Raw genomic sequence first — 72,089 nt, 5'->3', positions numbered from 1 at the left:
ACAGCAAAAATACATCTATACATCCGGGGAAAATATAGTAGATATGTAAAATCTGACTTAAGTTTTGATTTTCTCTTTTGCATTTACTAATCACTTCCAGCCAGGAACTGATAATTTTGAAAAAAAATTCTCTCTTCCCCTGCCCACCCAAAAACCCCCCAACCAACAAACAACAAAAACTCAGCCAAAAAACAACCATAGTGAATCAATGGCCTCAGAGGAAGGGAAAAAAAGAGTTAGGATCTAGCACACAAACATGTTACTTGGTAATAAAAAATTAAAAAAAAGTTTACAGGAAGAAAAGTGACATAAAATGTATATAAAAAATACTTATCAGATAATGAGGGAGATAACGTATACAATAGAAGAACAATACAGAATGCCTTAGGAAAAAGTGTGAAAAATGCAGAATAGCTCTCCTGAGAAAAAAACTGAAAGACAGCACTGAAATCAGCTATATGTGTGTGCTGATTAAGACACTGGAAAAGATGTCTTGTATGATACTGTCATATAATCAAAACTGGACAAGCAAGAGGTAAGAACTAATACTTACATGCCCTAAGCTTCGATAATGATTTCAAAATTGGAGAACATCTAAGGCCACAATTGTTTTGGGAAGATGATAAGAGCAGAATCCATCAGAAAGTGCATCTTTCTTTTTCACTGAAGAGTGTGGCTGATTTCATTGTTACTTCCCTCATTATTCTGTACAGAAGGAAAGAGAATAAGAAACCTGTGAAACACAGACTTCTTTGACACTTTAGGGATCTGGGGAGTAACTGCATCTCTGAAGCATCAACTGATTATGGCTCCAGCTAACTTTAACATTTCAGGTCCTGATACTGTGCATATAATGAAATCTACCGGAGGTAGTAGGCTTCCACACATCGTCAATTGAAGGACTGAGATTATTAGAATTTTAATCCTGTGTTGCACACATTATAATCCTAGTGTTAGAACCCTAATACTGACTAATCTTTGCCAAAGTGATTTTTGGAACAGGTTTTATTAATATCTCCCGTAGAAGCCAAGTATCATATTTAAATTATTTCATACAGAAAGAAGTGTACTACTTCTTGCTGTCTACATAGATAGCACATCCTAATTCCCTGTGACTCCTCTGTTGTTTTCATTCAGAGGTTCAGAGGAAAGCTAGAAGCATTATGCTTACTTAATCTAACCTTCTAAAGGTAAGATTTAACATAGAAATTGATCTGCAAGATCTAATAAGCATGACGATCACGTTTGCAAAATAGAAAACTCTGTTGGGTTGTGAACATTGTCAATAATTACTTCAGAAAGTTCTTATTCAGGTGCTTTAAGTAACATATAAATGTGCAAACATAATATTGGAGGAAAAAACCACTAAGAAGGTGCCATTGTCGCTTTCTCTGCTCCTGGTGAACGTATTCTGGCTGCACAAGTGAAAAATACTGAAAATATATGTAGGTTCAGAAAAGAATTGTAAGAATTTCTAGACACAAGAAAAACTGCTTCATATAGACAGACAGTAAATCTGCTTAATTTGTCCAAATCAGGATAAAAAAGTAATTTGACAACAAATATTTGTGAAGTAGCTGAAGCCAATGAATGAAAGACAATCTATGGTGTTACATATTTATTTTAATCAGCAACTTTGATTTACATTTGTTAATAGGCTGAAGAAAATACTGTAACTAAAATGGTCATAACTTCACCCATTGAATAACCTGAGGAGCCAGCACCAAATTGTCTAATTTGGTCATGGTTGATAAAATAGTTCAATAACTTTCTGAAAATATTTCTAATTTTAAAACAGTGAAGGAAGGCGACAGTAGTTTTTTGTGAGTGCAATCTATGATTTTCGCTTGTATATTCATACCTGAGCTCCTAAGTTGTGATCTGATTTTCATAGTACTGCAACATAACTAGAATCTCCAGTGACTTGGGAAAGTCGGCAATTTACCTAGATGCCTTAAATAACTTTTTTAAAGCTTCAATGCAAGTATCCAATTCAGAATCATAGTGAGCAATTATTATGTATGCTGTGTGTTACTCTTTCAACCTACTGAACCTCTGACTCTTGAAAATTAATACAAAACCCAGTAACTTATTTGTTTATTGAGCGGCTGCTCCGCAGAAGCCAAACGCTCAAATAATGAGTATTAATTAAACCACAGCACTTTTAGAGATGCACAGGAAGATGCAGAAGTGTGACTGTGCATATTCAAAGAGTAAGTTTTGGTGTGTACCAACTTTTTGTTAGCCTGAGGAAGGAGGTGAGCCACTTGCAAGGATGGATCTGAGGTTTGCCTTAGAGTGAGTGATTAGGGACAGAGATGAAAATGATACATTTTTAGCTTGTGGTAGACATGGAAAGGATATTTAAGAATGTTCTTATTCTTTTCAAAAATACTTTTATTTTATGCATGTCTTTTGTTACTGAATCCAAGCTAAATTTGACAGTTACTGTCAGTATTCATGCAGCTTTTCTATAGTAGTGTATCTAGTTACATTAGCAAAAAGCATGTTTTGGGGAAGTTTTGATATAATGATTTTCTAGACATTTATATTTTTAAATACAAACATAAAAATTCCGTACTTACTTAGCTCTGTTTTGCAGGTTTATGAATCCTCTAATTACAATCTGTAGTCTAAAACAGAGATTACCCTCTGTCAGGGTAATTCTTATTCTGTCAGGCACCTTTTGTGCTGGCTGCTTGCTGAGTGGTGGAAGCAGTGAGGGGTCCCAATGGGGTATTAGGGCAGAGGCTGGCAGCCAGGACCTGTCCCACCACCTCAGCCAGGAGCAGCGCAGCCAAGGGGCACGGGGGCAGTCCCAGCCCTGGGCTTTGGTCACCTCCGTGGGGACAGGGCGAGGCTAAGGCCAGGCTGGGACATGGGCTGTGGGTGGATGGGCAGAGCAGGGCTCTGAGGAGCTGAGGACCAGCCTGCTGAGGTGTCACTGGGACAGAGGCTTCTACATGAAGAGCAATCTGTAAAGAGCACTGCTGTTCCTACACGTTGGACATACTGCTTCCTGTAAAAAGGAGCTTCTTTCTGCCTGTTAGCCTTTTCATGTACTTAGACTCAACCTAATGTTTTAGTGCAATAAATCAGTCGATAAATATATAAAAGTTTATTATTTTTAAATTGGTGTGTCTGGTCTTTTAAAACCATAGTGCCAAGACTTCAAAGGATGATAAATTATGCATCATGCAGTACACAGTGATGGATATGCATAAGTACTGTAATGACTGCTCATAGTATACTACTTGTTTTGCTGGTTCCAAATTTTGACCTATAACATCAGTCATGCACAAACATTTATTATTTCAGATAAGGCATCTTTGTTCTCCAACTAAATCTTTCCTTATAGATTTAAGAAAGGCTGCCCTCTTAAAACGGTCTTAGAGGATGTTTCTTTACTCCTTAAAGCACCTTTAAAATTTTCCAAAAGCATCAGAGAAGATGAAAAACATCTATTTAAAATATCTATTTAAAATCCTCCTCTGTTTTTTCTAATGAATGCCAGTATGCATTCCAAATCATTGCGATTTTGAACACATCTCTCGGTCGCTTAAAGGGACAGAGAAAATCCTTGTTAAACATATTGTTCAGCACTTTACAGCAACAAGTAAAATAAACCATTTTGGTAATATCTCAATATGCTTTAAATCCTGGAGAAGCCACTATGAAACTGATTCTATAGCAGAAGTGGAACTCTCATATATATGCAGGAACCAGATGGATTTAGGTTGGAGTCAGATATTCAACAATAACACAAACCTGGCTTGTTAACAGCAAGGAAACTGTTACAGTGGCAGAAAACCTCTAGAAATAGTTCAAAAAGCAGCTTAAGTATGGAGTTATGGACATGGATTTGCCTCATATATTTGTGGAATGGTTGCACCTGGGAAAACATCAGGAAATGGCATATAATTCTCAGAAAACAAGAGATAGATTGGTAGTAATTGAGGTGTGGATCTTTTAGACAAAAGGCACAATCTGGTGGCAGCTTCTAAAACTTAAAAATTTAGAACCATGCCATTTAGAGAAAAGGGTATCCTTATTCAATCCGATTGAATGATGAGAAGCATAATTGCATCACTGCATGGTCTAGACTTTTCTGATGTTATTTGCCTGCCCCAGACTGCCAAAAAAAGTAATTCTAACTAGAGAAAAAGGAAGACATGAGGATTTTTTTCCCTCTTTTTTTTTTTACTGAAGATTTTAGAAGACATATTTAAAAATTAAAAAGAAAAAATAAAATCCAGTTATTTTCACTTTGTTTCTTTATTACCATGAAGACATTTTCCCCCTTCTTTTTCTGGGTCTAGTAAGGTGTCACTGTGACTGTTTTTGCTACAGATCTGAGGGCTAAATATGTGTTGCATTTAAAATCAGATTATAAATCTTTTTCAAGAGCTGGAAAATAAATGACAAGATAGGGTTTACAACAGCTGCTGTGGTTGAATAAACCATGAACTTTGTATTATCAGGCGAGTATCTCTGCTGAGGCTTTAGGCACTTCTCAAAGCTGTACGATATTAAAAAATAATTTGGTTTTTATTAACCATGGCATCCTACTGAATAAATTAGAAGTAACTTTTGATGGATGATGCGTAAGAGTTTTTGCTGTGCTTTAAAATGCACCACATATTCCTCTCAGATTGACAGGGTTAGTTGTTACCTGGTCGTCACATATTTCAGGTTAGTATGCATCATTTGTCCTATTAAAAATGAGAACTTAATTCCTTATTAAAGAATACCATTTCTGCTGGGGTTTTTTTTCCCCTGAAAGTACAGACACCTGTTTATCTGTTTATTTTTCACAATTTTAGTGCACACAGAATGGTGAGGCTTGCACAAAAAGATTTGGTGAGCTGCTGAGAACACAGAAAAGATACTGATGATGCATTTTCCATGCTTATTGCAGAATCTGGGAATGGTAGTAAAGAATGTATGGAGAATGTTGACATTTTCTTTGCTGGGGAAGACAAACTTCCACTACAAGGTGAGATGTTTATAGAAGGCAACTAAGTAAGTGTGATGTAAGAACTGGTAAGCTCATGACTATCTTTCCAAAGTTGTACTCCACTGTTAATTATCCAAAGCAAGAAAATTGGAGGTACACATGCCAGAAAGTAAAGAATAAAATATAAAAATCCACAGAAAAAAGGGAAATGAACCCTTGATACAAGATAGGTACATAATTCTTACAGGTCCTTGGACCAGCTCTCACCTCCCATCACCAAAATCTTAATTCTCCTAATAGTATCTTACTAAGGCCTGAAGTCATTGTAAGTATTAATCATTTGCTTTCATACTTCACTCAGACTAGAAAAAAAAAGATGGGTATGAGCAGCACCATGGACACAAGGTAAATCCCCTAAATAACCAACACATTTATTCTGGAAAAGAGATCTATGGATAAAACATGTGATTAGCTATGAACATTCTTTCAGTTCTCTCAGAAAGAAATGGCAGAAGTATCACTTAGAGAAGGACAACTGTCAATTGCTCTTAGGATCTGCTAATGAATGAATTTTGCATTTTTTCATACTCTGGTAGATTAAGTACATTTGTCAACAGCCTTTATGATTTGCTGTGTAACTTGTGAGGCACAGGTGATGGCCTGTGCATATTTTTATAAATACTTTGCAACTCCTTTATACTGTATGTGTTTTTTCTGTATTTACTTGATAGGTCAAGTAACTTATCTGTTACTCAGTTTTATACAGAGAATATTTACTGAAGTGTGGCATGTTGCTGTCATATATGCCATTACATCTATGAAACTGCAGCAGCCATAGTTTCAACAAAACAAGACTAGCTGTAAAGGCAATTGTTCTATAGTTCCATCATGCAATTTGTGCAGTTTCTTGATTACTAGGGCCCTAAAACTGTCTGTACAAAACATGAATTTCTTCAAGTCAAGTATATATTGTTAAATGTTTGCTATAGTGTACTACATAGCACAAGGAAGGACAAGATTATATGACAACTTCTGGTTAGCAAAGACTGGCTAAATGATATTTTTTAAAGTCACAATCTCCAATTCTCAAATTTGTTTGCAGTCTCATTAAAAGTACATACATTTATGAATCTTATCAAACCAGAAAAATAATGGGAACCACTTCGTGCCTGAAACAGGAAAATTGATTCAGGTTATAAAGCATTTAACTTCCTTAGTATGAATTCATTTAAGTTTTTCAGGATTTTTCTTTCAGAGTAGCAGAGGAGGAACAGATTGTAATTCATGGGAGGTGCCAGTGACACCACTTATTATATTCATCCTTCTAATTACGTGACAGGAATTGTCAAAAGTAGATACTGAAGGATTAGTGTGCATTCAAGCTCCTTAACAAGCCTTATAGAAAAGTAAACAAAAACCTAAGCAAGAAGAGGCGCGTTTCTAGTCACAGTTAATCCCCTAGGTCCTAAAGCCCTACTGAAGTTGCTTATCAGTTTAAGTGTAAATGATGAAATCCAGGCACCGAAAACAGTGATTCTCTTGCTAGATACATTGGCTGGAGGAAATCCTTCCTGTAAACTTTCCAACTTTATAAAACCCTCCCAGAAAATGATTTGCAATATTGAGAAAGTAATACAAGGATAACTATTGTTTACAGGGCAAATAAAATTATGTAATAGCGTGCTACTTAGAACTTGCTGGAATAAGGATTCCTCCATTACAGAATATAATAGACATTTCACTTTTACATCACTTTTTAAATGTATCCATAGAATTAGAAGGATATTCCTACTACCAAATCATACATAATTTTGTTGGTTTCTATTCCATGTTCTCCGATATTTTCAGAATGGGGAGATCCAACATAAACAGGTTTATTAAGCATGCCCTTTGGTTGAGCTGTCCTATGAAAAAAAGTCTCCCTCTTTTGATTTATCCCAATTAGTGGATTGAAATTAGGAGAGCTGAATCAGAAAATATTTTTTTTAATGGTCATCAATACTTTAACTGAAGATGGAAATGCAGAGCAGCACATTAGCTCCTTAGCAAATGAGGCACCAAATATCACTTCTATCAAGTAAAAATTAGAAACTTTCATCCTTTCATGCTCAATTCCTGCTTTAGAGTTCAACCCCGCACATTTTAAATTCAATTTAACATTTCATGACTACTAAAGAATAGAGTATTGCAAAAGGATACATACAGAACATCTCTTTCAGTTTATTCCTTCTAGAGTAAGATTTTAAATTCCACCCCTAGACTCTGAAATTAGTGATACCACAAATTTATCTCTATAAACTGGAAACAGGATCACAGGTTTAACTGAAGGGTAGAAGGACACGGCTTTCATAACACACATCAGTGCATTTGCATTTGTATCAGCATACTGTTGAACAACATAAGGGCAGTAAACCATTGCTACAATGACACTGCTCTTCAATGCAGAGATTCTTTTTGTTGTAATATATCCTTGATAATTTTTAATACAAACCACTACTCATATTTTTATGTGCTAATGCACACCACACTAGTGAAGACATAAATCATACTTGGCTTCACCTAGTCAGTAAATGTATTGTGTGCAGTAAATGTATTGTGTGCAGTAAATGTATTGTGTATATATTCATAGAAATCAGCATCTGTTTGCAAACAAACTCCTAAGAGAACAAGGAGACTAAATAATTGCATAGCTTACTTGCAGGAATAATACCACTGGTGCAGCTGTAGTTCTTTTTATTCGTTATCTTTTATTATAACTGATTTTAAATAAAGAATTACTATGCAAACATTAATAAAATGCTGACATGGAAATTTATCACAGATTATGCAACAACTGCTTTTAATTTTCAATATAATACAAATAATACTTTATACTGTGTAACATGGTGCTGAAAATTTAAATTTATTCTAGTTATTAATATGGTCTAGGAAGTGTTTCTGGGGCCAACTGACATGGTGTGCCCATACCCATACAGCTCATATACATACATCATGCTTACGTTTTCTTTCCCTCCCCAGACAGGGGAGAGCATTCAAATTGCCTATTAGGATCAGTTCTAACAGATAGCCCCAAACCTGCCCATGTGTTAATCTGGAAAATCATAGTCTGCATGGGCCAAAAATATGCCACGGCCTGTGCTAATACTCAAAAGTGGGGACAATTGTGTGTCATTGCTAAGGCCATGTCTGAGTCCTTTTTATTTTACTGGTGTAAACTCAGCCTTCCTGAGAAGCTTTAAAAAAATCAGTAAAAAAATTCCTCCTCCCAGAAGAGGAAAAGATGACAAATCCTTAATACAAGAAGGTTGTGCGGCATCCCACAGTAAGCAAGGAACAAACACTATAGCCAAACAAGTTAACAGGGTGATAAAAAGTAATACTATTCAATTCATGAAGCATTTTATTTACAGACCTTCCACAAAAAGTCTCAATATCCTGTCTTTTCCAGGTTACTGCACAAGTTATCATCAATACATGTCCTCTTGATGTAATGTAATGGTATGCTACAGCACTGGGGGCAGTGGGTTTCTAAGACACTGCCTTCAATTTGAGGAAAGTTACGCTGGAGTTGTGTAGCATCCCCGTAATTTTAATCACATTAAAATATTTTGCTTTACATAAAAGTAATTATGTTAGAAAAATCTGCTTTGCTGACATTGGGACTGATTCTCTTCACTGACCAGCTTAAGTCCTAGGGACAGGCAGTCCTTGTTAACAAGTGGTATGAATGTGTGCTCCCTTACGCTGTCATCCTGCAGCACTCATAATGCTTCAGTTTGTAGTAAGCATTCTGAACAGCTCCTCTGTTTCTAGACTGCTAAATAAGGATCCTGATATTCAAATATAATGATATTTGCATGTAACAAACCTCTGCAGGAGCTAAACCTTTTAACTTGCCTTTCCCTTAAAATGTCTAAATTTAATACTTGTACTTGTGTTGAATAAGGAAAAAGGAACTATAGAGTAGAAAACAGAGAGGAACTGAGGCTTAATTTTGCTTTTGATAAGAGTTCCAAACTAGACTGACTTCAATGAGAATTCTGCAACGACAATTATTATAGATTTGGATCTCCTAGACTTTTACACACAGTGAACTTATTACACTCTTCCTGGGTTCTTCAAAGTTCCTAAAAATTGGAATCACAGAATGCAGATATTCTCAGAAGGCCTTGTTACACTCCTGTTGTATTCCTCCAACCCCAGTAACTCAAGTACTTTTTTTGTAATTCTGCTATAAAACCAAGAAGATTTTATATTCAGCAGTTTATCAGTATTTAGTTTGCAGTACCATAACTGAGAAAGAAATTTAAAACAATTGGGCCTTGGACAATATAGTTTGCAATATCTGACTTTCAATTATATTCACAGAAGTATGAAAAATAAAATGCCTGTGTTACTTATGTTAATTGCACTTTGAATCATCAGAAAAAAAAAGAAAAAAAAACCAAAAAAACCAACTCATGTTACATAGATATGTATATTAATGAGTGATATATACATGATTTTGTGTCTGTCAAACACAACCACTAAGTTGAGTAACTGGCAAGAACACAAGTCAAATGTGCTTTCAGCTACCTAGTGTTATTTAGTTATTGAATTGCTTCTATCCTGCACTTAAGCAATTGAAAATTATTTCCTTTTAACATTCCTAAAACAGCACTTGGCACCCTGATGGATCTCACACTGTATATTATATTAAGCTTTTGATCCTTTCTTCGATGATGACTAATGTGAATGTAAACATTCACCCTTTCACATTATGAGACTTCAAGATGGAGAAGAGAGGAAGGAGGGGCTAATTCACAGCAAAGCTAGTCCCAATACCTGAGTGATAAAGTATTTTGACAGAATAGTTCAAAAGTCAAATTGAAGCAATTTTTCATTGCATGTTTTATGCTTTGTATCCTGTCAACAAAAAAACCTAGACATCTTTAAGCCCATATATGATAAATTGCCTCCAAGATATATAATTCATCACTGAAGCCAAATAAACTTTGAACTGTTGGTACATTCCTAGATTACGTAACACAAGCATTCAGGAAGTGTACAGACCAGCTAACTTAAAACTAAGCAGAAAGAAAAATGTAGACAGTGATTATGTCTGGAATTCTGACATTATAATGCCAGCACAGTATCCATCCCTTTTTATCACAGCTTTCAGGAGGTTTTGTTTGCTGTTTAGAAACCAAAACCAAGCTGAACCCCACAGCAAAAAACTCACTTCGAGATTAACATAAAAGCAGAGAGATAACAAAGAAAGCACCAACTAAAAATCACTTTTTCAAACACTTCAAATGATAACGAAGAGTCAGATAAGATGAGATTCTACTACTTAAAGTGGTTATTTTGAATGCTTTTCTAAATGTCTAAGGTATCCAAGAAATCCACAGGGAGCTGACAGATAAGGTGTGGCCTTGCAGGAGACCCCACACTCTTCCAGAGTGGCAGCTAGCTAGGCAGCCAAATGCATGAAGACAGCGATATCAAAAAACTGGTGAGATGACTGAACCACTCCAGTAGTGTCCTTAGGGCCCAGGGTCATAAAAAAGACTGTAAACCTTGGCTATGCCAGAGGAACAGCCTGTGGAAACTCCAGCAAGGGGTGCAGCAGTTACAACACCCCTGAAGACTTATAGCTGGCTCTGAAGGAGGGACCTGGGTTGTCTTTGGAATAGAGGGATAATGCTAAAAGTAGTTTTGTTAATAAAAACACAGCAATGAGCCTGATGGCATTCTTTATGTTCTCTCTTGGTTTTGTGCATACCAATGTTGATCAGGGACTGTCTGATAATTAATATCTGACATGTAATAACTAAAAAGCTAATGTGATGCTTTTGTAGGTTGACAGGTTGGCAATATTCATGGCTGTAGTACTCCACGTATTGAAAGAGTAATACAAAGAGGAAATAGCATTGCAAGTTGCTTAACAGAAAGATATCTCAGTGCTAACACTGGCTGTAAATATATGCCTAATCCCTCCAATGAAATTGATAACAGTTTTACTTTTTGTGGAGCAATTGTGCTGCAGGAATTGAATTTCAGCCACTGGCTTGTTTAACACAGATCACTGAACTGCAAGAAGGCCATTTGAAAACAAATGATTCTATATTCCAGGACCAGTCCCTTGAGATAACTGAGCTTTTGTGTTAGAATGAAGAGAGAAAACCAAGGAGTGGAAAGAAATGTTTAAAAGGATATGAAGGACATAGCTTGGATAACCTGTAATATTGGAGAATGGTATCCCAGCTGTGATTTTAAAACCTGCATGTGTGCTGGTGAAGTAATGAGTGATTACTTCCAATAAGCTATGAAGCTATGTGTGTAAATGTTAAATAACATCTTAATCTTTGTACCAAACTAGTTACAACAAAGGTATTAAATGAGCTAAAGTCTATACAGTAGCTAGGACAGAACTGGATTTAAATAAGAACAAGTGCACCACTCCCCCCCCAGCACCTAAATATACATTTTATATTATGCTTATGCTTTTCAGGGATCAGTTAAGGGTCATTTTATAAACTGACCCCACTCACTGTAGACCAGTTGGTGTCAATGACATTCAACTCCTGGTCCAGGATCTGGCTTGTCCCTTATGCCATAATTTTCAGGACTAGTGTAAGAGCAACTACATCATCTAGAAATTCACAGGCACAGGAAATTCTCCCGTGTCTTAATGTGTGATTGTTACAGTTATTTTGAATGAATGAAGTGACAGAAGCCAAAGAAGATCCACATTCTGTAGTCTTCCCTTTGTGGTTGCCCATTTTGAGAAATACATGGCAAGTGAGTTTTCTCCCCTGATTCTTACCAATGCCATTTTTAGATCACAGCTTTGTCCTTTCAAAATTGATATGCTTATATTCAGAAGGCACTGCTATGCCATCCGTTCAAGGAAAGCTATTCTTATCCAGCTTCTCATCTAACACTTCCAAGCGGTAAGTCTGTGCAGAGGTTCCGTGTCAGTGATTGAGGGCACGTGCCATAAGCAGTCTAACGCTGAGCAAGATGAATTTCAGAAGTGAAAATAGTAACTGCCTTTGACTCTGTAGAGGGCATTTTACTTGTGTTGATTCTGATCATTGATTTCCAATGGAATATAATTATTTTGATAGCCCGTCAAAGAAATGCACTCTAAGGCACCGCCACGGCGCCACCCGGCGGTAGCGCAGCGCCTCGCAGCGCGGCTGCCCCGCACCCGGGGCGGGCGGAGAGCGGGGGGTGTGGGGGTGGGGGGGGGGTGAGGGTGGGAACGGGTGGGAACGCGGGGGTGGCGACCAGAGCAGTTTAAGCGATGAGGTAAAATAAAAGCAAAAGCACAACAATCATAACGACAGTAACAGTCACAACGAGAAGGAGGGAAGGGGGAGAGGCGCTCCGTCCCAAGGGCAGGGAGCCGCGAGACCCGGTGACACGCGCCACGACCGCCCCCCGCCCCCCCGCAGCGACCGGCAGCCCCGGGCAGCCCCCCGTTACACCCCGAGCACTTCGCCCCGTGGCACGGCCCGTCCCCGTGGCCGGCTGGGGCCCGCTGGCCCGGCCCTGCCCCCGCGCCGTGCCCGTGTCCCCCCCCCCCGAAACCGGAGCGTCCCCGGCCGCGCGCGCCCGCACCGGGGAGGGAATTAACCCTGTCCCGGGCCGAGCCAGGGCAGGTGTACGTACAGCTCTGTAGCCCGGCACTTGTTGAATATAGTACTCTAATGGTATACGAGTTTGAAAGCCCGTTTATGATGGCTACGGCATAGTAGTTTGCCAAGGAAGCGTTTGGTTGCAAATGCTTTTAGTTGCTATTTGCATGTGTGTCGCAGCACCAGCAAAACTATCAAGCTGCAACAAGGTCTTTTACCACCACATGCCACCACACTCTTAGTGCCAGTCCCTCTGCTGCCTTCTCCTGGTCTCTCCTCACCCAGGGCGCACTCACTCTCTCCTCCCTGCTGCTTCCTCCTCTCTCTTCCCTCGGCTGCCCAACCTCTTAACAGGAGCCAGCCACAGCTGCACCTTATCTACATCAGCCAATCCGCCGCCCCTGCAGCCAGCCCACAGCTGTATGTTATCAATGATAATTAACCCAGCTTCATTCCTCTACACATGTGCATAACTATATTAATTAATCCAGAATGAGTTAAAATACTTCTGTTTTATTTTTACCTTTAAGGAGTAAGTAAAACAGCATAACCTGCCCAAAGCACAAAGAGAAAATTACTGATGCTGTAAAATTCACAGGAATAGCAACTGCACATTTAAAAAACAGTAATTATATTAAAAAAAATCAGCTCTAATATTACTTATTTCAAAAGTAGCATCCGTAGCAAACTAACAGTATTAGGAACTGAAAGACTGATTAATAATGTGCTGTGCCACAACACTGTTTTCTGCTGGTGGCTTGAAAAATACTTTTAGAAGTAGAACCTAAAGCTGTACTAACATTAACAAGCACAGCTGTTTTAATTCTTAAATGGTTTGACCAATTTGATTGTTAAATATAAAATAACTAAGTGTGTTAAATCTAAATAGAAAATCCTAATCTCCTTTCAGAATCTTTTCCAGGATCTTTTTATGAAAGAATTTTGCAACTGTTAAGATGGATACATTGGCTTTATTTAATCTGAACTTGCCCTAATGAAAACAGAACTGACAGGAACAACGGTTGAAAGAGCAAAATGCTTAGAAAAGACAGATTAATGTAAACCTCCATTTTGAAAAGGACAACAGCCATTTCGGAGCATGTTGTCACCTGGCAGCTAAAATACGCATAACAGTATCACCCACACCAAACAGGCACACAGACAGAAATACAGGTTTATAACCTGGAAAACTCAAGGTTTTCCAAATATAGCTCAATAATTCTACTGATTCTATCCTGTCTGTATATAGATCTCCCAATTGCTCTTTAGCTTGTTTAAGTACTTTCTCTCTATTTCATAGAAATCTTGCAGCAGTAACTTTGTAGCTGTGATTACAGTGAGATTCTATTAAAATTGCAATTTTATTTAAACATGTATACCTCTTGGCATAAACACAGTATAACATCTCTATTACTTTAACTTCAAGAAGTCTTGGAACCCAGTTTTGGTTGACTAGTTGAAGTCATTATGCTCATTGCCTAACTAAAACGTCAGATGTGTTCCCAAATAGGGGTGATCCGTTGTACCTAAAATAACCACCTAAATTCCCTGCAATGTCCAAGAAAGGAAGAAGGTATCTCTAAAAGCAGAGAGTAATTGTAACTTGGGCATCCACTCTCCATTGACTACTGAGAACATAGATATGTCAGAATGGTCCTTAGGCATGTACAGGATAAGTCCTCTTCTGAAGAGGGATGTCAAATAGAGCAATATAATAAAGCAGCACAGTGGCAGCACTGCCCACCTTTCATATAATGGTCTAGTTCCTTAAGGCATTCCTCCTGAAAGTGAAAAAAATCAGTTCTGTGCTGTTTTTAACCTGGCACTGAATCAAAGCCTTTGCTGTAACCAAGTATCATAAACTCAAAGAAAAGGCAAAACGAATACAGAAGAACATGGCAGGTATTGTGCAGCACATTGATCAGATGTTTGGGTGGTCAAAACAGTCTAAGAATCTGTTTCACAGCTGAGAATGTTTTTGCTCTTTATTAAATATTCATCGAATGTAAATTGCATTCAAAGGAGTGCTGTTGGGAGCTCCAGGTCACTATGCTGCTATGTATCTTCAAACATCCTCAAACTTAGGGGGAAAACTCAGGTTTTAACACCTTGTGGAACAGCATTTTTACCATGACACTATTTTTTCCAAAACACTACCACATAGTAGGTGTCTGCTTTCCTAAACCTGCATTTCAGTGCTTTTCTCTTCAAGAGGCAAGCATCCATTGCCTCAGAACAAGCAGGTCTGATCACGCCTGGGTGACACAATTAGCTTTTTGCTAAAAAGGGGGAATTAACAGTGTTAGCTCACCTGGAAAAGCAGACAGACTGAATAGCTCTTTGACACTAAGTGAGCTTTAGGCAGACATGCCCTGACTGAACTTTATCTCTACAAAATCACATATACATCAGGGGACTGGAGAGTTTTTAGAAACTGGAGGATTTGGAGACTGGGACATATTTTGTGAGAGAAGAAAAGCTGCTTTACTCCGTCACCTTTCTGCTCCAGAATAATAGCTGAATACTTCTTATCAGTTCTGCACTAATATTAGTAATGGAGATACAAAACTTCTATAAGGCGTCTTCCATTTGCTTTGAAAGTAGAAATAAAATTTCATCAGAATTTTGTTCTTTCTTCTAATTTTGCCTTCATTAGTCATGTGTTGTAATAGTACTTATCATTATGAACTCATTTGATTTAATGCAGATATGTATAATAGCCTTTTCACTTTAATTCCTAATTAAATGAGATTAAGTGTTAATTACCATTTCAATATAATATAGCTCCTTCCTGAAAACATGTTTATAAAAAGCAGCAGTCATTTGCAGCATGTAGAAGGTAGGGGTACTAAAACGATGTCTTTGTTTATGAAAGATTTGCATAAGATGAGCTTTATTCTTTGTGAGCTGCTCCAGTAACATCCCTACAGTAGTTCATAATGTGAAGAGCCTTGTGAAAATCTTTACAAGATTAAGACCTTCCACATTACAGACAGAATAAGGGTTAAGAGAAAATATACAAAACATTTAGATTTATTACTGGAACAGATTCAAATATGTAAAGTGAAGCCTTGGCTGCATATACCAGAGGGAAATTATTCTGTTTTGGGGGGAACATTTATATGACCTAATAATTAAAGTGCTTGGAAATTTTATTGCCAGTTCTGCTACTAGTTGGCTGTGAAGCATTAAACAAATTTCTTAACCTCTCTTAGTATCTTTTCTGGCTTTTGAAAATGGGAATATAATCAAAAGTTTTACTTACTATTTGTGAATTACTTTAAGATTTTAAAAAAGAAACTACAATAGAAACAGGTAGAATTACTGTTATTACCTCTCTACTATTACAGTAAGCTGAAGATCACATAACTTTTCATTTTGAATTGTATGTATTACATCATTGACATATAATTTGTCCTCATTTTTAAGTCTTGAAATGCAACTCAAACATTCTGAAGGTCTGAAAAAATTAAATCCTAAATATATTATTCTTAAAAGTCAAAATAATACACAACATTGTTAGAAACTGTTGATTCACACAATAGAAGCAAGTTTGCATCAGAAAATGTAGCTCAAAAAAGCATGAAGGAACATAGTTTTAATTTCATGTGATTACAGATTGAAAATCAAGGGGGAAATTAGTGTAGCCTAATTTGCATTTTGAAACAAAATTGAACTTTATTGATTTTTTTCTTATTAGCTCTGAGAGGAAAAAAGTGTCTCTGTCTTGTACCATGTTTGCAAATCTTTAAAGCAGCTAACAAGAAACATTATTTTAACCAGTGAACAATCTCTTAATTTGTGACATCATTAAATAGGCATATTCTGTAAAAGCTCAAAACTGTAAGCATGTTTAATGAAATTTAAATGGCATTTACTTTACAACTCCAGGTATGTTATTAATAAACTGAGCAATTTAGAACCAATTTACATAGTAAGTGAATATAATTAAAAGCAAACCTTCATTAAAGAGTCACAAGAAATCTTTAATTTCTAACATATTTTAAGGAAGAAACACAGATTATTTCGAGAATAAGCCTAACAATGGCCAGTAATACATATAAAAATTACTTAGATGAATGTTTATATTGCATATGTCAAACTATGTTAAATAAAAAAAAAAAATTAAAATATTTTGCTAACTCACACCCATATTTTTCGCTTTCCAGACATATTCCCAAATTTTGATTTTGTAGTTAAGAAGCATTTTAGTATATGATTGAAAATATCAAATAGTAAGAATATTAAGTGACTAATTTCTGAGATTTCAATTTTTTGTAATTGCTAATATTTGAGATGCATGAGAGATCTCCCCTCCCACTGTACTGCACCCCCCACCCCCCACAGCATTTCCTCTGCACCTATTCCATTATGCAGAAAAGCTTTAATCTCCTTAAAATTCCATTAATTTGAACTTTAAAAAATATTATGTAGGGTGATTCATGATAAGGGCATGCATGTTCACAAGCAAGCTATAAGCTGTAATACTGTTCCCATATGTGTAAAATTGCCACTTTTTTGTCATCATTATGAAGGAAGAAAAATTCACTTGTTAAAAAAAATGTTCTTTCAAACCATTCTTCAGATGAATGGAATTAATGTGCCTCAGGTCAGTGAAATTCTACTGGCTGAGTCAAAAAGATCGTCATAAACTGCTTTCTGGTAATAGGAACAATGCCTTTAAATGGCATGCCAACGTGGTTTTCAAGGTTTCCCTTTACACATGCAGTAGAATTAATTAGAGTCTCAGTACAATGCTTGCATACTGGTTTGGGTGTTTCTGTCACTAGTGTTTCATGTTTAAGAGATTGGAAAACCTGACACTAACTCATGGCTCCATGACGGGGGGGGGGGTGGGGGGGTGGGGGGGTGGAGTTTAGTGTTTGTTCCTTTGTCTTTTAGTCTCCTGGTGTTTCTGTACAGGGACCCAGGAAAATTTTGTGCTTTGTGCACTTAGCATGCACAGACTGGAGGAACTCCAGCTTTAGCAGTATCTGGAAATAATAGTAGTGAACAGGAAAGGGCAGGGAAAACCTGGAGAGATGACAGATTAATGTGGCTGGCATAGCAAAAGTGGAACCACAACACAAGGTGTAGCACATCGTTACTTTATGAAGAGAAGTTCAGAATTACACACAAAATCTATCAGTTAGGAAGTGACAGCTGAAGAGACTATGACAAGGGGGAAATAAACAAAATTGTTCAGACCTTCCTGGCTTCTTTTCATTCTCTTCCAGTACCAGATCTTTACTGGCTCTGCCTGATTCAAGGAAGGTTTGGATAATGAATTTCTTTCTCCAAAGGTCTTTTGGATCTCAAAATATGAAATAAAATGACTGGAGACAGTTGAGACATACTTACTCCAGAGCCTAAATACTTGCAAAGCTCTTCGTTTGTTCCTATTTATAATAATTGCTTTGGGCTTATCTATAACATCAGATAGCAGAAAAATAGAAAGGATAGCAAACCAGTTGCCTTGATGTGATTTATTCTTTTGGTTTATTTTGCTTCATTTGCAGTCTTGATATCAAATTCTCTTTTGAAATCAAAATGGACACATTTCAGATTGAATAGATTTATGTTCTGTCGTAATACTGTTTGTCACAGGACAAATTATTACTGAGAAACTCAAAAAGGAAAACAGATGCCCAACAGCATCACTGTAATGGCTTGTCAGCATTTCTGTTATAAACCCTGTATTTGATGGTTTTCTTATTCTGTTGGCTTGATACAAAGAACTGAGAACATCAGCTGAGATGTAGTTTATTAGAGACGGAACAAAAAGCATTACAACTGGTAAATTGATTCTGACATTAAAGAGTCAGAGATAACAAAATTACAAAATGATTATTACTAAATCTTTACTCACCAAAAATACCATTGAGTTCTCTCACAAAGAACAACGCTGGTGGAGATGAAACATACACTTGATCTAATCGCACAGTTACTTGTTACTATAACTAGCATAAGTAAGCCATTATGGATTCAGAGAAGGGCCAGAAACTTGCCATATGTATTCTGTATTGTCTTCTACCTACTCTAAGTTAAAATCTGTATGGCAGGCCTGGTCTTGCAGTCGCTTTAATGTGTGCTTATCTTTATTATCTAATAATGTTGTTTTCACTAGTAATATTAGGTACCTGAATAAAAGTTTGCAAGACTGAGAATTCAGTGATAGAGAGCTGTATTAAATGCTGTTACTGTCTAAACAAAGTATGAATGTCTTGTAAACTCATTCATCATTAAGAAAAGCCAACCCTGCTGATGTTTATCTGGTAAAAGCAGATTTATTGTCTCAATTTATGAGTTATATAAAGCACTTCCGTGTGAAAGTACATTATATAAATGTATTATTATGGTAAATATTTCTTTGGACAAAACTTCGAAGATTACTGGTTTTATTTGCATTGTCTGTAGAGACTGCTGGAGCAGGAACTGAAGGTCATCCGTTCTTCAGGGTCTTGCCCTCATATCTATTCACACAGTTATAAAGAGAAAATTTTATTATTTTCATTTGAATGTCAATGCTTCTTGCTTTGGGTTTATATGCATGGGATCTTTATACCCAATCATGAACTATAAAAAAAAAGAGCCTCAATAGTTGCATATGGATGTGAAATAAGAACATAAAAGAAGGATACAAATACTATGATTGTATCCATACCCATATGCAAAAGTACCACACAAAAAAAGGCAAGAAACAAAGCATCCTATATTTAGTTCAGTTTGTACAATTCCATTGGGTGTAGGTGCCAAGGGGCTGGTCACAGGGGGCTGCAGGGGTGACCTCTGTGTGAAGAGGCCAGGGGTTGCCCCGTACTGGACACAGGTGGTTCCAGCCGGCTCCAAAGCAGACCCACCGCGGGACACAGCTGAGCCCATCAGCCGAGATGGTGGCACTGCTGGGAAAATGCACTTATAAAAGGGCAAAATGCTGCACAGGCAGTGAGTATTGAGGAAAAAATGTGAAAGAAACAACCCTGTGAACACCAGAGTCAGAGAGAGTGCCAGAGCAGAGATTCTCCTGCAGCTAGTGGAGAAGACTGTGGAGAAGCAGGTATTTTGCTGTAGCCTGTGGTGAGGCTCCTGTGGATAAGGTATGCCTCTGCAGCCCATGGAGAGGAACACAGTGGATCAGATATTCACACTGCAGCCTGTGGAGGACCCCAGGCTGGAGCAAGCAGACATAACCTGAAGGAACCGTGGCTTGTGGAGAGCCCAAGCTGGAGCAGGGGAAAAGCATGAGGAGGAAGGAGGAGTAAAGAAAAACTGTTATGACCTGACCATAACTCCCCCATTCCCCACCCTCCTGTGCCATTTGTGGGGAGCAGGTAGAGCAGTCAGGAGTGAGAGAGTGAAGTTGAACCTGGGATGCAGAAGGTGGATAGGGACAAGGTGGTGTTTTAATTTGTCTTTGTTTCTCATGGTCCAAATATATTTTAATTAGCAATAAACTTTTTTCCCCCTGTTTTGCCCATGACAGTAATTGGTAAGTGATCCCCCTGTTTTAATCTCCATGCTCTAGCTTTTCCATACTATTTTATCTCCCTTTTCTGTTGAGGAAGGAGAGTGAGAGAGCAGCTGGGGGGGGATCTGGCAGCCAGCCAAGGTCAATCCACAACAACATACTGTATTTAATACCCTTTTCAGATTAGTGTTTTTGAATGCTTAAAAATTAACTTTTGCTCTACTAGTATTAATTGTCTTCTATCTGATTTTCTAATTCTAGAGTTTTGGCTATGATTTGGACACTATGACACTGATAATAAATATTTTTTTCTAGAAACTGTAATTTGCTTTGTTTCAGGAAAAACAAAAATCAAACCCCATGTTTTTTTCAAAACACTGCAGGTAAGAATATGTAACTAAGAAAAGAGTGCAATTCTCGGACTTATGTGTGTAGGTTAAGTTCTGGATGACTTTTTGCTAGACATTTATGTCCAACTGCTTTCCAAATAAGCATAATACTGAGATTTTCAAACTCGCTACTGAATTTTAGTGTCTGAATCAATTAACACTGGGGGAACTGATTTCTGAAAGCCAGCTATCAACCTTTCATTAAAGTTTTTTTAAAAATTCAGATTGAGTACCTGATTGAAAGGGACCTCAAATGATCATCTGGTCCAGCCTTTTGTGGGAAAAAGAACCTAGATGAGATTACCTAGCACACTCTCCAAACATATCTTGGAAACCTCCAGCTATGGGGACTCTATCATGTCCCTGGTAGAATTACTGTTTTCAGATTGAGCAGTTGAAATAAGGCTTGTGACACCAGATGTCAGCACCTGACTGAAGCGCCTAGACTGTATACAAGTACTATGTCCCCTGTAGTCGGCTCAGATGGCTTAAATTATGATAAAATCCCTGGTGCCTCATCTTTCCACTGGGAGGGCTCTAAGCCAGTGGAAGCTCCTAATTGTAAGTGCTCACAGAGACAACACAGGGAGAATTTAACTCACCTAAAATCAAGATATGTCTGAGGTTATGTCCTTAGCATAGAGCTACTTAATCTTCTTTTATATTACTGTGCAAGAATATCAGTAGTTATTGTGGCTTTTGTGGAATCTCATTCATGTTGCTGTAAATAGTAATAACTGAAACATACAAATCAGTTTTTATTATTTCATTCACTATTATGAAATAGATTATATCCTGTATAATTTTTTTATCATGCACAAAAAGCTGTTAGCAATACTAAACCATTCATTTACTATCACATTTTTAAAATTTCTAATGTAAATCTATTTTTTCCCCTTGCAACAGCACTCTGTATTTATTTTAGGCCACTTTATGGATGAAGAAATTTTTTCCTGTATTTTTACTATGTAATGTTATCCTTTGCTCTCTGTTTTGTCTATCTTTACTTTGTGATGTGTTAAATTTATTTTCCTTATAGCGGGGTAATACCTCATAGATTTATAATTACAGTTGCGTTAAACTTTGAAATTTGTTATAATCTATTTAATAATTTCAGGACTTATCAGTAAGCAGAACTGATTAATTTTCCAGGGGTGCTGGAAAACAGTTTTTACAACACAGTTAGGGATTCACTTCCACACTTACTATCTCCTGATAATAGTGCTAATTTAAAATGGGAATGCTCTGCCAGCGTTGCCCTTGAAAACATTTGCAGTGTTCTTCATCTTCAGGCTGTTAACACTGTCCTTTCATGGTTCATTTTACTCAATTTAACATCTCCAGATACAGTTGACCCTGGCATCGTTTTACATCATCTTAAGCACCTTGTAAGTCTCACTGGCACTGTTTTAGCCTGGCTAGTATTTTTATCTAACTTGACCATAACAGTGTGAATTAATTACTACAGGCATCTTTTTCTTTTTTTTTTCTTTTCTCTTTCTCTTTTTCTTTTTCTTTCTATTTTCATTTTTATTTTCCTTTTTATTTTTCTCATTCCGCCCCCCCCCCCCCCCCCCAGCCCCGAGCTTGTTTTTGAACTGGGATCTAGACTGTGTACTATAATTGCAGTTACCTATATATTCCTACTTCCTCATATTTTTGTTATGGTTATTACTATGCTAAATGAGAAACACCTGTTTTCTGAACTTAGTGTTGATTCTTCTTAAACTTAATTGTTTTACTGTACTGTTTTTGAAAATGGAAAATTATGTAACAGCAGCATTATCAGGTGTTTATAAATCACATGGAATTTTCTATTTAGCAATTTTCAGTTAGGCTGGCTTCTTTATTTGATATGTGTAATAAGAAGCATACAATAACCTAAAGGAAGACAACGTATCCTACTGGGAAAACTTCAGGGTACTATTTGATGCTATCTATGAGTTATTTCTGAAAGAAAAGCATCTTCCTGGACTTTAATGGTTCTCCAGGGTTCCATCAAGTTCTGGACCCAGGTCTGTTCCTATTCAGTGATATTTTCTGTCACTCCAGAAATCAGAGCTCACATAGCGTATTCTAGTGCATGGTCACGTACTTAGTCTTCATGTTACATTAGCTCTTCACATCCTTTCTCAGTAAATGGTTCTGTGAACCCATCCCCTGCCAACAGCTTCCACCCTGCTGATAAAACCATCTCCAAAGTTTGATTAAGATGGAAATAAATCATGTCAAGGACAAACAAGTTTGATCATGACAGCTGACCACAGGATTTGGCTCTGCTTTTGTCTTCTAGATCAAAGAACTCTCAAATGCCATATTTCTTTTTCCTACACATACATTTTTAGAGAATAAACTTTTTCCTTCTAGCCTTTTTCTGTACATTTGGTAAAGTGACTCTTATAAGGCTTGACTTAAAATCTATAGTTTTTGACGAGCTTCTAGGTCCTAAAAAATGCTGCTGACATGTTTGAAAGTAAAGTTCACTCCTATCTACCTTAGTTCATATGCCCAGACTTTCCAGCTAATTTAGGTATGTATGTTTATATTAAGTTACAGGTCTCTGAATGTCAGCCTTGAAATTTAGTTAGCTGGTTAGTTGCACTGCCTACAAGCTAGTGTACATCAGCTGGTTTCTGTGCTGACAAACCATGAGTGCAGAAGAGATGATACATTCTCAGAATATTTACATACTCTAAGGAATCTGGATGTTCCTCTGGTTCAGGACTGGTAGCAAAAACAACAACACAGCCACTTTCACGTAACTTCTTTTCATTTATACTCCCTTACTGGCTAGTTGAAATAGGTTGCTCCTCTCAGGTCCTGAGGATTCACATGTAGAATATTTTTTCATGGAGCATACTGAACACTAAGATATCATACTTTGGGCTCCTGGTTTTAGGGCAAACTGTCTGCAACTTTAGATGTCTCTGTCAGTATCAACACCTTGCTCTTTAATCCGTAATGCTAAGCCTTTGTCTCCAGGCATTTCAGTTCATTCTTGAATCTTTTTCAATATGGAAAGAAGTAGGGGAAAATAAGTTCTAAGCAACAGATTGAAGGAAGACTAGGATAAAGGATGTGACAGATGAACAGGAGAGACCGGAGAGAAAGAAGAGAAAAAAAACTGGTATAGGAAAATGTGGAATAATAATAATAACAAAAAAAGCCAAAGTTAAAATCGACACATTTCTAAATTTCTAAAATTTATCATTTCTAAAATAAAAACAAGGATGGTTAAAAGGAAGTAAGAAAGATTAGGGAAAACTAAAGTAAAAAAAATATCTTTGAGAACCAAGAAAAGAGGATTATGTTCAACAAGTAAGTGCAACTTCTAAAAAATTTTAGACAAAATAAAAATGAGCCATGCAATTAATAATAGCTGTTAATTGCATTATTGCCTTAATTAGGTCTTTTCACATTAGTTGAAATATTGGTGTTGTATGGGATTAATTTCTCTCTTACATTCATCCAATACTGTTGTCTTAGCATATTTGTGCTTGTGTTAAATGCTGATTTCAGGGTTTCTCACTTGGCATGCAATTATTTGGCAGCTCAGTCAGTTTCCTCTTTTGTTACATTCCCCCTCGCCCCTTCCATCTCTTGAAACTTATGTTTCTTCTTTTGACAGTTAATCCATCTGCCTCTCTGTCCTTCTTCGTGAGTAAGCTGATGCTAACATGGGATGAGACACTCTCTGGTAGGTAAGGAAAAGGGAAAGGAAAGCAGTAGAAGCAGTAGTTATTTGGAATTGTATATACCATGGCAGAGAGCCCATAATTCCTCCCTTACCTGAACTTCACAATGAAGAATCAGCTCGAGTATCCCTGAACTGTGCTGTTGCAACTGCAAGTGCTGCTGGGTACAGTACGGGGGTACAGAACAAGTAAGAGTATAAACTAAAAAAGCTTGTAGTATTTTTCACTATATGTGTATGCATTTGGGAATGGCAGGAATGAGTGCTTATCCTGTTTAATAAGGGAGCTGCAACACATTATGCATTTATTGTGCTGCCTTAGTTTATTACTTCCAGAGGTAGCTCAGGTCTAAAATCCACTGATACCACTCCACCATGTGCCTAGAATGAGAAGCATGAAGAGGAATAGCAGAAACAGATCCAAATGCACTGTCAGTTTCAAAGTTGCATAGCTGATTAGCTCTGGTTCCATGTTAGCTGTGCTTGTCCGTGGTCTCCAGAGCACCAAGTTCTGAGCAAGCTTATTAGGTCAGTCACAGTACTAGGCAAAACTGGATCTGTGTATTTTTCCAGTGTCCCAGGTAATGAGCCCTTCTGACTCTGTGAAGCTGAGGAGAGACAGTTGAGTTTCTCTGCAAGAAGCTATCTGAGCCCTGCAAAGCTGGGACTGAGGCAGAGCTAAGAAGCCTTGCTAAAATGAAGCTGACTGTATGTATTGGGATGTCTCTATACCTGACTCTAGAGTTCTTTTGGGTCTGGGAATGTAGTAAAATTGTATTTCATATGGTGAAAAATGGTTTTATTGTCTGCTTGTGGCTTATTATATGCTTGCTGTACAGCACATTTTCTTACAACAGGAACAGCCAGGTGGCAGAGAATAGGGCTGCCTGCTTTGTCCCACTGTGGCTACAATCACACTAGCTGTGTTGGTGTTTCATGGTTGATTAACACCTATGTTGCTAAGAAGTGGTTCTCCTCCTTTAGCCCTTGGTCTCTTTCTTTGGGCTTTAATGCTTCTGTGGCTGCAAGGTAGATGAATCAGATATGGCTGAAAAGAAATAGATTTTTTTAACTTCCCCACCCCCCACCCCCACCCCCCAAAGGGCTGTGTTTCAGCTGGGTCCGTTCCCAGATTTCATGACTCTTAAGTGCTGGTGACAGCGTAAGGGAAGTAGTTAACAAAGTACAGAAGCAAAGATTTTATTTGGCTCAATATGAAACTGCATTTTTGGCTAACTGAACCCCTTTCTGGTTAAACTGAAAGCAATTGTCTATGTGAGGCTTGAGGAACCTCTGGGGGTTCAGGACAGGCTGAAAGGTAATGAATAAGATATCAGGGAAGAAAACTGCAACAGAAGCAGCAGTCAGCCATCCCTTGAACGAAAAAGCCCACTTGCCTGCTTGTGTTAGGAAGTAAACCTAGAGCTAAGAAATGCATCTTGAACAAACAAAAAAAAGAGACATAGTGACCTGGAAATGAATATGTGGAGTTTAGGCAGCCTTAGAGAAACCATGAATACTGTTGGACTGAGGAGAGTATTGATGAGAAGAACCCATCCCAAGAAGACACAGTGGGAAGGAGGAATCGTTTGTTGTTCAACCCATTGTTTTGTGTCATATAGAAGATGAGTTGTCTCAATTTTAATGAGTCCCTTTGTAGCCAAACCAGATACATCTGACAACTATAAATTAAAGATGCATTAATCAATATATAATTTATCTTCTGTTGAATACAAATATATGCAAACTAAAATAGCGCAGCCACCAATGCTATGCATTTCGTAACACTATGTTGCAATAGTGAGACAAAATCTATAAGCATTTTATGTAAGTATGTAAGCAATGTGACCACAAAAGAGGCAATGAAGTGTGTAGTTAGATGTGGGAGATATCCAAGTAACAAAAGCTGCAACACAGAAGATGTCATAAACACTGGTGACTGTAAATACTCAGGACATTGGGCTGAAAACACAAGAAGGGTTAGCAGCAAAACTGAAAGTAAGACAAGCTGTACAACAAGCAGTTGAGTTGCTCCTTTCAAGAAGGGAGGGTGAGAAGTGTAAAACACTAAGGATGAGCCAGGGAAGATGGAAATGAAAAAAACCAAGTGTGTTTCACTTTGAAATTACCCCACTGAAAAGTTCTCAGGTCTGATCACCTTGACTCCTACTACTAAAACCCACCATGGACCATAGCTACCAATGCTAACAGTATGATATCAGGTCCGTGATATTATATACCCACAGGTAATTTGGACTATGACTGTTAGAGGCTAACATTTTTGTATATGTAGAGATGATAATTAATAATGTGTAAGAATGAACCAATAGCATAAAGTGTGTTGTTAATGAGTGAATTTAGTAAAGTTTTGTTTTAGAGTTTAAAACCTGCCTGATTCTTTGTCTTCTAAACAATCCCATGAGAATGATCTCCAATCCCTTAACTGGTGTGTGTATATACACATATATTCAGCTGCAGCACCCTGTTCCAACTTATGTTCAACAACAGAATAATTATTTTACAACTATATCTAATTTTCTATATATTTATTGTAAATGAAAATATATATTTTTTTTTACATATCTCCTAGCTCTGGAGACTGTAAGTTCTTTGGCATCTCTGTGCATAATAATTTTAAATAAAAGGTATTGTTTAGACAATAATACACTGGAATCCTATATTCCCATTTTTGGGAGTTAGAATTGCGCACAGTACATGTACTAATTGAGAAATACACATTTGTTGAGACTGTATACATTTTCTTCAGTGGCTGTATCTGACCTCTGAACTATTACAGTTGGTTTGCTCTGGTTTAAACAGCATTTCAGCTCAGTTTGTATGTCTGAATTGCTGGAAATGTAAAAAAAAAAAAAAAAAAAGCTAATAATATAGCAAAATTAAAACATAAACAGAATCACAGAATCATAGAATGGTTGAGGTTGGAAGAGATTTTCGGAGGTCATCTGGTCCCTCCTCCTGCTCAAGCAGGGTCACCTAGAGCTGGTTGCCCAGGTCCATGTCCAGAGAACTTTTGAATATGTCCAAGGACGGAGACTCAACAACCTCCCTGGGCATCCTGTGCCAGTGCTCGGTCACCCTCACAGTTAAAAATTGTTTTCTGATGTTCAGACAGAACCTTCTGTGTTTCAGTCTGTGCCCACGCCCTCTGGTCTTGCTTTTGAGCACCACTTAAAAGAGCTTAGCTCTGTCTTCAGGTATTTGTAAACATTGATGAGATTCTTCCTGGTCCTTCTCTTCTCCAGGCTGAGTAGTCCCAGCTTTTTTACCCTTTACTCATTGGAGAGCTTCTCCAGTCCCTTAACAATCTTTGTGGCCCTTCACTGGACTGTCTCTGGTAGCTCCATACTTCTCGTACTGCGGAGCCCAGAACAGGACACAGTAATTCAGCCTCACCAGCACTGAGTCAAGACAGTGCTGTAGTCTGTTTTATTTTTGTCTCCATCGCATCATATAGTATCCACCCAACAAGAATTTTTTATTTTTTCAGTATCCACTCGTATTAGTACTACCCCTCCCCATGAACTTCCTTTCTATATAATCTTATCACAGGAGCAAATTATCCAGCTTTTGGGTGGATTTTTCTCATAGTCATTTCTTCAACGGTAGAAGTGTTAACTGGGTTACAGCAAACTGTTCCTAGCCTACTCAAAAAAGAATGTTTTCTTTTTTTTACAAATTGGTTTCCAAAGTCAGCTATGATCAGAGAACATATATTAACAAGAAAGGCCAGAGGAAAACATTTCAAAAAGAGAGAGAAAAAAGGTTTCTCCCTTAAGGACTGATTGTAAATGTGAAGATTTTTGACAGTTCCAGGACAAATTTTGTGTCTTGTCTTTGATAGGCAGTGTCTCCGGTCAATCCGAGATCCAGCTGGATAGAAACCTATCTCAGGTTGTGATTAAAGTTTCCTCTCTTTTCCTAGTGGCATTAACCCGTGCAGAAAACAACTGACAATCAAACAAAGAATCAAAGCCTTTTTCCAAGACTGTCTAAGTTACACTGTTAAACTTGAAAAAAAACCTTGGCTATTCACCCAATAGAATAAGAAGATGGGGAAGAAAATATTTTCTCTTTTGTAAAGGATACATACAGAACAAATATAATATAAGCCAACTAAAGGAAAAGATAAATCTCTTTGAATTATTCTATAGAAATAATGCAGCAGAAATGTCTTTTAATTTGTTTTCATTTGGTTTGTTTTTTCTTCCTCTCAACTTCTTCCCCTCAAGGACCAGGTCAATTTGAAGTGAAAGTATGTATTTTTTTTATTATTTTAGAAATACAAATATATAATTTGAGTTGTTCAACTACTCTAACAGTAGTACACTAGAAAAACTGATGGAGCTCTTGTTGTATATCTGAGTACTTTTCAGAAACATAGTAAATTTATCTAGAAGGTTGTGGTGGAAAAAAAATAAATCACTGGGCCCTGGTGGGAATACCTTGGCTAGTGGCTGCCAGAAGTTGTCAAAAAGGGAAAAGCAAAATATAACAGCAAATCCATCAGGCATAGTTCGTTAGACCTGAGGAACTTCCAGAGGAAGAATGGAACATCTTAAAATTCTGTTTGAAATGGCTTATATAACTTGTAAGATTTAGGCTTCAGCTTTCATACTGAATTTCACTGGATCATGTTGGTTTCATTTTAACTGAAAATGTTATTGATTACCAAGTGACTAATGCCAAATTCAGAAGATTTGAAACTGCTTGCTTTTGGTCCATTGGAGAGCTGTTGGATGTTCTGTTGCTTCTGTGCATGTGTAACCATCAATTCCATTAAGCTTTCATCTATGCTTTTGTTTTTGATTAAAATGAGCAGGTAATCCACAAAATTACTCAAAAGAACTGTCAGGAAGATGGTGTTTTCATGTTTGCTCCCAAACACACAAAAATATGCTGGTATTCAGCTTGAAAACTTAATTCTAACCTCAGTGTACCATATTACACAGAAGGCTACGTCTATGCTGGTAAATAAAAGAGGGAGCAATTACTTAGATCAAAGTCAAAAAGGTCTGAACTGGATACTAGGTCCCTATGTAGCAGATGAGTTTTACTCACACTTCATAACAGCTAGCCTTAGGTATTTTCTGGGTGCCAAATGGCCCAATATTTTTAATTATTAATTATTTCCTATTAGTATTTTTTCAGTTACAAGTATTGAAAAAAATGTGAGGACTCCACTGTGACCCACTGCAGTGTGAAACAAAGAATGTGCGCTGTGTATCCTGGGGCTAGAGTGTTACATAGAAGCATGTAAGAGCAGCCCACTAAGCCGGTGTGAGTGGACAGTTTCAGAGCAGCCCTGGTGGAGTCTTACCCTTACTGCTTGTTGGGAACAGTTCCTGTGGTGAACAGCTCCACAAGGCATGTTCAGTTATTGTACAGGGCAAAACAGCTGACCTAAGACAGCCAAGGACTGACAGCTACGTGCATGGCAAGGGGTCTAGTGATCAAACTTGCTCCTTGACCTATATTATTAATAGTGCAGACATTTCCACGTTTGTAAAACAGTTTGCTGAGTATTATAGACTGTATTATAGACTACATGAGACTCATAACCATAAATCATTTTGGCTTTTCTTAATTAACTGCAAGGAATGATACATGCTCAAAAGCAAAATAAAAAATTGTGAGACAGAGACCACTGTAATTTGTAGCTAATATGACATGCCAAATAAATAAGAAAAAGTGAAATCAGGATTTGGAATAATCTAACCTGATTTGCCCTATGTAATTTAAATTGAAACCCAGCATTTCTGTTTCAGAGGAGTTATTTACATAATCCACTGCCACTAAACAGTTATGTAGTTGGAAGGGAAAAATCATGAAAATGAACGTGAAGTACCTTTTTGGTTTTGTCTTCCCAATCACATCCAATGATTTGATCAAAATGTGCACTGCTATTGTAGTCTTTGTTTTCTTTAACATATTTAAATAAATTTGGCAAAAAATGTTATAATAGACCATGGGTTCCATGCAAAACAGAAAGTTAATGCCACCAAGTCAGTGAATCAGGGCTTCGCTTTCTACACCTCAAAAATACAATGCAGAATCTAAATGCTTCTGCCTACATGCCTTATTCAGTGCATGAAGAGGGGTTTATGTCTCAGACTTGTCCAAACGACATGCTAGACATTAGATGGATTAGAGGTAGCCAAGAAGAAATGCTAAGGATGCAGTCAGTTTGAAATGCTACCTCTTCTGAGAGGTTAGGCATTTAAATTATTTGGGATAATCTATCTTTAATCTTTTTACTAAGATGAACACTTGCAGAGAAAGGAACAGTTTTCTTTCCGTTTTCAAAATAGGCAATGCATACCTCTATTCTTTTTGTTCCTTAGTATCAATGTGAGCATGAAGTGCAAGGTCTGGTTGAATTGCTTCTTTCTACTGTGTGTTGGGAAAAGCAGAATCCAAGGTTATGCTTATAGCCTCCCTGTTTAGGCTGAGAAGATCACTAAGAACAGACTGAGGACTGTCTATACTTCTCCTTTTGTAGATGAGCATACAAAATTGATGGGTCCATGAAGAGAGAACACACGAAAAAATCCTGTGCATAACATAGTAGGTAAGGAATTCACCTGAGAAACAGGTGTGTTTATATTTGCTCCAATAAGTTTTCTTTTAATTTTAAATTTAGTATCTGTACAATAAGAAATGAAGTTTCTGTGTCTCACTGAGGTCAGAACAAAAATACTTGAGATGAAAATCCCATGTAACAGTACATTTCATAACACCATTGAAATTTTTTTCTCATGTTTTGACTTCTGGAAAAATAAAGGTACCCTACTAGGCCAAGGAAAACTGTAGAAGTCATACTTGTTTTATAGTAAACAACATCCTAGCATACAGTTATTGGCTAGAGAAGTGACTTAAAAGTTCTGGCAGGCTTTGTTTTGGGATTTACATTTTTTTTTTTGAGATGATACAATAAAAAAAGATCTAGGGGAGAGGAGCCCAAATACATTTACTTTCAATCAAAAACTTTATTTAGACCTGAAAAGGTTAAAGAAAGCAAGAATTGTAAAAAGTGTAGGACCAAGTAAGTGGACTGTGTACCAGCAGTCCCTGTCATGAAGAGTGCAAAGCAGCGATGGGATTTTCTGTTAATAATTAATTCTGTTCAAAACCAGTAAGCAAATACTTACAGCTATGTATTAGTGGCACAAGCAGGTATGCAGAAGGCAATTAAAGTGCAAAGTCATTTAAAGGTGTAAATAAACACTTACATATTTCTTGCATATCTGTCACAGAATTTTATTTTGTAAGGTTGTACTGAGAAACAACACTCAGTCCTGCCCAGGCTAGCAAGCTGTGTGTCAAATCTTGCAGAAGGTTCCTGTAAGTCAGAGCTGCTTAGAAGACATAATTGTAATTTTGAAAAATAATACAACTGGAATACATCTGAGCATTGGAGATAGAAAAAAATAAGAGCAAACCTCTTTTTCAGAGTTAATAAAGAAATATACCTATGAGATACTTGTGAAGGGTAGATTTTCTCATCTATGATTTGATTTTTCCCCATATTAGGACAAAAAGTAACTAGCCTTTGTTTCTTAGTCTATAAACAGTTGCAAAACTAAATATTTTTTTTAGGATTTATAAGTTATTCTGTTTCTTCTAAATCTTAAAATATTCCTTTATGTACTGTTCCAGCTATTCTGGAACTGTAGAAAATGACAGAATAAAGCCTGTTTAGATATATCACCAAAAAAAAAAAAAAAAAAAAAATCAAGCTGCACCTGATTTCAGGAAGAAAATGGCCTAGTATGGCCCAGATACTAGCTTGGACCAGTTACATTTCATCTGCAAGGCAATTCTAATTTGTTCATTAATGTGTATGTTTAGATATGGAGGCCCTCATATTGGGTTAGAAAGCTTAACAATTTCTGTAGTATTTTTTATAATAAAATAATATAATAAAAAGTAGAATTACTTTTTTTCTTTTCCTTAGTAATGAACCATCACCTTCTGGTGACCATATTGATTGGTGGAAAAGGTGTTCCTTAAGTTGTCTTTATTAATTTTATATACTGAACTACATTTCTTGTTGAAATTAAACATGACAAAGCACACTGAATTACATATAATTCCATTTTGATTTACAAAAATATTCCTGCAGTTTTCTATTTTTCAACAAAATAGAAATAGAAAGAAGACACTGCTTATGCTCCTTTGATTTTGAGCTTCTGTTTATAAAAATCCATCATGAAGTTAAAAATCTGCAAGAATGATTCATTCATGTATTAGTAACTGAAGTGAATAATTTGGAATTGCCCATGTAATGAAGCTGCCTTATTATTTCATCATTTATGAATAATGACAGTTTGCAATAATATTAATGATGATGAAAGTAACTGTTACATCAAAGCACAAGGAAATCATTAAGACAAGAAAGGCCTTATGCCTTATCATTTGTCACTAATAATTCACACCAGCTATTCTGTGACTTGAAGTTTGAATAGACACCTATTATTCCTTCTGCCTAAGTACCACCATCAGTAAGGAATATTAAAAATGCCAGTATATTAACAAGTTAAAGTGACATATGTAGGCTTAAATGTAAATAACATACATATTAATTACATTTACTAACACTTCCACTGGTAAGACAGGAAAGAATTATAGTATTTTTCCTTATGTTTTCACACTGAAGTTTTATTATTCATCGATTTCTCAATCTGATTATAAGCAAACTTGCAGTGCTTGTAACTTAATGATTTCGCTTCTTCTATCAATCCATATAGCACTACGGTTTCAGCTATCTATTAATGGCTGATAGTACAGAAGGCATTGACCATTCTTAATTTTCTCTTTAAGCAACAGAATATATGACCATAACACATACAGCCTTGCACATTACAGTAATAAAATTGAGACTTTTTTTCAGAACAGATTCTTCTATTGGAATATTATGTTGAGATGAATTGGTAAATGAACTCATATCACCTCTTGAGAACTGAAGTCTTTACCTTGAAGGCAGCTTAAAATGTTGTCACAGAATGTTAACAGGAAATAATGACTGTTTCCAGAATTCCTACAACACATAGTACAAACTACTTGGAGTTGAGCCATCTGTGGTACTAGACCTTGAAAAACTTTTACTGTCAAGAGACATGATTTAATCAATTTGTGATTTGAGCTGCAGTTAAAACTGTATTCATTTAAAGTCAAATGAAGTACTTCCCTGTGAAAAAAATCAGAAGCACTGTCTAGCTACGATAGAGTTTTGATGATATAAAATTTTTACCTTATACTAGCTTTTGAAAAAAAGAAATACTTCAAACACGAGAAAAAGCTCAAACCCGCACAGTATTTAAGCACATTCTTAACTTGTAATATTTGAGTAGTCTTACTGAATTCAGCAGGATTATTCATGCTCCTGTTGCTCAAAGCTGTTTTTATTTCTATTAAGCATGAGAACATAAAATCAGAATGCTGGTAAGATTAAACCTCAACCTTTTACTTGTGGTGTTACTGGAGATGGTAGCAGATGATTAGAAAAATATTGTAACCAACAGAAGATGTGCGGACTGATCCTGCCTATCATATGTCTTTCCAGCTTGTGGAAGTCAGAGGTTTCTTGTTTTCCTGAGCAGGAAGTTGCATTTTGCCCACTGTTTCTAATAGCCACTTACATTTTTCTTTCATGAATTTGTCTACTTATTCCTTACCTGAACTTATAATTTTAGAGTTCACAACTTTTAGAGTTCACAACATCCTGCAACTGTGAGTTCTACATGAATTACACACTATATACAGCTTCAGTGGGAATCAGCATTTAGCTCCTTTTGTCTGCACAGAAATCTTATCCCATGTATCTTACTGTATTGGAGACAGAATTTGGTGGTCTTCACTAAAATTTAGTGAGCTGGGCTTCTCACAAATTACCTATATCTGGATAAACAATGTACAGGAAGAGAAAGAAATATACTTGTATTCTTACTGAATATAGGTGGGATTGTAAGCACCCTGAATTAATGATAAATTCATGTATATACAGAACAGTAATGTTCTATTTTTTTCTTTAAATGTGCTGCTTACACTTTACTATTATTATAATATTAACTTTCAAATTGTGATACACTTTCACTGATAAAAGAATGTCTTGTTTAAAGGTTTATCAATCACCTACTGATTGAGTGAATTCTCACAGATGATACAAAACTGGGAGGAGCTGCTGATAGATAGTTGTGCTGCTGTTCAGAGGGACTTAGACAAGCTGGAGAAATAGGCTGAGATGAATCTCATGAAGTTCAACAAAGGGAAATGTGAAGTTCTGTACCTGGAGTGAATAACCCCAAACACCAGGATGCACTTTTGGAAAGTGTAAGGCAGTAAAAGAACCAGCATTCTAAAGAGTACTGAACATGTTTCCTCTGAAAAGAAGAAATGTCTCTTGAATATAGATCACATTCAGGAGTGGATGATGTTTATCTCGACTTCACTAAAGCATTTGACACTGTCTTCCACAACATCCTCAGATATAAGATGACAAACTATGAATTATATCAGTACACGGTGAGGTGGATTGAAAACTGGCTGAGTGGCCAGAATGAACAGACCCACTTGATTTTGATCAGTGGTGTAAAGTCCAGCTGGAGGCAAGTCACTAGTGATGTATAACCCAGGGGCTGATGCTGGGGCCAATACTGTTTAATACCTTCATTAACAGCTAGGATGCTGGGACGGAGTGCACCCTCGGTGAATTCTCACAGATGATACAAAACTGGGAGAAGCCGCTGATAGATAGTTGTGCTGCTGTTCAGAGGGACTTAGACAAGCTGGAGAAATAGGCTGAGATGAATCTCATGAAGTTCAACAAAGGGAAATGTGAAGTTCTGTGCCTGGAGTGAATAACCCCAAACACCAGGATGCACTGAGTGCCGTCTCTGGAAAGCAGCTCTGCTGAGAACTTTGGGGTTCAGGTGGACAGCAGCTGAGAACAAGCCAGCAGTCCTTTCTCATAGAAAAGCAGGCCAAAAGTGTCCTGGACTGCAATAAGAAGAGTGTACCAGCAGTTCACAGGAGGTAATCCTTTTCTACTCGGCACTGGTGAGACTGCATCTGTGTCCAGTTCTGGACTCCTTAGTATGAGAAAAATAAAAACTTACTGAAACAAGTCCAGCACAAAACCACAAAGATGGGTAAGGGACTGCTGGAACTGTTTGTCCTGGAGAAGGGAAGGCTCAATGGGAGATCTTATCAATGTGTATAAATACCTGACAAAAGGGAATGAAGATGAGGGTGCCAGATTTTTCTCAGCAGATGTATTTTAGCTGACTGCCTGAATGGGGGAGTTGGACTAGATATTTTCAAGGGGTCCTTTCCAGCCTAAACAATTCCGTGATTCTTGAACCTCATGAGGTTTCTGTTGGCCCAGTCCTCTACTTTCTCAGGTCCCTCTGAATTGTCACTTTGCCATTTGTTGTGTCAGCCACTCCACCAAGTTTAATGTCATTAAAAGCTTTCTGATGTTGCACTCCATATCATTGTCCAGTCCAGTGATGAAGATGTTGAAAAAAAACAGGCCACAGTATTGATCCCTGGATACTTTGCTTGTCACTGGCTGTCATCTGGACATTACACTATTGATCACATTCTTTACACATAGGGGCCCAAAAGGTTTTCTGCATATGTAACCATCCATCAGTTCATTCAGCCATTGCAGATTTCTTCAGCTTCTGTTTTAATTTGTTGTTTTCTGTACATCAGATAAGACATAATGTATAATGATCAAATACCTTGAGCCATAAATATTGCTTGCTTTATGAGGCTAACAAAAAAGAGGAAAGTGAAAATATTATTAATGCATAATTACTGACTTAAAAAAAAAAAGTCTTATGTACTTTCTGATAAAAGAAAATATCATTGGAGTTGTTCTATATGCTTGGTTTTAAACATTGTAATTGACTGATGTGTGTTAACAGTTTGTATGCAATTTTTTTTCCAAACTGTAGTGTAATTAAGGAAAAAAACCAGTGGCATTAATTACATATTGTTTCCTTGAAAGAGATTTTAAAAATTTGTTTTAGCTAAATATATAATAGAGAAAATGATGGCGTTTAGATGGGCTACCACAGTGTGTAATTAGCTAAGTAATTTGGATTTTTGTGGCAATTACTAAAGTCTGTTACTGTGAATGATGTTAGTATTTTGGTGTGTATTAAAGGCTTAAAAGCAGTGAACAAAAAAAACCCACCTAAGAAACAACAATCTTACAGTGAAAAAAGGTGAGATACAGGTAATGTGCATGGAGCTTTAAAACGTGGCACTTGGGACATTATACTCTCAAGATAAGGAATGGTCATATGAGATCATTCTTAATTTAGCACCCTAAAAAGGATATACAAAGGGCCATACAAGCACAAAAGACAGATTCTAGATATGCAATGCCCCAGGGAGAGTTACATGATGGCTGCAGAGCCATTAAAACTCTTGAAAAGAAAGGTGTATTAAATTTAGTGCCTTGGCTCAGCATTGGCAATGTGTAGATCTAAATATCTGTCTAAACTAAATTCAAAAAAGGAAACAACACTCTCCAAATTACACTATCAATTATAACTTATAACGGCACCACAGTCATCAGTATTCCTAGGCAGCATATCATAACTAGTTCTGTTGGTCTGTAACATTGTTCTCCTCAGAACAATTTTTCAGCTTTCTCAGTATATTACATTATGAAATAAAATTGCATCTTCTTCTTTTTGGAATCATGTTTTGTTCACAAACCTAGAGTTTCTGCCTTGCCATTTCCTAAAATTTCAAGATGATACCTCCTTTTCACAGATGATCTGAAAATGCAGAAAGTAAAAAGTTCATTTTCCATAACATAGAGTTGATCCCATATTAAAGAAAAGCATAAGTAGGACAAAGAAATATTGACTAGAAAACACAGGGATACATATGCATTTTTTATTTGCTTTTAAAGATTTAGTTTATATATATACATAGACGTGTCTATGTCTCAGGAGTGTCTTGCATTAGTTCTGTCCTATATGATTATTTATGTTCATATTGTTAGTGCTTTTTGTCCACTTCATAAAGTCTGAAAGACAACACGTAAATTGACAGGCCAGGCAACAATGAGAACTAAGACATGGCAGAACCTAGTGGTCATGACTCTGTTTCATTTTCAAATCAATGTAATTTATAAATGATATATAGAGCCAACATGCCTCCACAGTGAAAGGTAGATCAGAAGTAGTATCTATCAGTATGTGGCTGAGAATAATTGTCTTTCTGATCCTAGCAACCATTTGGCCACATTGTAAATTCATCCAGGCAGATGTAAACCCTTTCCAGTATAATAGCTTAAAGTAATCTGAACTACTAATAGCAGTGAGATATGTATTTGCTTTTCATCATTCTAGCCATTTTGAGCAGTTTTTTAGAAGTGTTTAGACGTATAAAGATACAGCAAGTCATTTAGTGGGATTTCTGTGGCATGACTTACAACGTTTTCTAAATACCTAGAAAGTTTCTATCTACTTAAATATTTTAAAATCTCATCCACTTTTGCAAGAATGTGGCAAAGAAGTACAAAATTAGTAGCATGAAGATGGTGGATAAAAGATAAGATGTTTTTTCCAGGATAATAACTAGAAAATGATTGAAGCATAGTGCCTGTGGAAATTTTCATGTTTACAAGATTCAAGAAGACTGGACAAGTATTCAAGGACTGATCAAATGTAGATTACTGTAAAGAAGCCTTAACAAGCCTAAGACAACCCTCAGTCCATGGATGGTGTTTGAGACCTGAAAAAAATCTAAGATGGCAGACTAAGATGGGAACTGCATCACATGTTTATCTAGTTGCTACTTTTCATAGAAGTCCATGAGGGGTTACTTCTGGAGGTAGATTATTGGGCTGATCTGGTACAGACATGCGTATATGAATGCAATTATAGTCCTAACCAGGTGAGTTACATGAAAACAAGGAAGGCATGAGTCTTACGGAGAAAGATATGCATACTCATCCATTAAAAAGTCTGGAGTTTGAGGAGGACAGGCTAATTATGTCTTGCCAGTAGATAAACAGGGACATGACTAGGGCTGGGCCTTCCTGAGGAAGGCTGAAATGGTCAACAGAAAATGCCCCACAGAAACACTGGATGGGGGAGCGTAACACTAGGGGAAAAAAAAAAAAAAAGGTGTAGAATCTAAAAAGGATTTTCTCTTTAACAGATTTAAGGGGATGATTAATGGGCCTTTCTGTAATAATTAGGTAATGTGGACTCTAAGAATGTTAAAATATTAATTGGACTAGTGATAAATTCCTGGCTTATATGTGCAATGTGTTCCTGCCTGCCTGTAATGCTCTGAGTGTGGCTAGAGCTGCAAATCGGCCCCAGGCCTGGTGCCACAGGACCCACGGCTGGGCTCTGCCAGGGTGCTTACCGGGGCTGCAGCACCACACCAGAGTAGGTCCCTGGCATTAATAATGATGGAAGAAATGTCTCATAAAGACGGTCTTGAAGAAGAGCCCTGGTTCTCGCAGTGTAGTAACTTATCTACTAATCTAGCAGCCAATATCTCCATGTCCATGTAGCCTTACACTTCCAAGCAGTCTATTCCTGTTGTGACTGAGTCATGACATAATTAACGGTACAATGTAAGTACTTTGGTGATGACGTAATAACAGCAGCTAATTTGCCTGTTTAAGTTATATGTATTTGTTTTGCAGGCCTTTGTGGCAACAAAAGACAAGCTTCTCATCAGAACACTTAGAAAAAGAGTCAAAGAGTTAGCACAAATGCTTTAGGAACAAAGTAATGGGGTGTATGTTTGTTTGTTTGTTTGTTTGTTTTACTAGTGCCCCATGAATGTGTTTCATTTTTGGAAATACCCTAAATTCTTCAAGTTTGAGGGGAATGTTAATGCACTGAGTGGCACCTTTGTCAGAACAGATCTGTGCTTTGCAAAAGGTCTCTCTCACCTATGACTTACTGTTCTTGTGTCTGTATTGAATTAACTACAACAAAACAACAGAAGACAAACATGTGGAGACTGATCATTTTAGCTAAGAGCAGAGTGGCTTATTCCTCTGGTGCCCCCATTTCCCCATGAGAAGATCATACTGCTCAGAAATTTAGAGCAGATGTAGCTTTAACTAGCACTGTTAAGGCTTTTATCTCTGTCACCATGCTTTTATAATTTTTCTTCTAACTGAGATAATAGTTACTCCTTTAGCTATAAGATATTTCCTCATCTTGTGAAGTCATGGATTCCCTTTTCCCCGTTTCTTACGAATTCATCTTGAGGGCCTGACAGTCTTTTTCTAATCTTTTTTGCATTTTCTTTCCCTTCATTCTCTTCTAGAGGTCTTGCTTTCTGCCTGAGGTTCTCTAAATGCTTATGGGTTATCTGCTTCTGTACAGCAAACTCTCTTCAGTTACACTTAAAAAAAAAAAAAAAAAAAGCAATTTTGGTAGACAGTCTGCTTTACCAGACAAGTTGTCAGGCAAATTATTTTCCTTATTTCTTTCCCCGCTCCGCGCCCCCCCCCCCCCCCCTTTAGTATTGTGAAAAGTAGTTTTGTCAACAACCACGCTTATGGTATCTGAGCAAAATTTCATGCACAGGCAGAAAGTTTTATTTGGCTATTTTAAACAAGCACTGTTTTAACTTACAGCCTCAAGAAGACAGTTTGATTTTAAAATCCACCTAAAAATGACTATTTTTGTCATCAGAATAATCTGGTAGTGGAATTACATTTCATTTTCAGTTAACAACATCAACATGAATTTGTAGACCATGAATTAGACATGAGAGTGAGCACTCATTTTTAAAGACTGAAGAGAAGTACATATTTCTGTATACTCCATGAATAAAAATAAGATAGGCTTACTTATGCCAAAAATCTATATATTGATTTTATGAAGCATTTAGGATTGTTTGAGTACTATTTATCATACTTGCTTATAGAAACTATAATTATTTCCACGGTATTTTATAAGCAATAACAGAACCTCTGGCGTTTTTCTTAGATGAGAATCAAGCCACAAGGGGACTCCCTTGCTTTACTTTTCAGTATTTTCTTGTACATTATTGATATCTTACAAAACATGGTTTTCCTTGGAATTATTCAGGACATTTTTAAAAAACCTATAATGTTGATTGAAGGGTTGGTTATTCTACTCTGAAGGAGAAAAATGCCATGTTATCATTTATTTTTTTTGTTCAAAATAAATAATTTTTCCTAAATTCAGCTTGCCACAAAATGATTACAAAAATGAAATTCTGTTAACTAATACATATTAAATCTGATATGTATGAAGACATTTATTTCACAAATACATTTTAACCAGATGGATGAGGTTAGTCCAACCTTTGCAAACGTTATCTTAGATGTATGTACCTTCTTTGACCTATTTTTAAGAATTCCACATTTGGAAAATGCTAACAGCTTTCACCAAAATAAATAGAGTGGGTTAAGTAACGCATTTCATGATTACTTGGGCAAGACTGACTCGTCTTTTATTTTAGAGTAATAAACCCATTGCTCTTGTATGACAGACATTTTACCAGACAAAAAAAAGCCAGATTCTTACAGTATTTCATCTGATTGCTTGTATATACACTGAAGATAATGACTTCACAGGATGATCAGCTGGGGTGTGTGTGTCTTGCATAGATCTGTTTTAAGCATGCAGTCCCTTTGTTTCTTTGACCTCTTGTGCAGAAAAGAATTGTTCTTCAGTGCTGCTTTCTAGCTTGTGATTCTCCGGTGCTTGTTTTTAGGGCAGAATAGATCACTTTGGTTTTTTGTCTTACTACTTTGTACTTCTATCACCATGAAAAAACAATAGATTTCCCCCCTAAATGATTCAACTTAATCTCTTCCTCAGGAAGAAGAAAACTCATCAACAAAAGTAACTTGTTTTCGCTTTTAGGCTCTTTAAGCATTAGTTGACTAATATTATCCCAGATAAATTCTGACATTTTCAATTATGTTGAAGGAAAGCAACTAAGTACAGTTATAGCGAAGTGCTTCTGAAACCTATGCAATGAAAATAATTGAATTATGTGAAAGCAGAAAAAAGAACATAATTTTGCAAGATGCAAAAAGATGAAATAAATATCAAAAAAATATTTGCAAGTTTCTCAGATCAAAACCAAGTGTGAATTTATCCCAGTTTTAGAGAGATGTTAGAGAATTTATGAAATTGAGTTTGACGAGGAACCCATAACATGTCTCTAAAATGTTAGCTCACCTTGAAAGATGAACTGCTTTTTGAGAGAAACCAACTTCAAATAACTTTAGTTGTTGAGGTGCTGTTTCATTTGAGGCATCTATTTTTGCAAGAGCTCTTAGAAGTTTTAGGTCCCTCTGGGGTCTTAAAGCTTGTGGTGAGCTGGATGAAATACTTGAAAGTGAAAAAAAAATATAGTCTAGTAACATTAGTTATTAGGCAAAGCCGTGTTTCAGTGAAGGAAAACAAGCTCTAAACAGTGTGGCTTGTTTACAAAAGGAAAGGTAGGCTATTGCGTTATCCATGCTTGCCCTGCCCCCCCCTCCCCCAAATGAAATTAATTCTGTCAATAGAAAGTAGACATGGTATGAATACTATCTTTGTGACTTTTTTTTTTTATGTTATCAATAAGATTCTTCAAAGGAATTACTTTTTTCTGCTGTATGTAGCTGAAAAGATCCATCACTGCATTTTTTACTCAGACATTTTCATTAGATTCATAAGGCTTTTTGCCAGAAGGAGGAGTTCAGTCTCCTGCACAATGTTTTCTTTTTTTCTGCATTAAATGGATTTTAAAAAGTCCATTAGGAAAAATGCAGAATTTGAAATATAATCTCGAATGAGGACCAAATGCTGAAACCCTTACTTCATGTTAATTACCTCAGCATGGACACTGGGAACTTTCTTTTAAAGTTTCCAGATCATAGAAAGACAATTAGTCTATGCTAAAATGGTGTAGCTGAAACTATACTTATGCTATTTTTAAAGCACAGTCTATGACTTGTAACTGTATTTTCTTCGGTTCAGCAAACACTATTCATATCCTGTCAGAGAATGACTGTCAAAAAATAAGTGGCATTTAGCTGATTGCATTCATAAACTTGAGCAGGTCAAATGCCTGATGGTAAAAAAGCAATAGCATAGCAGAGTCAGTTCAAGTACCTTGTAGAATTAAGTAGGTAATAATATGAGTTTTAACTGTGCCCATGGGACTTTCCCATCACATGTGGATATAGGTGGATTCTTCAATGATACATAAAAATATCTTGAGCTTTCTGTAGGCAACTAGAAAGTATTCTGTAAATGATTTAGTAGAAATAAGATATGCATGTTGGTAAAAGAAGAAAGAAATTGAAGCATTTCTGCCTTCACTTTTCCTGGCTACTTACTTACAATGTAATCTGACACAGAGATGACAGTGTAGGTAACTGTCCTGATAATTTAACAGTTGCAGTAAGGATTGATTTTATGTATTCATTTACTGTGCTCTTGTCTCCACAATCTTAGGCTCAGGTGAAATATACTTATTGGATTAATCCATCTGCCAGCTGAAGAAATTTGCTAGATTAGAGGTGGTAATAAGAATTGGTTTGTTTGCATTCAGTACCATTTGCTCACAGTGTACATAGTTGGTGAGCTGCAGGAGCCCTTGCACTGCAGTCAAGCAGCTGAGTGTATCTGTGTTCAGCTTTTCTTCCTAGACGACCAACTCATAGTTCAAATAACTTGGTGTCTTCTGTGCACAATCAGTCATGAGCTGTTCAAGCACCAATGGCTCATCAGAATGCCAGGTTCCTGGAACAAAAGCAACTTCCCAGTCAGATCGTTTTGCCTGAAGCTTACCATCCTTCCCCCATTATACAGGTGGGTTTTTTTATTATTATTATTATTTTGTTTCAGACTCCTCTCTGATTACTCAGAACTAGGAGTCACTGTGGTATAGTTACTGAGAAGAACCACCAGTCTGGCAGCACCAGGACACCGGAGCAGCAGAGTACTTGACTGATCTGTTGACTTTCTTTACTGCAGAGCTGAAATAAATTGTCATGAATTAAGAGAATACATCTAAGTATGCTTTTTAAAAAATCTACTTTTTAAAAAAATTGTCACATTTTGTCTGTGAATGATGTGCTTAAGCATGATCAGAGGAGTTTTTAAGAAATGTCAGCCAGATTTAAAGAAATGAAGATACCTATAAGAGCAGATGACTGCCCACTGAGGTTTTTGGTAGAGTCCTTGGGAATTACAAGGTTTATCTTGAACAATTCTAACAGATATCTTTCTGTGACTTCAGGCATTTGTATTTCTTTGAAAACTGGCCCTGGATTCTTTGCTACCAGAGGCCATTGTTTTTCTTTTATATTAATCTATTTTAAATCACTAAAATCACACAAAAAAGCTTTTCAGCAATTTATCGTATTCAAAAAGTCTGTGATTCCACAACATACACTGTAGTAAAGCACATATTGCTAGTAAAAAGCACTCATGACCCGTTTCTAATTTTGGATTCCTAAGCAAAACATCCCTTGTTTACAGTAATGCAAAGTAAAATAAACCCTCAAATAGATATGCTCTTTCAGTCAATGAATGACAAAACTCAATTAATACAGCTTTGTTGAAATCCAAGGGGTTATTTAATTTATGTGACCCAAGGACCTTACCTTAACAATCATTTCAGACCATATTATCTTTTAAATTCATTTTTTCAATTCAGAATGATGTTCAAAGATATGTCTACACAGTGAAGTATGGTAGAAAAATTTCTGAGTTAGCGAAGAGCTTCTATGTGTTAATGGCATTGTACAATAATGTCTGGATCAACTCTTAACCTGAAATCAATATACTTACCTTTATTGTGAATATGAAGTTGTGCTGTACTCTTGTAATATTTCCCTCTAGGTTTTACTTACAGACTTTAGCACATTGCTATTCAAATGTAGCAATAGTGTTTACAGGAAAAAGTTGCCACATATGTTAGGTATTTTGGAATCGTTGCAAATGTCTTTGTATCCAATTGTACAGATGTGTCTAAAGTGTACAGCCTGAATTGTAGTGCTCTTTGCTGTTTTTATATACTTTCATACATTCATGACTGCATAACGGCTATCTAATAAAATATTCTTGGTTGACAAATAATTTTAGAACATCTGAAAAAGATCAAGATCCTATACCAGATAGTGAAATCTATGTCATATAATTCTCCATTTAACTGTGGGTTATATTGCAGCTTTGAATAGCCTGACATGCATGAAACTGGCTGAAACACATCATCCAGAAACACGAAAATAGATATTATTGGGAAGCGGTATGGGAAGAACTATGGAATGTTTCTCAAAACGTAAAAGTCAAAACTGTGTTATATGCAACAGGTTGACAGTGTCATTAGAATTCTTTAGTGATGTCTTAGAGAAGTTTTGGCAGTATATCAGAGAGTGAAGAAACAGTGATTGAATATGTAGATTTTGGAGAACCCTGCCTAAAGCCTAAGCTGCTATACTGCAAACAAACTTCCATGTGCCTGCCAGTATTTAAAAACAGGAATATTTTGGAAGCTGATCTGCAGTTATTGATTACATAGTCAAAAATAATTACAGGGTGCTGCAAAATTGCAGAGTAAATTTGTGCAGTTTGCAGATTTCAGATTCCATAGTTGCAGTGGTTATCAAATGGAGTGTTGGAGCAAAGTAAAGTTGACAGACCCTACATTAATATGAACTTCAAAATAGTGTAGACTTCTCATCTGATTTTCTGGGCTCTATACTCTGAAATATTCAGGGCTGGAAGGGAATCCAAACTTTTTTGAAAAGCAAGACAGATCAAATTGTAAGAATTTTCAGGTTGTACTTGATATAGTATGCAGAAGGATAAAAAGATAATTTGTAATTCTGAGGAGAGATATAAGAAGAAAATATAACTTTGTTCATGATTATAGTGTTTGTATCTCCATATGAAATTTAGGGAATAGTTCTATCTCTTTTTATAATGGAGCTGGATCGATACTTTAATGCAGATTCATGGAATAGCATACATGTACTCCTCCATTTTATGACTAGACAACCATATTTATGCATCAGACTGAAAGGACACTGCAGTTTAATACTATTTCAAGTGTTCTTGGTAAGCTGTAGTCAGAATATATGGTTCTAACAGGCATCATCATTTAGCACTATTACAGTTAACTCTTTTAGTGGGTGTATGAATAAGTTATTAAAGTTGGAATAATGTTATTCCTGGAAAGATTTTTCGTTACCTAAAAGCTTCCAAATGAAAAACTAATGGAAAAGAATAGAAGAAAGAAGTTTTTCTGTCTGGTTCAAGTCAATTTTTGCAATATTTTTCATGGTAACTGAATACTCATGTTGGCCTGAGTTCTGTGGAGAAGTGGTTTGCCTGCTCAGTGTGGTATTTGGTTACCCCATTTCAGGAGTAAACATGTAAATATACAAAGGTAACCTTAGTCTGAAACAGAACTTTTGGCATTGATTGTCTCATCCTTCATAGTAGTAAAAAAAGGTCATAGTAAAGACTTACTTTTGATTTGAAATAGTGTTTGCATGCAAATGTATACTGAAATAACTGAAGAAATGAATTACATTCAATGTTATTTTAAATGCAGTTAACTTCACCAGTAATTACATTTATAAATTAACTGCATTCTTTTGTTTTCTCTAACCAAAGGACCAAAAGTTTCACTTTTCATGGCAATTTAAAATAATATTTATCAAGCAAAAAGTTTTATTTCCATTCCTTTTATCCCCCTTTTATTTCCCTTTCCTTTATAAATGATTTGGACACAGGAATAAAATGTACATTAAGTGAGTAATTTTTCCAATAATACTAAATTAGGAGGAGTGGTGGACTCCCTCGAGGGTAGAGAGGCCTTACAGACAGATCAGGACAGGTTAGAGAGCTGGGCAATCCCCTACCGTATGAAATTTAACAAGAGCAAGTGCCAGATTCTGCACCTGGGACAGGGTAATCTTGGTTATACATGCAAACTGGGGGATGAGAGGCTGGAGAGCATCCCCATGGAAAGAGAACTGGGGGTTTGGGTTGATGGCAAGTTGGATATGAGTCAACAGTGCGCCCTGGCAGCCAAAAAAGCCATCCATGTCCCAGCGTGTATCAAGCCCAGCACAGCTAGCTGGTGAAGGGAGGTGGTTGTCCCACTCTATACTGCACTGGTGTGGCCCCACCTGCAGTACTGTGTGCAGTTTGGAGCGCCTCAATATAAGGACATCAAACATTAGAGTGTGTCCAGAGGAGGACAAACAAGATGGTGAAAGGTCGAGGGCAAGACTTACCAGAAGTGGCTGAGGTCACTTGGTCTGTTCAGCTTGGAGAAGACAAGGCTGAGGGGTGCCCTCATTGCAGTCTGTATCTTCCTGAAGGGGGGCAGCGGAGGGGGAGGTGCTGATCTCTGGTCACCAGTGGATGGGGCATGAGGAAATGGAATGAATCTGTGACAGGGGAAGTTCAGACTGGACATTAGGAAAAGGTTCTGCACTGAGAGGGTGGTTGGTCACTGGAACAGGCTCCCCAGGGAAGTGGTCATGGCATCAAGCCTGTCAGAGTTCAAGGAGTGTCTGGGTGACACTCTTAGTCATATGGTTAATTTTAGTTAGTCCTCCGAGGAGCAGGGAGTTGGACTTGATGATCCTTATGAATCCCTTCCAACTTGAGATATTCTATGATTCCTCCCAGGTCCAGCTTGCTTTTCTTGTGTAGTATTACTTTGAGAAATTCAGTGCCGTGTTCAGCAGGAAAGGTGACTACATTAAACTTAATAACAGGTTTTTAACTGCTGGCTGCTTCCCCCTGCCTTTCATTCCTGTTAGTGCCTTTACAATACCCAGCTTGATTTAAGTAAATTACTGCAACATTAACTAGAAGTCAGAGAATTTGATGTTTAAGCTAGACAATTCATCTTCCTTCTGCTTGATATTCAATTCTGTATAACATATTTTCTCACTGAGATGGATAAGTCAGAACGTTTTGAGTCCAAAAGAATATTTTGACCAGTGATATTAGGTAAACTATATGGAATTCTGAAGAGCTGGGTTTGTTCTTAGCCATCTCATACCAGGAGTGTTTTATATACATCCTGCAAAATTGATGTTAATCAGTGATTTATTTTCAGGTTTTTGTTACCAAAACGTTTTATTATTTGAATAGAACTTAAGCACTGATCTTTCTAAAAGTGCAAAATAATATGTTGTTTATATGTGCAGTGACTCAACAGAAGTCAGCAATTGATGATTCATTACCATATGCTACAGTTTGTACAATTGCTGGAGATCATTAGAAAAGAATTTTGAGCTGATCCTGAAAGACAGCTTATGAGCTCATGTATATTCTGAAGGCAAACAGGCAGGATTCATCTCACTTGGCTTTAAACATCTACAGTTGGGATGACTGCCCTAAGCTCCATTTCTGTTCAACTGAGAGAAGTATGTGCACCTGTTACATAGTTCATTTCACCAAATGTAGTCATCCTGCTTAGAATGAGATGAGTTCTACTGCAGAATTTGTAACTGTTCCCCATTTTCTGTAAGGAGAGTCTAGACAGACAATCTGACATACACGGCTACACCAAAATGCAAAGAGAAACCCGCCTTCCCCTCCCACTGCAAAGCTGGTGACTTTGTTCTTTCAGTTCACAGAGACTATCTCCCCGCCTTTGAGGCCTCCCTCATCCCCCGGTCCTTCACTGACTTCCCTCAGATGGTTCAAAACCATATCTTGAAAGCTCACTCATACATGGAGATGCTAACATTTCAGTGATGAACACGCCTTCTGGATGAGTTTTTATCCCCCTGTGTCTGGTGGGGATATTCCTGCACTTGTTGGTGATACAACTCTGCTAGAGTACAACAGCTTTTGAAGTGTATGTCTAGGCTGTAAGGATGGACCGTGGTTGATCTGTCCAACAGTATATGAGGTACTAGCATTTTAGTCCACAGAAACTCTTTCTATTTATGTGCTGATGTGATGGAAGTTGCTTGCACACAAGCTTTGGTTTTTCTTATTAGGGAACTGTATTTGGTCTTGCAGGGATGGAGTTAATTTTCCTCATAGCAGCCCTCATAGTGCTTGCTTTGTATTTGTAGCTATAGCGTTGCTGGTAACACATCAGTCTTTTGGCTACTGTTGAGCAGTGCTCACACAGCATCAAGGCTGTCTCTACAAACCTGCCCTCCAAAGGCCAGTAGGCTAGGGTAGAGCAAGAGACTGGGAGGGGACATGGCCAGAACAGCAGACTCAAGCTGACCAAATGGATACTTCATACCATATGACATCATGCTCACTAATAAAAGCTAAGAGAAGGGAGGAGGGGAGGGGGCATTTGTTATTAAGGTGCTTGTTTTCTGGAGCAACCACTACGCATACTGGGGCCCTGCTTCCCAGTAAGTGGCTGGACATCACGTGCTGATGGGAAGTAGGGAACAAATATTTTTGTTTTCCTTTACTTCTGCACATGGCCTTTGTTTTTCTTTATTAAACTGCCTTTATCTCAATCAACAAGGCTTTTTTCATCTTATTTTATCCCTTCTGTCCTACTGAGTAGGGGGAGTGACAGAGCAGCTTGGTGGGCACCTGGTATCCAGCCAAGGCCAACTCACCACAAGAACCCACATACTGTCACTCAATTTTCAAACAGAAGAAGAGGATGATTTTACAAGAAAAATGATTAGCTGTAAATTGTTTATGCAGCTTTAATTATCAGATGAAACTGGAATAAATCATTTACTAAAGCTCTCATAAATTTTAGGCTGCCTTGAAGCTGTGGACACTTAAAATTTTCCTCCTTTTAAATGTCTATGTTTAATTAATAAGCATATCTTAAATGGTTGACTTCCTTTTATTTGACATTGTGCCCAAAGTTTATTACTTTCTAGTGCAAAAGCGAAAGATTATCATTCATAAGTTAAAATAAACTGAAATTGATGACCCTGAGACATATAACTGGAAGCAGGACAGAAAACCTAATTCTGGAAGTTGCTTCATAAATAATTCATGATTTTTCTAGAAATAGTCCATGAGCTTTTTATGACATTTTGTAAGCCCTAAAGTTTTTATTACCATGAGTTCTATACTGCTGCAGTTGTAAGCTAGTTTTGCAAATATATTAAACATACAGTTGGAAGGGCAGTAAAACCAGGCATCTTTGCCCCACAGTGCACATTGTCTTAAGTTGGGTTGTATTCTCAGGCATTTCTAATTAGCTGATGCACTCAACATGGAACTCAGTAGCTGATCTCTTTGTTAATTAACTAGAAAAAAGCCAAACAACAAAAAACAGATAAAAAGCTGGGGCTGCATGTGAGGAAAGGCTTACAGATGCTAGAGCTGCACTAAGAATTCACAAGAAGTAATAGATGCAATTAGTTTTCAGGTTCTTTCTCCTTATGTAACATATCTAAGGCCAGAACATAACTTTGGAGACTTACTCTCCACTTTCTGTTTTACATTTTTTGCATTGATTGCAATATTGCAAAGCTTAATTTCTATTTCATACCTATGATTGAGCAGATAAATAGTTTTGTGCAATGGCTGGTTAAGCATAAACCATTTCTGACATGTACACTGGGCATGTTAATTTAAAATGGAATTCTTGTAAAAAGCTTCCCATAAGAATTCCTTGTCTCTAAACGTTTTTACTAGTGAAATTTTGTCATTAGGTTATTTTCAGAAGTCAATCCTATAGGAGGGAAAGAGAAAAATCAATGTGGGTTTGTTTTTGTTTTTGTTTTGTTTTTTCTTTTTAAAGGAAGTTTTCCTTCCCCTTTTAATTTGTCCAGTTCTAATTTACAGCAAGAAGATAGTCTGAAGAATCTAACAGAATTATTAGTGCTTTTTGAAAGTAAAGGTAATAATATAGTATAGCATACTCATTTGAGACATGCAAAATGGGTATTCTACTTAATCAGGGTATCAAATTTAAACTCACAAATACTGGGATGTGTGGAAAGTCACATTAGGAATCATGAACAATACTTCAATGTCTTTCCAAATGTGCTTAACTTGGGAATCCCTGTTTTGCGTGCTGTTCAAACTTACTGAAGATCTCACATGGTTTCAGATGGAAAGTTATAAAAGCTTTCCTTTTTTTTTCATAGTCTTGGCAGAGAGTAAGCCAAACTTCCCACTCTAAGAGATTAATATAAAACTGTGTAGTAAAAAATTAAAAAAAAAATAGTCTTATGGAAAGATAGTGTTCCATTCCATATTTTTCTTAGACATGGTTGTGACCTAGGTCTCAGCCAGCCTCCACTGATTTATGTAGTAGCAGCCTTGCTTTTACAGTCTCCCTTTTCCTTCTATTTCAATAAAAATTTCTTATCTTCCCTTTATGCAATATCTTCTGCTTTGACAATTCTTCACTTCAGAGCATTCAGACAATTTTTTCTGTTTGAGTTATACATAGAGACAATTCAGACATGCAGACAGTCTACCATTATCAGGGTAATGCCTACCATTTTTAATAGCCAGTGAGACTTTCCAGACACTAGCAGAATCTTGTGAATCATGTCTTAGACCTCAGTTCAATCATATCTTTTAAGCATATTAAATTCATCTTTACTAAGCAAAATGCAACAACCAATTCTAAGTGCTGGTGATTTCACATGGGATTAAGTACATGCCCAACACAAAAGGTGAAACAAATGCCTCGGCTTCTGCACTGGGATATTAACAAGGATGATAAGTCAACCTTGTATGTAGGTGAATGGTAGGTGAGTATTATGAATGTGATTTTTGTTCATCACTGTTATTCTTACAATGCCATTTTTGCACTAAACTGCTAGCTACTACTTCTGGCTGCTAATGCCCATTTTTTTCGCATACACCAGGCAGCTAGGTCCAGTAATGTTATGTGACTTGGAGAAATAAGTGCATTCTCCATGTTCCATTCTCTAATAATAACCATGGCTGCAGACTTTTATTTAAAGATAAATCTATCTTTAGAGATAGTGCTCTTTTAAAAAAAACCACAACTTTTCACATGATCATATGCTGCCTGTTTTAGGAATATGGTAGTTTCTTCTGTTTGGAAGAAAAAATGAAGTTCTGTGCAAAATTACTTAGAGAAAAAATATCTTAACATGCTTTCTAGCCACATAACACAATCTCTGTTTTGTTTTGTGTGGAACAAGAGCTATCAATGTAAGCCAGATGGAGAAAGAGTGACAGCTGAAAGATGGGAGGTGACAAGAATGGGAGCCAGTATGTAAGTCATCCAGGCTGATAGACTAGATTTTCGAAAAGATATGGAAAACAAAGAGTAAAAATGGTAGTGAAATCTGTAAATGAGAAAGAAAGATAAAAATCAAAATAATAAAGCAATATGAACCTTCAAATTAGAAGTATGTGGAACACATAGTGTTGCAGACAGAAGAAGTGAATATAGAGGGAAGATGGAAAACTTGTCATGGAATGAGTAGAATCAAGCAGAACTGAAATACCTGTATACTTATCATTCCCTCCACCTGGCAGTTCAGACTAAACATAGGCAAAGCACAATCAAATCATCACTCACAGTAAACACTACTATCAAGGTGTGACTTGGAGCTACATGGTCTAATTCCATACTCTCAGATGTGAAGAGCTGTCAGGAAATTACTTTGTGTGTTGTCTGCTTTGCCCTTTTGTTAATTCTTCAGGATAAACGTCTATGCTTTCTTATCACATTCAGTATGAGAGCAGCTGACTCTGAACAGCCAGACACCTCTCTCTTTCCTAGAAGCACGGAGTCATTAAACTCTCCTTTACAATTTATATATATACACAAAAAGCTTGAGGATTTTGCAGATACAAGAAACCCAAGGGTTTCTCACGTTCGTTATTATTACCAAAGTGATTTCTTGTCCTTCCCTTTTATTTGCTGTATTCATTATTACTTTCTGCATTTCGAGCAAAACTCTTTACTATTAGAGTTTTCTGGTCATGGATGCATTTGGAAAATGCAATTCTTTATCAATTTCCTTTTAATATGCTAGACAGAATGATATACATTTATCAGCGAAAACCTTTCTTTCCATTCTTCCTCCACCTTCTCCTGTTTCTTAACATCTTTTTGAAAATGGCAACTCCAGAACATTTTTTTTTCTGTACTGTCTCATCAGCGATATATATAATGATAAAATTGGTACTCTTCCTCACTGCTTTAAAATAAGTATGGCATTTAGTCACATGACTATGGCATTTCCCTAGCAATTCATATTCAATTGCATGGCAAATTAGACATTTCCAGAACACATACTCCATTAGGTTGCACTAGTTGTCCTTAAGATGTTGCTTTGTACCCGATCTTCTAGAATTAATTTTGTCTTAATACCTAGATTTGTTCAAATTCATTCAGTGTGACTTTTCTGTTCTCTTTGCTCTCTCTGTTTCTATCAGTCTTTTAGCACCAGGAAATTCTTTGCTACTGCATTTTCTTCCTGGACAACATTGAAAATGTATTTACTGCTCCGGAACCCAGGGAAACCACCCATTGATCATGATTTCTCACTGATGACTGGGACATGGCAGTCAGTTCTCAAATCAGCTTGACATGGTAAATACTGCATTCTTATTCTGAGGTTTTAAATAAGTGTAAATCTATTCTAATAAGCTTTAGCAATGCCTTTAAAAAGCCAAGTTTATCTATGTTTAAGTAAGCTGCCTTGGATGCTTCTGAAGAAGGCAATGTCAAGGGAAGCCCTCCAGAAATATATACTACAAAGGATTAGAGATGAGAGAGAAATCATTGGAAAGGAGACAGTGAGACAGAATAATAACTGGCAGTAAAGATAGGCTGGGTCTGAAACAAACGATGGGTGAAAGCTAAGCTGATATCTTTTATGGTCAGCTAGAAAGGAAAGGGTAAAATATTTTCCAGGGAGAAGACACGGGCACAGTGTCAATTAAATATATGATGATGTGTCATGGTGTATATCAGGTAACTTACAGACCAGCCTGAAAAGAAGATGAAAGGTCTTTTGGAACATATTACTGTTACCCTCTGAAAAATGTGTCCAAGTTTTCCTGTGTTGAAACTAGGGTCTAGAAGGAGCCTGTAAGGACCTGTGTCTTTTCCTATTGTGGGGTCAGTATCTGTATGGGACAAACACGAATGACTATAAAGCACCCCTATTTCTGGTGGTACAGATGTTTATTTCTACAAGCTACGAAAAGAGCAGACAAATGAATATGGGAAAGAAAAAACAGGATACTAGAATGAAAGGAAATATTTTTTATCCAAATGCTTTTAATAAAGTAAGAGTCTCCAAACATTAATATTTTCATTGTCACTGATTTTAAATAGAATGTATTACAAAATTTTCCAAGAGGCTTCAGCTTTGATTCTAGAAATAGCTGGAAAGGCCTTAACTGAAATGTATCCCAGAGAAGTCTGAAGAGATTAAAGGAGAACAGAAGCCAGCTTAGATCAGCAGGAACATAAAAAGTAATATCAAGCTGCATACTCTTAAAAAAATTAAATAATATGCTAGTAGAGAAGATTAATACAGAAATATAAATAGAATCTAGTTCCAAATCTCAAAGAAGAATGAATGCCTCTTTGCAAAACATTGTATGTCATGCAGTTATGGGTTTTTCAAATATATACACAGTAAACAGCGTATGTGATATTTTCCCTATTCTAAATGTCAAGAAAATGGTTAGAGAGAGAGAAGACAAAGAACTGGCAGATCTGTTGACTAGCTATATACATTTTACAGAATAAGAAAGTAGCAAATCTCTCTGCTAAGAAGCATGTTCTTCTCTCATGCTGTGGACCTCCTGTTAAGATGATCTTTCTTGTAGCTGCCAAAGAAAATGCGTAAATGCTGCTTTGTGTGCACATTGGTATTCAGGTCCTGGAACAACTAAAGATCATGAATGTGCAAAAGATGACATGAAATTAATTGTCTTCTGCCCTTTCTCTAGTCTCAGCTGGTAGTTCTTGGAGGATATTGTAAGAGCTCCCCTGATTCACCACTTAGAAATGGAGTTTGGTATTTAAATGTGAAAAAGAACATGCTCATAAAAATTTGTTGATGGTAACTTAAGGAACATTGCAAATGTCAGTGAAACAGCAATACAATTTAAAGAAATACAGATGATTAGAAGTGAAAGAAACATAAGACTTGTCTAGAAAACAAGACACCAGGACATAGTTATCTGTTCTAAATCACTGGTACTCAGTATGAAAATAAGAATGAAAAATTTGGAATAAGGAAACATGAAATTTCTTCAATGTCTGTACAAGTAATGTGCATATTTGTATTAGGAAAAGGACTGTGTGCTTTTGGTCTTCTGTAAGGGTATAGAATCACAGAATCACAAAATGGTTGAGGTTGGAAGGGATCTTTTGACGTCATCTAGTTCAACCCCTTCTTAAGCTATCTCAGCTCTTTCAGCCTTTCTTCACACGAGAGATGCTCCAGCCCCTTAGTCATCCTGGTGGCTTTTTTCTGGGTTATTTCTAACATAGAACTAAAATTATTTCCTCCAGCTGAAATATTCTTTTTGGTCATTAGGACCACTTTCCAGAATGATACTGACAATTTAGACAGAGTTCAGAGTACAAAAAAGCAATTACTATCAGAAGAGTACAAACAATGACTTCTGAGAGTTAACTTTAAGAAAAGAGTAAGATTTCATAGCTACTACAAATATTCAGGAGACTAAACTTCACAAAGAGGGTGGAATGATCTAGGATGATAAAAGAAGGTTAATTAGTAATAACGAACTGAAACAAAGGGCAGCAAAAATTAGAGTGAGAGGCATAAAATTTCCTGACAAGAGAAACTTTGTAAGGCAGTTGCAGAAACTGATTTGCTCAGGGCTATTATTGCTGCTCTGAACAAAATGCTATCAGATCTTGCAGGGATCAGTGGTACATTAGCAGTGCAATGAACTGGGTCATTTATTGTATTTTTTATGTTTCTCTCTAATGATTGTGATTTTCATACCTTACTCTCTGTTTACAGTAACATGTTTTCCAAAATAAAATACTCTTCAGTATTAGCTATGACTCATCAAGGGTACAGGATAGAAGCAATTGATGCAATAAATATCCAGATGTATACAGTCAGTTATAATTTAAATATTAAAAAACAATACAAAGAATTTACTTTGATAAAAGTACCAGTTACCATGAGTGGACAGTGTGTTGTCATAGAAAGATCAGGAAATAATTGCTGCAACACCTCAGAACTGGTAAGGCAGTACAGTGTTAAACAGAAAGCAAATTATTTCATCATTAGTATAATCCGCTGTACCTAGTTTCCTACAGATTCCTGTTCTTTGTTCTCTAGAAATAAACATATTAGTATCTTCAGGCTCCTTCATTTGCAAGAGTCCTTCTTCAATGTCTGTAATTATTCACTCCTTCCTGCCTACTCTTTCAGTCTATCTTTATGACATCTGGTCCAGTTGATCCATGATCACATTCCTTGGGTTCCTAGCTTGTCTTCTAATCCTTCCCCCACATACTAACAATAACCCCCCTTCCATGTCCACTGTTTCACCTCCCAGTATGTCACACATCTTGACTAGAGATCTGTTCTCTTGAATGGACAAAAAGCTGTAGAGAGTGTGGATGTTTTGCAGCTTTGCCAATGTTACTTGGGCAGTTGGAACAAAGATATTTTACTAGGTCACTTGCATGGTATCAAATGCAACAGCTAATGATTGAACTTTACGTTCCTTTCAATGTGCTAATGAGTAATGACTTTGGACACGAGACTTTTACTGCTACTGTAAATCTTTCCATTGGTATTTGCTAGAGACATGGATCATGAAAAACACATTTGATGCAAAAGTAGATACTGCAAGAATATATTTTTGTAGGAATTCCAGTGTAATATAGTACCAGATGTTCCATTAGATTGAAATATTTTGTTTGAATCTTGTTGCCTTGCGTTGCCTAAAGATAGATGAAGCATGCCCTCTGTTTGCTTAAAAGAGTACTTAATTCCATGAATGAAAAGGTAAACTTCCAAGGCTGTGAAATAATTATTTTAGTTTTATTATACTGAGTGCCTTTTAACAGAAAGTATGTGGTGATGCTTCATTATCCTAGCAAACTGCTGCTGCTGAAGAATTGTTTACATAAACAACTGCTGGAAGATTTTTAGATACAAAAACTGTAAAAAGGCAGGTTTTTTCTTGTTTCAAACTGAATATCCAACTCTACAAGAATAATTTCTGACAAAAAATGTCTGCCATATAAAAACTATGTTGTCTTTTGCAACATAGTCTTTTCAAAGTCTTTACTCCGTGTGTTTTTATATGTGAACAATATATAAATTTCCCTATGACAAAACGTAACATTTGTTTCCTCATTATATTGGAACTTCCCAGAAGATATAAGTCTAAAGGAATTGATTCATATCCCTCCGTCTAACTTCCTTGAGGTTCTTATGGCCTTCTCCGGTACTACTCTTCTCACTAATGCCTTACCAGAAGAAGCATAAATTTTTCATATACAGTCTAATAGTTCTTCTACAGATTCCCTGGAGAAATACAAGGAGGATAAAATGGAATAAGGGCAAGGATAAAAGACCTTGCTCAAAAGATATTGGTGGTTTCGCTTCTAAGTTTATAATGAGGTAGCCATGAGAAGGAAAGAAATATTTGCAGTCCCCAGAGACTCTCTTCCCTTGCTCCATGAAAGGCAGCTGAGATTGTCATATTGAAAGGTATGCTGCTTAAGATCCATGGTTCCTCACTGTTCATTCTGGCACATACTCTTCCTTTAAGGATGTGCTTTTGGTGAGTTACTTCTTGTATCACCCACAGGAAGATAAGTTATTTTCACTACGACTGGAGATAACTGTTAGGCTCACTAGAATCTTTTTGCTACCTTTGTGTGTGTGCCACACTGCAGGTAATGTCACATAATGAATACGCCAAGGTCTGTCTTTCTTTCTTTCTTATTATTGCCAAGAAATTTGTTTCTTTCTGTTCTCATATTTCTGCGCTGTTTTCTCTTCCCTTCATTAAGCTGAAGCATAATTATTCTTGTTCCACTAAGGGTTAAGAAGTTTAATGAATAAAATGACCAAGGGTATTATTTTAGCAGACGCATTTTGCATGAGTGTCTGGATAGTACTGAATATGAAAGTAACATTTACATTATTGCCTGATCGAAGGGTGATACTGCCTATCAACAGACTAGTTACCTAAGATGTGATATGACTACAGCATACAGCAACCAGCATTTCAGTAAGCAATCCAGCAAACAGGGCTTCATTTTTCTCTCTTTTTCATGAAACTTTTTTGCTGCAGGGAGGATGCCAGCTTCCCTGAAAAACCCACAAACCATAAAGGATGTTCTTACATTCTTGTAAATGCTTGTTCATAGACATTTCACTCAAAGTTGTTACAGTTAATTTTCTTTCCTACTTTCAGTTTCTACTTAGAGATGACCATTTTTCAGATTTAGTTAACAGTCAGTTTTGATCCTATAACAAATCAAAAAATTCTTTCAAAAAAAAGTTTTTTCTCTGATTGATGGCTTCCTTTTCTGTTCTAAGACCTACAGTTCCTTCCTCTAGCCAGAAAGTATCCTACAGCTTCCTTTTTGTCAAGGAATTGCAGAGACTTTAGGTCACTTAACTAGAGAAGAAGAAAAAGGATTTCTTTTTCTTCAGAAGAATTTTGACACATTGTCTCCTTTCCAAAAGAACAAGAAAAGGAAGCTAAGAAAAAGTAGTTTTATTGTAAACTGCTTCTCAGAAATAGGCTGGGATGAGATTTCAGAAGTTTGAGGCACTCTTGTTTAAATGCATAGCTGGAAAGGAGAATAGCAGTGAACAAGAGTCCAGGCAGAAGCTCTGTAAGAAAGCAAAGCCTGTGCAACAAGTGTTTAAGAAAAGTTGTTTCTCCTTCTGATAATGTTTCTCTTGTGTTTCCTTAATATGATAACATACTGCCTTTGGGAATTTTGCTTAGAGAATAAGATAAAAAGGCTTAGTGTTGTCACAACCCTTTTTTAGGTCATACATTTTTGGGAATAGAATCATAAATGCTTTGGTTTGGCAATGGCCTTTGCAGAACTCCCCTGCCATTAGTGGGGACATCTTTCACTAGTTCAGATTGCTCAAAGAACCATCAAAGCTGAGCTTGAACTTCCAGTAATGGGGCATCCACAACTTCTCTGGGCAACCTGTTCCAGAGTCTCAGCAGTCTCTTATAAAAGATTTCTTCCTTGTATCCAATCTAAATCTACCACCTTACAGTTTGAAACTGTTTCTCCGTGTCCTGTCACTGCAGGCCTTGGTAAAAAGTCTCTCTCTGCCTTTTTTTATAAACCCCCTTTACATTTTAAAAGGTCACAATAGAATGACCCCAGACCCTTCTCCAGGCTGAATAACCCCAGCTATCTCAGCCCTTTGATCATTTTCATGGATCTTCTCTGGACCTACTCTAACAGGTCCACGTCTGTCTTGTACTGAGGGCCCCAGAGCTGGATGCCATACTCCAGGTGGGCTCTCATGACAGCAGAGTAAAGGAGGAGGGAGGGAGAGTGGACTGATGGCCAAACTTCTTTTTATGCATTCAGGACACAACTGGTTTCCTGGGCTGCAAGTCCACATTGCTGGCTCATGTCCAATTTTTCATCCACCAGTATCCCTGAGTCCTTCTCCACAGGGCTGCTCTCAATTCTTTCATTGCCCAGTCTGTATTGATACTGGGAGTTGCTCTGACCCAGGTGCAGGGCCTTGCACTTGGTGTTGTACTTCATGAGATTCTCATGGGCCTACTCCTCAAGCCTCTCAAGGTCCCTCTGGATGGCATCCCTTCCCTTGAGTGTATCAACTGCACCACTCAGCTTGGTGTCATCTGCAAACTTGCTGAGGGTGCACTCAATCCTACTATGTATGCTATTTATTAAGATATTAGATAGTATTGGTCCCAATATGGACCCTTGAAGAACACCTCTAATTACTGGTTTCTACTTGGACATTAAGCCTGTCCACTTGGACATTGACTGTAACTTTTTGGAGATGGCCATCCAGCCTATTCTTTATCATTCTGCCAGTCCATCCATCAAAGCCATATGTCTCCAATTTAGCAGCAAGAATGTTGTGGGGGGCCATATCAAATGCCTTTCAGAAGTCCAGGCAGACGGTTCCTGTAGCTTTTCCCTTGTCAACTGAAGCAGTTACTCCATCGTAGAAGGCCACTAGATTAGTCAAGTATGATTTGCCCTTGGTGAAGTTATGTTGGCTGTCTCTAATCGCCTCCCTGCCTTCAATGTGTTTTGACATGTCTTCCAGGAGGACCTGCTCCGTGATATTACTGAGCACAGAGATGAGGCTTGATGGTTGGTAGTTCCCATGTTCCTCATTTTATCCTTTTTAGAAGTGGGCTTGTTTCCGTTTTTCCAGTCACTGGGGACTTTGCCTGACTGTCATGACTTTTCAAATATGATGGAGACTGTCTCGGCAACTACATCAACTAATTCCCTCAGGCCGCTTGGATACATCTTGTTGGGTCCTATGGACTTGTGTATGTTCAGTTTCTTCAGGTGGTCTCGAACCTGACCTTCCCTTAATATAGTGGGGTATTTGTTTCCCCAGTCCCTGCCTTGAGGTTTGAGGACTTGAGAGATATGGGAAGACTGATTACCAGTGAAAAGCGAGGCCAAAAAACTGTTGAGCACCTCAGTCTTCTCCATGTTCATTGTCACTTGTTCCCCTGTCTCATGTAGGAGGAGTACATTTTCTTTAGTCTTCCTTTTATGGCCAATGTACTTGCAGAATCCCTTCTTATTCTTATATCCCTTGCCAAATTCAGCTCCAACTGTGCCTTACCTTTCCTGATCCCATCCCTACGCATCTTGGCAGCATTCCTACGTTCTTCCCAGGATACACATCTTAGTTCCACTGCCTGTGTGTTGCCTCCTTACACTTCAGATTGAACTGTGATTACCGAGCCTGTCTGGTCTCCTGCCTTCCTTGCCTGCTTTCTGACACATCAGATTCTAGAGCTCAGCTCTCTAAGAAAAATGTCATTAAAGAGCTGCCAGCTTCTTCTTCTCCTTTATCCCTGAGGGCACCTTTGTCTGTACACTGCAAAAGGGTGCAGACAGCTTAAAAATGTTAATCAATTATTTATTCATTAACACATAGAAAAAGATAGGTCTTAATGCATTTCTGTGCTCATCACCTCTGATAAGGCAGCCAGGAAACTGCTGGCAAGGCAGGTATCGGTCCAAAGAATTTCCACTGCTCCCTGGATGGATGCTTAGCATTGCTGATTTGCCATCTTCCATTAAATCTTTTGGCACTGATAAAACTGATGACACTGATCGATGACTGAACAGTGCTCTGTTGTTTTGCTGTTTTGTTTTGTTTGGTCTTTTTTCTTTAGGTATCTTTTCTGTATCCTTCCATGTTGATGTTTTCCCTCTTGAGCCCTTGAAATAGAATTTATTCCTATATCAACCATCCTACTGTCTACGATTTTACCTTTCTTATCTCTCTACAAACTTTCTAACACATCTTCCTGTACACAGTACAGAAATTTCCTGAGAAATCTACGTCAAGGTAAAATTGTACTGGTTTAGTGCTGGGCCTTGGATGTCTGGGACACAGGCAACCAAACTTCTAGGGGAAATGGAAGCTGGGAGAATTTACAGAAAGGGTGAGAAGAGAAGGTTATAGTGTTAATCAGAAGCTGAATGTCTTGTCTTCCTACATCCTGGCAGTGAATTTTGCTGTTTCTCACTGAAAAATAGACGGTGCTTTTTGTCCACAGAGATTCTTGGATGCGCTACTGGAAGACAGAACAGAAAAGAAATTTCATGTGTTCCCAAGTCTGGTTTTTAAAGTAAAAACTTTACTATCCTAAAGAACTGTAAAGACAACCTTCATCTCTTTGATTCACAAATAGAAATACCAGATCCACCAGATAGACATAAATGTGAAACCATGCAAATTTCCATATATGTAGTATCAGACAGGGCTACTGCCTCACCTAGATTTTATGAAAAATAATCATTCTTGAAGGTAACACTGTTTTTTTTCTAATTCTGTAAATCGGTTTCTTTCTGTTTATTGACAGGTTTGAAACCAGCATATTAGATTTGCAAGAAGAGACAAAATCAATTACATTTCTGTAATTATTAAAAAAATTTGCTTCATTCACTTTCAGGTTAGATAGGTATCCCTTATAAAACCAATACCAAAATGAAAGCAAAGGATCTGTTTGAACTTATTAATTTAACAGCATATACAGTTATTTGGTATTTGGTGCTATCTATGTTACTGGGAAATACACTTTACCTATCAGAGAGAAGGCGCTGAAGAAAGGATACTGCAGAAGCATATGTTCTGTTAGAGTAGTTAATACTGCCTGACTGTAAAGATAAAGTGGATCTCTATCAAGCACCTTGAGCTAGAAGTGATTAAAGAACATGACACTCCTCTCCCCAACATACAGTGGTGAAGGCAGGATAGTATTCCTTCAGTTTCTGAATGAAAATCAGAGGACTATACAGAAACATTTTTTTCAAGAATAGACTGAAGTACTTCATTTTGACTTCATAAAAAGGAGAGGAACTCCACGAGAGAAGGAAATTATGCTGGCTCCTTTCCAGCTATAGAAAATCAGTAGTGGTAGAAAGAATCTTGCAGGAATCTTGACTTGCACACTCCTAAGAGTTTACTTTCTAATTCTTTAAGCAGCTGGGATGAGGGTGGTTTGATCACTATACTATGGTCATTGAAAAGCTTGCAACTGAGATTTTGAAACCCAGACACAATTATTGGATCAGGAGTTCAGACTGGTCTGTGACTAAAATGATGCTAAAAATTACTTAATTATTTCCTATTTATGTAAGCACTTACCATGAAAATTCATCCTTTTCTTTTTTATGCTGAAACCATGTTCAAATTAGAACATAAGTAGTCCTTTAGAAGCATTTTCCATGTTTAGCCATAAATGGTTTTTGAGATGAAAAGAGTAATTTTGTTCTACTTGCCAGACCAGAAACAAACAAATAAACAAAAAAATGGAGCTGATTTTAGGCCTATTTAAAACCAGAACATTGTGTTTTGTAGCTGGTGTTTACTGTAATTTTGCTCAAAACTGAGCCGGGCACCCTGAGGCAAGGACAAGAAATCAATTTATTTAGCTGATATAGTCTCTAAGAGGCCAAGTAAGTCTTACATAATTTGTGCACTCTTGATACCAGCCTGTATTAAAAATAAATTTAAGAAAATAAGGGCTTATCTACAGTCTTTTTACATTCTTTTGCATGGGCAAATAAATAATGGCCTAAATATCTGAAACAAGGGGGAAAAAAACCCATCACCTATCAGTATTCAGTGAATATCTTGTCCTTTTTCAGGAGTGGTGAGTATAAATAACTTATCACCACATCTGTTGTTGCTGATTTTTTCTTTTTTTAAGACCAGCCTCCACTGATTCTCAAAAATTGTAAGGATTTTTAATAATAATTTTATAAATGAACCATGGTAAAATTTTGTATGCATATTTATGTATTTATGTTTTTAAATGTGATAAATTTCATTCACATTTTTACAAATATTCAGAGCATTAGAATATTTGTTTTGTTATTCAGGGGTGTTAAATATTCTGTCTGATGAAGCCTTTTCTATTTTGGCCTAAAGAAAAAGAAAAAACCTAAACCTAACCAAAGCCAAATCCATAAACTTAATTTCTGCTGTCCACTCAACTACCATTTGAGTAACATACAGCTGAAAGACAGGAATGCACTTCAAGAAATAATCTTATCCAAGCCCAGGCATTAATTCTGCATCCCTACAGTCACTGTCAGAGACGTTTGACTCATCTGCCCCTTAAAAAAGTCTTGTAAAGAAGACTGAGATCAGCTCTACCAGTACTGCAGTACCCTTTCCATCATATAGATTTTTCCTGTAGTTTTCTATAAGTTTCACTGCTACCTGCCATCAGAACATAGGTCTTGCCAGCCTCTGCTCTGAAAATTATGGCTGAAATACTCATGCTCTAATATCTGATTTAAAACAGTATGAGCATGGGGATGAGATTTTAATCCAGAATAATGGACTTCATATCTGGGTGGCCTCATAAGGGATTCACCTGCCCAAGTATGTCTGTCTGGTATCTTTATTGAAGCCCTAATAGTTTCTGAGGCACCTGCAGGTGTTTGAAAGATAAAACCAGAACTTAGGGAAGACCCGTGGCTTTCTTGGTGGCAGCTGGAGACCATACAGGATGTAATAAGGTACAGAAATGGTATTAGAAATAAATTTTTAGATAATTTAGTCCTGCCTACAATATCTGAGATGTATCTGCTTTGGAGGCTGGGAATCTAACTTAATGGAGTCTAGAGAGGTGTCTACTTTATCATGAGGCTAGACTACACTGACTGTATTGGTGATCTTGTATCAATAGGAAATGCAACTATTCCAATCTGAAAATAATAAAGTGCTTGGTGTTTACATGCCTTCAGATGTCAGAGATGTGAGTTTAAATGATTGCTACAAATCACCTGAAATAAAAATATCACAAGTGAAAATAATATCCTGAAGGCCCAGTCTGTTGGTCCTATTGAATAGCTGGTATTAAAAACCAAAATTGAATTAAGGACAGTAACAAGTTACTTTGTCCTGACTATGATAACTGTTACATGACTCTTCCTAACAGTAAATAGTCCAGCAATTTTCTCCATCTCTCCTGAGCAAATGCAATTGTTGTTGCCATGTAGAAGCAACACCTAATGTAATCAGCAAGGGCTTATTTGGTGTCTCCTACAATGAGAGCACCCTGTTTGTTAAAAAAAAAAAAAAAAAAAAAAAGAAAAACAAACAATTAAAAAACCCCAGCAAAAGTCCTACAAAATTTCTTTAGAAACTGCCTGGAAAGGATATTAAACAAAATCCTCATCTTTTTGTGAAGAATTTGTAGTTTTATAGAATTAGTTGCCCTTAAACTACATGGAAGTATGTAAAGAACTGCTCTAAAGAAAACTAATAATTTTAAATGTAATTTATGCAGGACTGTTTATGCTTGACTGATAAGGTAATGACAAGATTGATAAAAATGATGAGACACACCTTTTTAGTTAAAAATGACTGTGAACCTCACAGCTTATTGAAGACAGTGGGTTTTACAGTGAAAAGAGTCCTAAACAAAGCAATTATTGAGCCTAGTAAAATCAGTCTTGCTCCACTACACAATATGGAAACTCATAAACCACCCTATTAATCTACCTTTTTGTATGTTTTTATTAATATGGTTATCCAAAGTGTGAAGTATCACTGTAGACTTAACTCCAGACATACAGACCATGCTCTGCCCTGACTGAGTGGCTAGAGATGTAGCAAAGCTGAGGCCCGATTGTGCCTCGCTATGCTTAACAACTAATAATTACTAGTCTTCTCACCTATATACAAATCGATGAGAAGAATATAATGAATGTAACCTACAGAGATAAAAAAGATGTCAAGAGGTCTTTAGTGCTAGAAGCTCCTACTGTAATCAGTCTCAGATAGGTCTGACATTGTATGCATGACTATGTATGTAGTTCTCTTCTCTGATGGCTGATACAAGTTAATTTGGATAACTACCCAATATACGCTTTTTATATTTGAAACCATCTCAAGGCTTATTAACTTCACACAATTCAGTTCAATAATCTTAGTTTTTCACAACTGTTTTAATACATCACTTGATTGAATAATGTATTATTTATGTTTGGTCTAAGAGGCAAAAAGAAGTTCTGGTTTCTTTCACTGCAGACTGTATGGAGTTACATTCATATGAAAGAAAATCTCCAGCTCAAATTGACTAACCAATTATACAGCTACATTTACAGGCATCTGAGAAGCAAAATGATAAGCAAAAATCAGTTTTTCATAATTTTTATGACAATTGTCAGTACTTATTATCTCTTATTATTGAAGTGCCCAATATATCCTGTATAAGGATCTTTATAACTTCATGTTTTTTTCGAATTGTCTTCCATTATTCTTTTTATAAACCCTTGAAACTAGTCATAATTCTAGTACAGGAATTAGGGAAGTTTATATTAAGTTTTTAATCTTTGACAAAAAGAAAAATAAAAAATCTTCATAGTTATCAAATCTAGAAGAGTATTTCCTGGTAGCCTCATGAAGAACTTCGGCGACAAATTGGCGAGAGCCAGAGGAAGACAGGCCTGGCATTCATGGGGATCATGCAGTGTCACAGCAATTCCCATCACGTGGAATGAAGCGTGTGGCATCCTTCAGGGAAGAATTAGCAGTAGAAAGGGAGCTCTACAGCACTCTTCACTAATTCCCACTCTGTGCCAGTAACTACATCTCTGCTATATGTATATTACTCCACATTCATCTTGCGTACAAATTATACGTATGTATAATTATGAGAAACAATTTAATAATATAAAATTATTAGATTGCCTCTAAATGTTTGCTGACTTGCATTTTTAATGAGTAGAGCTTGTAGCAGTTTTGACATATCAGCCACCTTTTTTATTTTTACATTTAATGATTTCTGATTTTACTTTGAAGCTATTTAATCACCATGAGGTATCTGCATAATACAGTGGCAGGTAGTAGCAAAGAAACAACTAAAAACTTCTCAAAGACTACATTAGCTAGAAATAGCAAATATTAGTTGAACCAGCAAAATTTTTCAAGTTGGTTAAAGAACTTTAAAGTCAAGTACCATAGTAATGATTTATAAATTTCAGTAAAGCAAATAATTTCTGACAATATGTATCGTAAATAAATCTATGTAGTGTCAAAATTGTAGCATTTCCAAATAAAGTTGGGTGGGTTTTTTTGGTTTGTTTTTTTTTCATTTCAATAAAGTGGGACCAAGCATGCTTTTGAGGAACACGATAAAAATTCTCAAAGCCCATTTCCCAGTTATATAAGAAAACATCTTGGACTTGGTGTAGTGATAGAGACCGAACTGTTCTGTACTGAAATGTGTTACAAAACAAATACCTCAGGTAGCTTCAGACAGAAATGTGGTGGTAAAAGTAGGGTGAAAGGAATCTATAAAAGAGGGGTAAATATGCATAAAATCCTTATAGCTAGAGCTACATTGCTGCTGCACAGAAGGATGAGAACAAAGCACTAGAAGCAGAGATGGGGTATAGAGAGAAGGCTGCTCCTTCCTTTTCTTCCCAGATACTAGGTTAAATATTGAGTGTTATGCTACTTCTCAGTCTGGTTGCAACTTCATTATGTGGTACTAATTAATTTAACAAGTATTTCAGCTTGACCTCTAAAGTGGAGGTCTGGAGAAAATGATAAGACAAAAGCTGCCCACTAAAATGTGCACAGAAGATAGCAGAATGAAAAGGGCAGAGCTTCTTCCTAAAAGAAGGAAGATCCTTTCACTTATTTCCAGCCTAAACTCACTTCCTACAGACTTTGCACAAAAGACATTGTCTTCGCAATGGACTTCATCAAGGGGCTTTACTAGGCTGCTGCAGATTAGGGAAACTATTTAATTCATAAGCCGCTCACAATTCCCATCTTTTCTGTGAGATAACTCTTTTGTCCAGTCTTCCTTATTTGAACATACACACTGGGGAAATATCTTTTTCTGTATAACATCATTGTGGTTTTAAATGTTTATGTATTCACAGATATTCATCACACTAGCAATTTAGATTCATATTTTGCATTTCCCCTTTTGAGAATATTAAAAATTTATTATGCTTCATGGATCACAGTCATAATGGTGTTTGATAAAAAATACTGAATGAGAAATCTGAAGATTTATTTTTAAGTAAAGTTTTGAGACATGAAAAAGAACTTCACCAGAACCATCATGTGAGGACTGCAGATAAATTTTTACAAGAGATATAGCAGACATGAATCTTATCCCTCCAAGCCTTCTAAGTGCAGAAATCTTAAGCTTACAAAATATAATTTTAGGGGAAAAAGCTTTTCACACTGACTTAGTATATAATATTTCTGTTGAGTTTTGTATGTCAAGCATACTGTTAAAAGTTAAAAAACTGAGTTCCAAAAATAAAGAACTGAAAGCACTATATATATATATATATATTTATATATATGTAAAGACTATCTGTCTTTATTTGTAGCAGAATTATGCATAACTTGTGTATTCCTCTGGTTGCCATCTTTTTTTTGCTAACTGGTATTTTTAATATTGTTTTGGACTTTGAGTCTTGAATTTTGAAGTAGAGCTTTCAAGGAAACAAAAATAATGCCTTAACCTTTCCCATTTCCAGCATCTCTCTGGCAGCTGATTGACCCATTGAGTCTGTTTTTGTGTGTGCATATATGTATTTGTATATATCTATAGTTTCTCACCCCAAATTAATGAAATGGAAAGACCTTTTTTAATAATGAGGTATTCTTCTGGGAAATTATTACGGTGAGAAGAGTGCCTACTAGTTCCTTAAACAGTTCTTGAAGAATTATCAAGGAAAGAAATGAATCGAATCATTGTCTTTAAAAAATGCAAGAAGAATTACAATTTTTTTTCGAAAACAGTTTTGCTTTCTGTTCTTCTGTGCAATGGTTTTTACTCTCTAGCTTCTTAATACCAAAATACCTGACACAGAGACTTCTGATTTTTCTGCATTGTCAAAGGCCTTTGATGGCTTCAGCAGCATCTGTGGTTATGACACTGACAAGCAAGTAACCGCTAGCCCATCAGGAGATTCTTCAGCACATTCCCTCGCCTCTCAGTGTAAGTACACAAATTTGTCTAGTTAATTATTATGTATTGCTTTTTTTTTTTTTTCTTTTTTTGACAGACTACATGAATTCTAACTGTGTTTGGCATGGACTTTTTGCTGAGCAGAGCATTTTCAAACATCTGAGATGGTTCAACAGAAATTGTTGAAAAACATTCAACATTTACATACAAGAATGTCTCTGTATGTTCAGTAGCACATATTTTTGATCTGTACCATATGATTATTTAATTTATATTTGTACTTCAAATATTACCTATACTAAGTCCTATGTAGGAAAGTTGGAAATCAGGTTATTCTCTGACTGTAATCTAAATATAATTCAGGCAGACTATCTTTAAGCCATGATTGCAACATTCACTTTAACCTGGGAGTGACTTTATTTATCCTGCATCAGCTACATGTCTGTAACTTTCCTGTATCAAATGTCACTGAACTGATAATACCTTGTCATTCTGAGGACTGACAGCTAAGCAGAACTACTGAATCCAATTTTGTCCTATGGAGCTTAAGGGATTAATTTAGAAAGGAAATTATCAATCTGATAATTGGATTCACTTTGTAATTTGATATAATCCTTTTTTCTAAAAAAGGGATTGTGTAACCCTCCTACCAAAACCTGACAGAGAGCAAGAAAAGCTAGAATAAAATTTAAGGGCTTACTTCTAAAACACCAGCTCAAGGATCTATCAACAAACCTGGGATAATTGCATTAAGCTTTTGGTACTCAAGTAACTAAGTCTCCCATGTGCAGACATGAATTAAAGTTTAATAAATAATATTTTTATTCAAGGGATATATGAAACAGTAACAAAGGTATAAATAAATAAGTAGGGTAATAATAACTGATTCTTAGTATATAACCATAATAGCTTTATAGTCTTTCTTCTGTGAAGGCAAGCAACAGACCATCTAGTTAACGTGCCCTTCCTGCAGTAACCTTTACTTTTTAAGGTTTTGAGAACCTTCCAGTGGGTATTGCTTTTATTGGCTGTACTGATGCACAAAGCCTCTTCTACTGGAAGTTCCTTGTTCTACTAGTAGCTACCACTGTCTATCCCTTGTGCTGTTCCTATGTCTTCTAGCCATGGCTCTATCAACTCTACACTCTTCCGGCACCTCTAGAAAACTCTGAAATAGCTAACATTTTGTTAGTTAGTTTTATTCTCACATAAGTGATATTATATAATATTTAAAAGAATATGCACAGAATCGGAAAATAAATGTCATCTCCCATCACACAGGAAGTATATGCACAACTTTTTCCATTTCCTCCTAGTTTAAAGGAGACTTACAGAAAAGCTGCTGATTTCTTTGCCTCTTGGATTTCTGCATGCCAATGTCATAAGCTATTTCTTTAGGCTGAATGACAACCCACCTTACTATGCTTAGGCAGAGTTAGGTGGCTTAGATTTCCATGCACTGTTAACATTGGAAACACTCTTACACTATAGGTGGCTTTTTAACAGGAATTCCCTTCAAACATACAGATGCAATACAATCAAAGCAACCATGCCTAAGGTCTACCCACTGGCCTTTACAGTTTGGTTTCCACAACCACACGTGTCACTCAAGCTACTCCCTTTTTAGGGTTGTCCTCTTCTCTGGAGTTCTCTGAAATCAGTTTGGAGGATAAGAGGATTTTGCATAGTTTAAACATCAGCCATCAGGTTTACATGTAGTTAGTGTTTCCAGTGGTTTGAGATAATAAAATCTGTAAATTAAAATGCTCTGTGATTAATGTGTTCCATTTGCTAGATGTAAAGAGTGGCTGACAGAAGTAAAAGGCTATTTAATGTTTCACATATGCATTAAGAGATATTCTGCCCAGAGACAGAGAAGTACCTCTGTCATTCCCTAACCCCTCAAGCAGCCTTCATTCATGACAACAGATTACTGAATATGAGATGGCCAAATTGTAGATGCATAGTTGAAAGCCTATAGACTGCACATCTCTCTGAGAAAAATCAGCAGTCTCCATTTAAATGGATGTAATATTGTTCTAAAAGAAGAAGGTGATTTTAGTTCACCTGAGCCCATTTTGTTTCTTTGGAAGCATTTGAAAGCGTGCAATTACCTCTTCACAAGCTCAAATAAGGGTCTTTACAACTATTGGCCAATAGGCTGATTCTCACCAATAGGATCCTTAAGATTATGACAACTTGCAATGTATAGGCCTTTTTAACCTCACTTCCACAGACTGCTTTTACAGGTCACGTAACATTACAGTGGAGAAGGTAGTGTTCAAAAAAAAGTTTGACATTTCTGCAAAAGATCCACTTGTCTTTGATCATGGGTATATTTTATGAAATGAACTTCCTTTCCCATAATAAAATATATGGGCTTGACTTGCTGTTTTATGATTTTATTTATGAGCAAGTGTACATTTGCTGAATTCAGTCCAGTGCTCGCGTAAAGTTGGAGTAACAAAATGAAGGATCATAGTATTTTTAATTTCTGATCTGCCAAGTTGCTTTCTATCCAAATTTAGATGGTTTATCAGCTGAATCTGCATTTTTAGTTGCAGTGGCAGATGTAATGAGAGCTATTACCACCTCTCAGATGTGACAGCCATCAGCTCTCAATCCTCGAGTGTGCTTATTGTACGCTGAATATGAAGTAAGTAAAGCAAATGAAAAAGACACTGCTAAGGCTTTTGGCTTGAACATTTCTGTCTAGAAGGTCAGTTCTTGCCTGATAAGTAACATCAAGCATATGGTCCAGACATTTCCCTACAGATTTTCTTGACACTGTTAGAAATATGTGGTTGGTAGTTTCTTTTATGCAAAGGTAGGACATCTGTTACACTGCATTTGTGTACTCCTAAACCAACAAATCAGAAGGGAGCACTGTGATCAGGTCATAGGACAACCTCAATTTAATTCTTAATTAATTAATTTTAACTGCAGTGTATGAATAGGGCAAAAATCCTCTCATCCCCATCTGTGTTCCTATGGGACACTGATGCTGCATGGAAGTTGTTTTGCTTAGCATGTGCAATTGCATGTAGGAAGAAGGGGTCTAGAAAGAAATATCATAGATTAAAACATTCTATTTTTTCTTTTTATGTTTTTTCAGTAGGTATAAAAAACTTCTGTATTACTAGTTCCTCCTAATAATATTTTATTTTTAAAAAGAAAAGCAGGAAATATTCTCTTCAATAAAATGACAAAATGAGCTAATATGTTAAAGAAATCTGAAACAATTTTTTATTAAAAATGTCCATTGATATAAAATGAATATAGTATGATACTACACTGCTGGGACATAGGAGTTTTACTAAAGAAAAAAATACTTTAAAGCAAAACTTACAAATGTGTCTGTATCAGTGCACTCGCTCAGCTGTGCATGTATATGTGAAATACTGAACAGCAAGGAAAAACAACCAACTGGAAATATTTAATACACCTTTTAGTTGCAAAGTCACAATTGTCTTGATAATCTGCAAGAATTTTTCCACAGTCTTTTTCAGACTCTTTAACATATATTATTAGCATCTTGTCTGTGTGTGGATAAAGCTTTTCTGCTTAGTATGAGAAAAGTCGAACACTGTCAGATTGACAGCTCCCTGAAACAGCTTTCTAGAAGTTGTGAAATGCCTTAAAGAGAAAAAAAAAATACTGCAAAATCTCCAGTTTACTTATTTTCACCGTTGCAAAGGAGGCTGATGGATAGGAATGCATAAAAGTGAATGCTGACTGTACTAGTCATTAATATTTTTTCTGTTAAGAGGCTCCTCCATGAGTAGTGAGTTTCCCACTCACATTTCCCACATTTTTAAATGTAGACCAGATGCAACAGAAAGTATATTTATGCAATAGAAATAAACCCCCTTAATCCTATATGTCTGTTCTAATGAATTGTTCATGCAATTTTGTCTGTTCTATAACATTCCTGAGCAAAAAATTATCCTTATTCCTGCATACTTATTAGTTTATGCCATTATAGTCATTCACAGCATCATGAACACAGACTAGAAGTGAAATCCCCAATTAGATTGTTTTGACCTACAACTTAAAAATGTTTCCTTACAGTGAAAGGGCATTTATCATATGACCAGAGTCACTTAAAATGGAGCATAGTGTTTGGTCTTATCCCTTGAGTATGAAAAATTCAAAATGGTTTAACATTATGTCTTGGCAAAAAACTCCCACAAACCTCTCCTTTGTTTGGACTTTAAATTCCATGGTGGCTTGTATTAATCGATATCCAAGATGATTTCATTGGAATAAAAGGGCAACAGACACGAGGGCAAGATTCATTTGGA

This window comes from Falco cherrug, chromosome 2 (assembly GCF_023634085.1).
Source record: "Falco cherrug isolate bFalChe1 chromosome 2, bFalChe1.pri, whole genome shotgun sequence".
In the NCBI taxonomy this organism is placed as follows: Eukaryota; Metazoa; Chordata; class Aves; order Falconiformes; family Falconidae; genus Falco; species Falco cherrug.
Note: the sequence above shows the minus strand (reverse complement) of the source record.